The sequence below is a fragment of the Porites lutea genome, chromosome 3 (genome assembly GCF_958299795.1).
Source record: "Porites lutea chromosome 3, jaPorLute2.1, whole genome shotgun sequence".
Taxonomy (NCBI): domain Eukaryota; kingdom Metazoa; phylum Cnidaria; class Anthozoa; order Scleractinia; family Poritidae; genus Porites; species Porites lutea.
Genome location: NC_133203.1, coordinates 10,863,546 through 10,924,045, shown reverse-complemented (window position 1 = coordinate 10,924,045; position 60,500 = coordinate 10,863,546). Strand labels below are relative to the sequence as shown.

General features: G+C 38.6%; 6 protein-coding genes across 8 annotated transcripts; 3 read left to right on the top strand and 3 right to left on the bottom strand.

Moving 5' to 3' along the window:
• Positions 1-394: 394 nt before the first annotated feature.
• LOC140931547 (uncharacterized) lies at positions 395-8,668 on the top strand. The gene is made up of 3 exons (XM_073381353.1): positions 395-2,151; positions 5,856-7,502; positions 7,913-8,668. Exons 1-3 carry the CDS (start codon positions 567-569, stop codon positions 8,083-8,085), a joined length of 3,405 nt encoding a protein of 1,134 aa, XP_073237454.1. The 5' UTR covers positions 395-566; the 3' UTR covers positions 8,086-8,668.
• A 5,821-nt stretch (positions 8,669-14,489) lies between these two features.
• On the top strand, positions 14,490-17,782 carry LOC140931546 (major facilitator superfamily domain-containing protein 6-like). Its single transcript, XM_073381352.1, has 2 exons — positions 14,490-15,807; positions 17,607-17,782. Exons 1-2 carry the CDS (start codon positions 14,502-14,504, stop codon positions 17,780-17,782), a joined length of 1,482 nt encoding a protein of 493 aa, XP_073237453.1. The 5' UTR covers positions 14,490-14,501.
• A 1,785-nt stretch (positions 17,783-19,567) lies between these two features.
• Positions 19,568-21,584, bottom strand: LOC140931545 (major facilitator superfamily domain-containing protein 6-like). The gene has a single exon (XM_073381351.1). It carries the CDS (start codon positions 21,582-21,584, stop codon positions 19,917-19,919), a length of 1,668 nt encoding a protein of 555 aa, XP_073237452.1. The 3' UTR covers positions 19,568-19,916.
• Positions 21,585-23,089: 1,505 nt separating this feature from the next.
• On the bottom strand, positions 23,090-27,274 carry LOC140931543 (uncharacterized). Its single transcript, XM_073381350.1, has one exon. It carries the CDS (start codon positions 27,272-27,274, stop codon positions 23,204-23,206), a length of 4,071 nt encoding a protein of 1,356 aa, XP_073237451.1. The 3' UTR covers positions 23,090-23,203.
• Positions 27,275-30,611: 3,337 nt separating this feature from the next.
• Positions 30,612-33,534, top strand: LOC140929374 (major facilitator superfamily domain-containing protein 6-like). Its single transcript, XM_073379174.1, has 2 exons — positions 30,612-32,071; positions 32,458-33,534. The coding sequence occupies exons 1-2, from the start codon at positions 30,667-30,669 to the stop codon at positions 33,363-33,365; spliced, it is 2,313 nt and encodes a 770-aa protein (XP_073235275.1). The 5' UTR covers positions 30,612-30,666; the 3' UTR covers positions 33,366-33,534.
• A 2,148-nt stretch (positions 33,535-35,682) lies between these two features.
• LOC140930460 (signal transducer and activator of transcription 5B-like) lies at positions 35,683-53,525 on the bottom strand. 3 transcript variants are annotated; one of them, XM_073380152.1, is made up of 26 exons: positions 53,175-53,525; positions 52,498-52,597; positions 51,796-51,882; positions 51,034-51,123; positions 49,776-49,895; positions 49,509-49,590; positions 49,024-49,085; positions 47,826-47,918; positions 46,792-46,940; positions 46,627-46,678; positions 45,898-46,004; positions 45,707-45,775; positions 45,007-45,072; positions 44,878-44,922; positions 44,028-44,067; positions 43,877-43,930; positions 43,271-43,387; positions 42,167-42,259; positions 41,371-41,509; positions 41,004-41,059; positions 40,705-40,799; positions 39,962-40,098; positions 39,006-39,158; positions 38,419-38,482; positions 37,936-37,987; positions 35,683-37,824 (listed from the first exon to the last, which is right to left on the bottom strand). In XM_073380152.1, the coding sequence occupies exons 1-26, from the start codon at positions 53,312-53,314 to the stop codon at positions 37,486-37,488; spliced, it is 2,601 nt and encodes an 866-aa protein (XP_073236253.1). In that variant the 5' UTR covers positions 53,315-53,525; the 3' UTR covers positions 35,683-37,485. The 3 variants fall into 3 exon arrangements, with proteins under 3 accessions (XP_073236253.1, XP_073236254.1, XP_073236255.1); XM_073380154.1 differs by having other exon boundaries at positions 37,681-37,847; XM_073380153.1 differs by lacking the exon at positions 42,167-42,259.
• Between the last annotated feature and the right edge of the window lie 6,975 nt (positions 53,526-60,500).

The following is a 60,500-nucleotide window of genomic DNA, read 5'->3' as shown; positions in this document are numbered from 1 at the left end:
CATTATATAACAACGAACGTCTTCCGACTTCTATTGTAAATATGGCAAACATTAAGATGTGATACAAGGATAAATCTTTTGAGCTAACACTGCTTGATATCCTTATTCCATCTCTATGCTATGAAGCAAGTTTGCTAGTATTTGCTATTTTTTGTATTACGTGTAAATATAATAAGTTTCTCTGAAATTTTTACGTAAAAAAGGTGTGAGAAATACACCTTACGTGGAAAATCGCGCGAGAGTGACTGACGAGTGCTTATCAAACACTACACTTTTAACGAGACCGCGCACTCCGGGTTACGGTTTGGGACCGAGGCGTTGACAACAAAACACCTGTTAAGTTGCTTATTATAAAAAATTCACGTATTATCACTAGGAGGCCAGAAAAGGACAAATTGTGAAAGAAAAAATTTGTCAAAATTGTTACGTGCCCACAGAGGAATTTAATGTTTCGCACCAACATTGAACAGAGAACCAATCTAACTCTAAATATCTTTGGCCTACTTGAAATTATTTCATGTAAGGGTTTTAAGAACTCAAACATTGAGAAGATATGTTGAGGAGATATGTGGAACGACGACAAGAAAACCATCACTAATCAAGAGAGCATCGGTGATGAGAAGATATGTTGTCCCAGGGTGAATCGAAAACTTCTGATTCCCAAAGCGTTTTATTTCTTTTTCTTCTCTGCTTGGGGATCATTGCTTCCGTACCTGGCTTTGTACTTCAAACAGCTGATGCTTTCACCGAGTGAAGTAGGCATTCTTATGGGACTGAAGCCTTTTGTTAATTTTCTTGTTATCCCGATATGGGGTGCCATCGTGGACAAGTGCCAGAAGAGCAAATTAGTCATGGTCATTTCCATTATCGCACTTATACTTGGTACGTTCACTCTCAGCTTAGTTCCAGGGCCCAAAGAAAAGAAAGTAGTGGTCAAAAGATTTTGTAATATTACTGGCCCCAAATATTCCAGCTTGATAGACATAAATAGACCAGTTATTGACAGCCCTAATCTTGAGTTTCCCGAACCCGGAATTGACAAAATGGTTGAGATAGACAGAAACCAAGAATCGTATATGCCTTACTTTTTCAAAGGTCCCAAACCCTGGTCTCTTGAACTTTTTATCAACCTGGATGAAAAGACTAACGTACGAGTAGAACTGGATACAACTAAGTGCTTTATGACGTTATTTTTGATAACATTCTTCGGTACTTTAATCTCCGCTCCAACTCTTGCTCTGGTAGACACCGCCACCCTTCAACTTCTGGGAACAGAGACCCACAAATATGGCATGCAGAGGCTCACTGGATCTATTGGTTGGGGTGTTGGAGCCTTTGTGGTCGGTGCGTCCTTAAAAACGACTCACAACTGCGGAAAAGACAAAGATTATGAGATTGTTGATTATATTCCTTGCTTTTACACCTTTGCTATTCTGATGTTTTTGGGTTTGCTAACAGCAACACAGTTCAAATTTGAAGAAAAAACCAAGAAGTCAAGAGGAGCAAGCTTAAGCGTTGGCCTTCAAGCCTTGAAAAGTCCCACATATCTTATGTTCCTTTTCACTGCGTTATACCTGGGTTTTCTCATGGCATTCATTAAAACATTTCTCTTTTGGCACCTCAAGGATCTTGGTGGAAGCCAGCTCCTATTCAGTATCATTTCCGCCGTGAACTGCTTCGCTGAAGTTAGCATGTACTTTCTTTCAGCCAAGCTAATAAAACGAATCGGCCATGCCAAAGTCTTGTATCTAGGGCTACTTTGCTACTCGATAAGGCTGTTTTACTACTCAGCTATTCCCATTCCGTGGATGGTCCTTGCTGTGGAACTGTTACCAGGTATAACAACAGCAGCAGTATGGGCTGCCTGTCTCTCTTACGTCAGTATAAACTCAGGCCCAGGCGCCGCCACTACAATGCAGTGCATATTGCATGGAGTGCACTGGGGACTAGGCTACGGCGCAGGGGAGGTGATAGGAGGGATTATGGTCCACCATTATGGTGCTCCTACCACATTTATTATATTTGGTATTTTGTGCATTGCTATTTTAGGAGTTTATGTTTTAATTAATTATTTCTGCGGGTCCAGAGATGGTAAAGAAGGTTGCAACGGAGATTCTGCCACTGAATATTCAGATGTCAGTGATGATGACCGGAGATGATAAAAGGAAAGAAGGAAATAATCTATCTATTTTTTGAAATAGCAGCTATTTCAGTGATTAAAATAAATAGGGTGAATAGGTAAGGCAATCGAGCATTTTGAATTAAATAAATCCAAAGCAACGTGACTTTGTTTTTTTATGAAGCTGAAACTGTCTACATCACGAGGTTGGTGCTAATGTTTACCATTCCTGGCTAAGGGCTTCTGTGGTTTATATTTGTGAATTATATTCGGTCTGCATGTCAGTGATTTCTATTATTGAAAGGAGCTAGGATATGTGTATACATACTAGCTGCCATTTAAAGAGGATCTGAATGGGGGGGTCCACTTGTCGGTTGTCGGTTAAAATTCAGTAACTTTGTCGGTAGTCAGTTAAAATTTTCGATCTTTGTCGGTAGTCGGTTAAACTTTTCGATTTTCGTCGGTTGTCGGAAAATCTCAGTTAATAAGTAAAAACGCTTGTCAATTATTAATATTTTTTATGTATTTCACCCACTTTTCATGACTTTGATCCCTAAGGAAATAGTAAAACTTGTAAGAATGCATCATTTGATTGCACCTAAACCGTTCATTAACTCTTGTTTGTTTATGCAACATGATCGTTTATTTCCATTGTTTGCCAAATGAATATACGAACTTGGTTTCCCTGTCGACTACAGGGCACAGTAAAAAGTAATTAATTAATTAATTAATTAATTAATTAATGGACTCTAGCCTTTTGGATACTTAAATTATTTTTAGTGAAAAACTGCAAGGGGTGACAGGCTGCACATCTATCCCTCTTATGTTTTGGTTTTAACAAGTATGTCCTTTGCCAAAAATTTTCCTTTCTCGAAGAAATAGCACTTAATGTGGTTCTTTTAAATTTTGGCAAGGTAGTGGTCGGTTTTGTATGAGATTCCACTTTTTCAGTAAAGCCTCTTTTATAATAGACACTAAGGGCTGTATTGCGCCACGAAAGGCAATATTTCTTTTTCTTCCTTGTTGTTTTGCTTCAGGAGAGCTGCCTTCCTTTCTGTAAGTTTTACTTCTGATAGCAATTTTGCTTTCAAAATTGTGGCTACCCTCTGTCCATCAAGCGCTTTTGAAATCTGAAATACTTCTTCAGAGGAGTTTGTTTGTAGGATTTTCAAGGCTTCTCGTTTGTCATACAGGCGCTTTAACAACTGGTGGATGATAAGAGGTGAAAATGTATATACCGTAAGGTTTCCGTTTGAATTGCGTCTTAACGTCAAGGATATAGCTTTTCTCATTTTTCACTGAATGTTGTGCCTTGGTATACAACCGTTTCTAAAAAGAATGTCTCATTTTCAGATATTTGGGCCGTGAATTTCATAGTAGGGTGATGTAAGTTTACTTGTTCCGCGAAGAAAGCTACGATGTCTGGTTTACTTATGTCCCGTAGGAAAAAAAATGTCATCTACGTAGCGTTTTCAAACAGTTGGTTTAAAGACGGTTTTGCTTAAACTTTGTGTTTCAATATATGCCATGAAAAAGTTGGAAAGGAAACTGCTGTCTTTGTGCTCATCGCGGTACCGTGGGTTTGTAATGATAGTGCTTTCCATTAAACGGGAAAAAATCTTCTTTGAGGATTAATCTAAGCATTTCTCGGACCAAAACAAGAAACGTTCGGTTTTTTCGCCTTTGACTTTTCAATAAAATTTATAAAGTCGGTAGCATCTTTAAGGTCTGACTTTGTGATTATGATATTGGCTGTAGCAATATACCTGTATTAACCAAAAAAAAAGGAAATTCTTTCCCTTAGGCCATCTGATGAGTCATAAATTTAAAGAGGTTACTTCCTAACGGCTAGAAAAAAAAAATGCAAAGTGCTCTTTTTTCTGGAAACAAATATTGATAATATCAGCCCACGTCGGTAGTCGGTTAATATTTTTCCTGTCGGTAGTTGGTAATTTTTTACTCATTTTGTCGGTAGTCAGTAATATTTTTTGCCCTTTGTCGCTAGTCGGTTAACCCCATTCACACCCTCTTTAAAGAGCCTTCCGTGTAGTTACAACCACTAGTGGCTTCCCTTTTTTAGTAGAGAAATCAATTTCCACTTAGCTTTCATATAACGTCTTTGACACTTTAAGTGAACATGATGGCAACGCCAATGCAGGTGTTACGTAAATCAATAGTCAGGCCTTTTGAAATCCTTTGGCAATTTTGAATTTAGTTTAATTTCTACCACGCACCTGAAACGTGCCGGGTGTGTATGTTTTTAAGCTCCCTCGGAGAAAAGAAAATTAACCGTACAACGTAAGTTTACGTTCTCTAAAGAACCTTGATCATTCAAAGTTGTTCTATGAAGTGAACGGCAGAGAAATATTTCATGAAACAATAAAATGCTCCTATAGAGAAAATGTTTTGCTTATCAATCGATCCCGCTGTCCTGATTTATTAGGCAATCGACTGTCTACTAGTGCCCACTCATTTGAAAATTTAACCTCGACCCCATGGCATTCTGTCTTTGACTATCTCATTATCAGAGGGTGTGAATTTCGACTGGTCACGTGCTCAGTGCTTGGAGATTGGAGACAGTGTAGCCTGTGCCAGGCTCTCAGATAGTATAGTGGGAACGTATTAAAACGAGCAAAGCGAAAATAAGACGCGCACGACGTGGGAAAGGGGGCGGTGGTGTCTCTCCCCAGACCCCGCGCGTTTTTCGCATTTATTATTACTGAACGACTTTCCACCACCATCTCGGAGCCTGGAACAGGCTAGAGACAGTGCAAACATTGGTCCGTCACTGTTGAAATTTTACTGCCCTTTCGGGGTCGGCGGAGTTTGAATCATGAAAAAGAGATTACCGGTAACACTTTAAAAGCAAAAAAAAAAAAGTTAAAGAAAGTTAAAGAATCCAAAAAAACCAATGATGATAAAGAAGGAGGGAAGTTTAAGGGGATTAGCCTATAAGCCGTCAATAATTAACTGAAAGTGTATCGTCCCTCTCTGGTAAACGTCTAAGATTGTCTTTTGAGTCCATCAAGAGTCATACATATCAGATTAGCCTGTACACAGAAGCTGCTTTCTTTTTGTTTTTGAAAATCGATACGAGCGCTCAATGATCACTAAAGAGAAAATAGAGGGCCTATGAACAGGCAAATCTCAGATATACATTAGCAACATTTGGCTCTGCATCTGCTTAAATTTATCTAAAAATTTAAGTTTCAAGGAAAATATTATTTTAATGTTGACTCGACTAAGAATTATTACCTGAGAGGACTACAGCTTAACCATAAGAAGACATTTTAGCATGATACCCACTTCTGCGCAATAATGAAGGCTACCCATGAGCGCTTTCTGTGGTATATAAAAGTTTCTCATTATCTGTTGTACCAGTTCCAGTTTAAACAAATTGAGGAAGCTCGACGATTCGTGGCAGCGCACGTGTCAAACTAGAAAATCTGCTCAACATTTATGGGATTTGAACTTAATTTGTTAACAAAATAGCAATAGTTTTATTCTAGGACAAAAGACCGAGTTTACGATTTTCTCGTCACCTGCATTTACCAGCAACCCACCAGTCATTTATCTGATGCGCACTTGAACTTGCACGTGGATATGATCACTTATTTATCGCTGTAACAATAAACAGCTCACAATTTCGCCCTTAACAACGAAATACCCCTACTAGTTAGTGAATTGCAAGACATTAAGACGAATCGACCACGTTAGTAAATTATGTCTTCTACAGGCACTAACGAAACAAATGAGAACCATGGAGATAAAGTGGAAGAAGAGAAAACTGAAAGATGTTTTACTATGAACAAGGTTTACTTGATATCGAAAGGATTCTACTTCTTTTTCTTTTCCGCTCAGGGTTCTTTGTTGCCGTATTTGGCCTTATTCTTTAAGCAACTTGAGCTACCTCCGAGTCAAATTGGAGCCATAACTGGAATGAAGCCTTACATCGCTTTCTTCTTCATTCCATTTTGGGGATGCGTCGCTGATCGATTCAAGAAGGGAAAGCTGTTGTTTATTATTTCCATGATTGCCCTAATTTCGGGAATGGTCGCCTACGCTCTCGTTCCCATCAACATTTGCGAGACTGAGCCAACAGCTGTAAATACCCGAGGAATTCCAGATGATAACAAAAGCCCCTTATATTCTCCTGTTGGCAGCGAGCTCTGGAGGATTCCGAACAACTCCAATCTGTCCAATGACCGCTGGCATTCCAGAATAGTTTTTCGTGATACCAGGGATGCTTCTATGAGGTACAATCAGGCAACAGTGAGTACTCGAAGACTGCAAACAGCAAGACATAATGAAAACAGTAAACTTGATAAAAAACGATCTTCCCGCATATCAGATTTACTGAGTAAGATTTCCCCAGAAAGAGAAAATATGTTTGCTGATGGTTTGGAATTTAGCGTTAGAAAAGGTAGAAAAGAAGAGATGTCTTTGGATGGAGTATCGCAAACAGCAGACGAATCTGTCGAGGAAACTCCGTGGTCTCAATCAGACATGATCGCCCTTCAAGAAAATTCACGAAAGTCCCCTAAAAGGAAAAACACTTTTATCTTCCTTTACTTACTCTTTGCCACAATGTTGACAACCATACTATCGTGCCCCAGTCTGACATTAGGGGACACTGCTACTGTAAATCTCTTAAAGCAAAATGATGAGACTCACAAATATGGAAAGCAAAGGCTATGGGGATCTGTTGGCTACGGCTCAATGGCATTCTTAATCGGCACTGCCATTAGTCGAACTCATCTTTGTCCTCCAGGAAGCGCCAGGCGCAAAGACGTCAACTACTACCCCTGCTTTGCAATGTTTGTTGTCTATAACATCATTGCCTTGGTAATTGGGTCAAGATTTAACTTCAATAACAATAACAAACCAGACACTAAAGATACTAATGAAGATAATGTGGCAACCAACGATACACCTCCCAATGATGATGAAACTAAACGTGGCAACCAAGGCATCATTGCGGGGCTTAAACTTCTCACTCGACCAAGACACGCCATGTTCCTGGTTACTGCATTTTATGTGGGCATTACAATGGGTTTCATCCGGGTTTTTCTGTTTTGGCATCTTAAAGATTTAGGTGGCACTCAAATTCTCTTCAGCATCATGACAGGTGTAAACTGTGTCGCGGAGGTTACTTTGTATTTTCTTTCCACTAAGCTTATTGCCTACATTGGTACAATACGTGTACTGTACCTTGGGTTAACGTGTTACGCCGTGCGCTTGTTTTACTATGCACTTGTTACTGATCCCTGGAAGGTTCTTCCAATTGAGTTGTTATCTGGAATCACCACAGCAGCAGTCTGGGCAGCCATGATGTCTTACGTGGGAACTCACTCGGTAGAGGGAGCATCGGTAACATTGCAAGGTAAACAGTGAGACTGTTGTTAATTGTATCATTTTCCTTTTGTTTAACATTTATTAAATTTGGCTTTCGTACGATATGAACAATCACGCAGTTTAGGGAGGATGTTTTCCACCAAGACCGCCTCAGTAATTCAGCAGTTTCATTTTCCAGTTCTCCTCTTCTTAAACAGCTAACCTACCAAGCTGCTGTTTTGCGTTACGTCAGTCGAGGATAATTTGCGATTATGCTATCATTGACGTCAGTGACTGATGTCAATGCCGGTAGAATATTTACAGACATCTTCCAAACTTAATCAGTACCAGCTAGTTATGAAGAATTAGCCGACTGATGAAGACATGAAGAAATATTTTAAATGAATAAAAATAGGGATTATAAAGTTGACATTTTTTAATGTTATTTTTCTATTTCAGGTATTTTACATGGTGTCCACTGGGGTTTGGGACATGGATCAGGGGAGCTCATCGGTGGTTTCCTCATAAGTAACTTTGGAGCACCCACGACATTTGCCATATTTGGAACATTTTCTCTGGTGATCATGGGTACTTATATATTAGTAAATCATTTAACAAGTGGGTCTGAATAAAAAAAAGGTACAACGAACATGGAGTAACAATGTAGTTCAGTGCGAATTTGAATGCTAGTTTCATCGAATGGTTCCGAAGAAGGCAACCTGGACGAACGGCCATCATTGATTTTGTTTCCTAAACGCACTGCGCTGTATGGACCTTGACTGAGAGCCAATAAAATAGTAACGACTATTAAGAATTACTTTTCTCTTCTCCTTCAAGTACTGATAAAAAGCGAGAGAGAATAATCTCATTATTCTTTCTTTTAAAAAGACAAGCATTTTACTACTGAAACAGACTGTTTCCATTTTTAGGAAAAAAAGTGCATGCTTTATGTTTAATAGTAATCTAGTGCAAGCAATCGACAGTTTCGGTAGATGCCCAGACTGTAATATTTGTCATGTTATGGACTGAGTTTCAATGCATAAGTAGCTACAAACTTTGTTTAGAGCTGGAACTTCTCTATGAATGAAAGACTCTTTTGCAAGTATTTTGAATGAAACTTTGTGAGGTGTGGGAAAACTCATGATTTAAACAGGATACTTCAATGCCAAGCCTTAAAACGTACAGGAATTTAACCGCATTATCCTAAACTGTTAATCTTCTCTATCTTATTAAAGCAAACGGTTCGGTTGATTCAAGTTCATTCGGCAATGCTGATACGATAAAAAGATCCATATTAAAACAAAAACAACATGATATAATACAACTACTCAAAGAGAGCTTCTTCAACAAGCCTTCTACATCTTATTTATCTATGACAAGTCATGTGGCAACTGTTTACATGCCTTGGTCTAAAACTGTGTAAACGTTAAACTTTGCACTGCGTTCTCTAAGCACATTTTTATTTGAGCTATTTGGTGAAAAAGACATTCCAAGGTTGTGAGCGATATGAAGCCTTTAGCCAAGGCCAAAGCTAAAAGCTCCTTATGTTAAGCTTAATGCAGCGGCATATGTGAGCAACTCCGCTTGCGGCGGATCCGAGGCTGTCCCCATGGGAAGTCCACCCGGAAGGCGGTAACTGTAGGGAGTTTTACCGACTACAGGTCATCAGTTTGGTCTTCTCAGCACTTTTATTTTCCATGCCATAGGCTGCAGAGGACTTATCGAGGCCATCCACCAGGGAGGTTAGTTCCTCCTCTTTTCCTGCCAGGACACCAATGTCATCAGCAAAACGTAAGTTGGAAATTGTTCTGCCTCTGATGCTGACTGTTCCTTGGTGATCTTCTAGTGCGTCAGTCATATTTCTCTCCAGAAAAATGTTGAAAAGAGTCGGTGAGAGTAAACACTCTTGTCTGACACCGACTGTGGTTCTGAACCGGTCTCCTATGCCACCATTAACGTAGACTGCTAGCTAGTGGCCTTGTCGTAGAGGCTTTCAATGACTTGGATCCGAGGTTGGCGTTATAACGTTATGAAGCCTCATAGTAGACCAAAGGGCTTTATGCCATACTCTGTGAAACGCCTTTTTAAAATAAATAAAGACGTGATAGAGGTCTTGTTGATGTTGGAGGTACCTCTCGCACAGTATCCGAAGATTGAAGATCTGTTCTGTCGTACTGCGACCTGATCGGAAACCTGCCTGTTCTTCGGAGATGATTGTCTCAGCTTTTTTAACAGTACCTTCAGCAGGACTTTACTTGCGTGGCATATTAGGCTGATCGTGCGGTGGTTCTTGCACTATTGAAGGTTGCCTTTCTTGGGGAGGTGATGATAAGAGAATGGGTCCATGGTATGGGCCACTCGCCTGTCTTCCATATCTTATTGCAGATTTTATGGAAGGCACTTATCACGGCATCTCCTCCCGCCTGTACCAGCTCCCCCGGGATATTGTCTATCCCTGGAGAATTTCCCTAGTTGAGCGATTTCTCAGCTGCTTCGACCTCTTCCAGCAAGATTGGGTAGTTATCAGTGTCGGTTACTAGTGGGACAGTCAGCACCTCAGGGTCACCTACGACTTTGTGACTGTACTGTTCTGCACAGTATTAGATATCACACTTTTGCTCTTTGTTAAATGGCATACTCGCTATTCGTGACCTACTCTTTCCAAGACTTCAGAAAGAAATAGCAAAATGAAATTGGTCTGGCGATAATGAGATCATTCATTTATCTTTTTTTAGATGAACGGAGAATTAGTGCGTTGATTTTTAATAGCACTTTATCACGTTATATTTTTTTTATAGAAAATAATGTTTTGTCACAGTGCGTTTGTTCTTGTTTTCTTTTCGAGCAAAGTATAATTCAGTAGATTTGGTTTTTGCAATATCTGGAACCATTATTCTTACAAAGTATTTCTCTGTTTCTGACTGGCTAAAAGATAAAACTTTCTAAGCAGGAAAAATAAAATTATGAACAGTTTTTTTCATTACTAATTTATATGTTCACTCTTTCATTTCCTTCATTTTGTAGCCCAAAAGTAGCCCCGGCACGTTTTAAAGTGCTAGGGGAATGAACTAATAATTAGCACTGAGGCTACACAGGCCTTCGGGACCGCGACGTAGTGTCGTCAATAGTGAGTGTCTGTAATACCAGGAGTTTATTTTAGTCAAACGTCTGAATTTTACTTTTGCTAAGAATTCCGCCCTATTATTAAATTCTCTTCAGCATCACGACAGTTGTAAACATGGATAGACAGGTGTAAACATTTTATAAACAGTAACTTTTCCTTTTGATGATAGAGTTCTCTATTTTTTTCAGTGCGGTCTATAATAAACATGATAAGATCTAAGAGCTTTAATAGGCGCCCGATTAGTTGGAGACCCCTTATACTAACAGCCATCCTCATGTTTTCCTAAAACAGTACATTTCTTGGAACAGGCAAGCCTTCCCTCCTCATTCCCCTTAAACAATGTTGTTGCGCAATAACAAACAAGGCGACAGTGTCTCAATGTCACCGTTCCGATCATGGTAAGATCAGTTCTACTGCTCATAAAAAGCTAGCTAACAGGTAGAAGTTCCATTGACACAAGCGTTACCTGCCGGGTAGAAGTGATATCTTTTTAACACTTTACTTGCGGGTGGTTCGAATCCTCTACTTTATTTAATGTTATGATCATTATTCACTTTCGCGTTACTTGTTACGACACCAATTCATAAAACCGGCAAGCCTGATAGATTGAAGGATCTTCACTTTAATGGTAAGTCGGAGATTTCTTTGTATATCTGTGATTGAGACGAAAGTGTGTCATAGTGAAGTCGAAAATAGCCTCTAGTTATTTAAATATATCTCTTTATCTCTTTAGAGTGCATGCAATAACTACCATCGCCCTGCTTAAAGGAATCCAATGTAATTTGCACTCCAAATATTATGGGATGTTGAGTCCTTTATTGAGTTGACAGTCAAGATATTGACTGTGTGGTCTAATTAGTTCGTTAAGACGCCCATATTTTTTTTAATAGGGACCTATGTGTATCTGTACCTCTTTTCAACGCTGAAGGTTTGAAAGGAAAACGAATACCCCTTGTGGTCTTACCATATACCACCCCTCTCTGGTCTGTTGAAGAGTAAATGTCTATTCTGACTACTCAATAATATTGTTTTTTCAAGAATCCAATTATGCACTGCTAGAAGTTTTTTTTTTCTTATCTACATTGAGCCAATCAACGGGCAGAGACTAAACCAGCTAATATTGGGGAGCTTAAGCAACTCCGACGGCGACGATCAAGTTTAACAGAAAAGCACTTTTTTTCACCTTTACATTTATTTATCTTTCTTACACGACATTAACATTTGGGATCAAAAGGTGCAAACTACTGTGTTTTGTGAAGCATTTCTTTAGATCACTTGAATCAAGCCGAGACGGCCGTTACGAATATAGTAAATATATGAGATCACATCAGTGTCGCGAGTGACATCACAATGCCTTGAACAGTTCGGATGGTCGGCCTGTGGCTCCCCAAGGTTAAATAAAGAAATAGGAAAAAAAAAAAGCAAAAAACAAGGCAGAGCAGAGGAAAGAGTCAGAAAAGTCAGATTGAAGACGGTGAGCCAGGTTTATCCTTTGTTCCAAATTTCTACCCATTTATCAGCAACATGGTCATTCGTCGATTTCCACCGTATCAACAAATCTGGATTGTCAATTGTTTTCCAGTCTGCACCGATGGTTCTTAACAGCCATCGTGAAAGAGACAACTTTCAAGTCCATTTATGTTGTAAATTCACTCCTAACTTCGCTAATGCAAGATCAGTGGAAACACAAATCATTAGGAATCGCTGCTGAGTTTATTGGCAACCAAAGCGATGAAGACGCGTATTAGGTTTCTGCCGGTCTGACCAACAAAAATGGCCCGCGGCAGTCGCAGCATCTTGTACAATACTAGATGAGAGACAGCGCAGGAAACAGAGAGAAACCCCAGAGAGTGCTTCTCTCGCATTGGACTGTGTAGCCACAGAAGACCCGCTGTGAAGTCCACCTCAATCTGTGGAAACAGCCATAGTCTCTGAAGACTGTCCGATGCCCATTACTAATATTAGTTAATTGACAGACAACCAATAACATCGTGACTTGACCAGTCTTAACCCATTCGCTCCTGGAGATTTTGCCGAAAAACGCGTTTTGAAGCTAGTCGAGTGGTTTTCTGGTCACTGTCGTGTTATAAAGAGCTAAAACTTACCACAAACCGCTTTACAGGTCGTACACTTCGCGGCCTTCTGATCCAGATGCAAAATATCAGCTTGCGAAGTTCTGGCATGCGCAGAAAGCAAAATTTCGGGTTTAAAAAAAAAAAAAAAAATTTGGGTTTAAAAGTGACACAGCAGTCTTGACTTTTACTTTTCGCTTTCTCTCCTCCCCTCTTTTTTCGCTTTTGTTGCCTCATTTTTTTTTCTCTTGCTGGGCATTTAGTAGGCTTCATTTTGGTGGGAATACTTTTAGGAAAGCTTTTAGGATCTTAGGATTAGGTGAAAGGAAAGGTAGGTGGGCAATGGAACAAGATTTTCATGGAGATTTTCAGGTCAATGTTACATGGTTTTTTGCCTCTTTCTCCGGTTTCCTTGACTGAATTGTGCTCATTCTGGTATGGTTTGAAAGATCTCTTCACTCTGCACAAGTTAGCGGACAAAGTTGTCCTTGACCGTTAAAACTGATGACGTCACAAAGGGTAGAAAGGACGTGGATCCGCACGGGCGGTTACGGGCGGTTCAGGGGCGAATGGGTTAATAGACCAATCAGGTCAATAACCAGAGTTAAATACCATCAAATGACGTCAGTACTGACTCTCAACAACAGTCCTATTCAGGACTACACTCATTCGGACGATGATATTCCACCAACGAAATGAGATCCCATGTTGCCATGCGTGTGTTCAATGATTCACGACGTCAAAATGGCGTACGAACAAAAAAATTAGTTCACTCACCGTTTCTGGGAAAGGAGTCATGTGAGGCCGCAGGCGATTGTGTGACTGATGTTAGTCTTAACAGATTTTGATGATGCCTTCTGTGATGTATCACTGAACAGACTCACAGTAACATTGAATCTATTCTTTCTGTGCATTGAACAATAAAGAAAAGAGGGAAGTTTGCCTCCTTGACTGTTTGAGGAACTGTTAAATTATTGGCTTTTTTTGGAGTCACCAACATCACGTTTCCTTCTGGCTTCCCTAGTCCGCTTTATCCTCTTACTTTAATTTTTTTTTTTTAAGCCTTCCCTTTCTCAAAAAGAATAATCCCGTAAATCTTTTTAAAACTGCGAGTCTCGAAGCAATGACAACTGTTTCGAAGATTTGTTCCAGTTTATGGCATTTTAACAGTCGCAAGAACACGTTTCGTCTCGGATGTCTTATTGTTTCTACTCCTGCTCCGGTTATTTTTTTTTTTTTTGAGGTTCTTGCTCGCTCAATCCGATATGAGTTGTATAAATTTTTAAAAAGAAATTTAAAAGGGAACAATTTCCCTTTAACGTAGATCAACGTAGTATAACCCGTTTGTGCTAAGACCATATTCAGTCCACACAGGGAGTCTTTGAGATTGCCGGACCGAACGTTTAGCTGACCCGCCCCAGTCGGGAGGTTATAGCCTGTTTCAGGCACCGCTTCCTGGGAATACGGAGAACAAGGGTTTAGGCTTTGTCGTATGCTAATAACATGCGAAACATTGAAATTGCCTCTTTATCAATTAGCCTTGACTCGCTTAACCTGGGCAGAAAAAAAGGCGGGAAGTATGATTATCCAGGATAAATTGATTTAAGAACGGATCTCACTCTCGTAGAAAATGCTGCGTGATGTAAGAATCACAGACAAGGGCAAGAAAACTAACCTATTATTTTTAACAAAACTGGAGACAGTACTTTGACTAATTGTTTTTTGTCATATTTAAGGTTGGTCTATCCAGACGTATAGCCAGAGGGAGTAAAATATAAAGGAAACAGTAAACAACTAACCTAATACGGATATGGAAGAAGACAAAAGCAAAGACACACGCCGCGGCATAAGAATGCAGCAAAGTCAGCTTGATGATGAATTAAGCTCCAATGACCACTGCTGCACCATAAACCGCAAATACCTCATTCCCAAAATGTTTTATTTCTTTTATTTTGCTGGACTTGGGGCTTTGTTACCATATCAGCCTTTGTTTTATAAAGTACTTGGCATACCTGCTAAGAAGGTGGGAATAATATCTGGTGTTCAACCATTCATATCATTTTTATTCACCCCGATGTGGGGAGCTATAGCTGACAAGTTCAAAAAAGGGAAGCTGATATTTACCATATCTTTCGTAGCCCTGACTGCTGTTGGAATAGCTTATTTACTGACTCCAATGCCTTCCTGCAATGTTGAAATCGGCAAGGATAGCCGACGTGAGATAGCGATAGGTCTAAATCACTCTATTTTTTCTAGGATGTTTCAAACAATCGCACAATCGGAGAAGATCAATAGATGGCCCGTTAATATTATGGAGGATAAAGAGGAAAACCTGGTGACACTTACTATCAATCAGCAAGGCAATGAGAAAACATTGAATGCATTTTTGTACTTGTTTTTTGTCAGTTTATTTGGTACTATTTTGTCGTGCCCAGGCCTCGCACTCGGTGACACCGCAGCTGTTGGGCTTTTAAGAGAAAATAACGATGTACACAAATACGGCAAGCAAAAGAAGTGGGCCTCTATTGGTTGGGGGCTTGCAGCGTTTTCCTTTGGAGCGCTGGTTAGTGACAAATACCTCTGTCCCTTTATACCTGGGCAAAAAGCAAGGATCGACTATAGCTTGTGCTTCTATGGGTCAATAACATTGAAGTTGCTCGCGCTTTTTACAGGTTTGCAACTCAATTTTGATATGAATAAGGATACTGTTACCGATAACAAAACTAACAGAGTAAAGCAAAGTGGCCTTTATGCTGCAATCAGGACTCTAGGTGAGCCTCATTATATAGCATTCTTTGTAACTGTTCTGTATTGTGGAATGACTTTTGGTATGATTATGGGTTTCTTTTTCTGGCATTTGGAAGACTATCTGGCTCCACAAATACTGTTTAGTATCATCCCTGTGGTAAGATGTATCGCCGATTTTATAGTGTACACCATATCTCCCCGTGTCATCACTAAGATTGGACTCCAAAATCTTATCTACCTCGTTCTAGTAGTCTACGTTGCACGGCTGTCCTGTTATGCGTTTATTACCAGTCCTTGGTATTTTCTCCCCCTCGAGTTTTTGTCCGGGCTGACTTCTGCTGGAGCCTGGGCAGGATTTGTGGCGTATATTGGTTATCACACCGTGGAGGGAGCTCCTGCCACGCTACAAGGTAAGAGTTTAGTATATTTATCGTAATACAGCCCACCACACAAAACTTTGTTCAACAGTTTGTCGGTCATTTATATGAGAGGCTTTGTCTCTCGAAGCCCTCATTTCGTTTATAATCAGTTACTTTCTCAACTGTTCGTTGCGACAAGAAAGAATAATGATGATAGTTAATACTATTTTCATACTTAAAACGTTAGATGGCGTTTCGACGGTAGACCGTATTCACGATACCCAGGTGGTGTGCGCACTACGATTGCGATGCATTGTGGATCCAAAATTTTCAAGATGGCGGCCAAGGTCGAGAAATTTCGCAGGTTATATGCTTTATTTTTCAATAGATACAGTTCTTTCCTTGGATCGTTTTCTCGATTTCATAAGCTAATATTTGTTTAGATTTTTTTCTGTGAAGAAAAACAAATCAATATTCTTCATTTCAATCTAAAATGTAGAGCCCGAAGATTCCTCCTGTAAGAGCATGAAATTTGAACCCGGTTTTTAAGAAGCTATAATTTCCATTATATTGTCCGTCGAAAGTAGAAGATAGTTGTAAGTGTTTCTACAAACCTTGTTCTGCGCTAATTTTTTATCGCTCCCCAACGCGCCCCGCGTTTTGTGATACTTTTTCCGAATTCAAACCGCCATCTTTCCACGATCTTTACAGGACTGATGGGATAAAGGCAATTTCACGTGATATTTCAGGGACAAACAAAAGAAAAAAATACCAATACGAGTAATAGCGGTCGAGTTTGTTCATTCTCGCAAAACGGAACGATCGTCATGCAAAATTTACGGTTCGAGTTTCGACAAGTTTTACTTCATTATTGCTTGCTCTTAGGATATCTACGGTCGCTACTGCATCCAAAAGAGTAACAATGATCTCTTCATTCCATAATTTGCCATTATCGTCTTTAAGATAAGAAGTTGTTAATTTTCTGTTGTCTGTTGTCAAACTCGACCGCCATTTCTCATATTAGCAGATTTTATCACTTGTTTGCCCTCATGAGAAACCACTTGACATTGCTTTTATTCCATCAGTCCTTAAGCGGGTGCGAAGATGACGGGTATCGTGAATAAGGTCTATTTACCAATCTCAGTCAGCCATGAAGCAGCTTTCCTGTCATTAGATCACGAAAGTAAACGTTTGCGAAGTTATGGCTATTCTGTTGCAATAACAACCACAAAGCTGGGCCTTATAAACAAAAGATTTTCAGGTACCCACATGGCAGAAGCGTCCATATACGCACATACGCCCATACGTACAGCTGAAAACTGGAAATTTTTTTTCCCTGAAAACATTTTTATCATCAAATCGGGATTACTGATTAATTTTTCGCATTATATTGGTGTCTCTGTTTGGTAACTTCCTTTATCCTTTTATTATTCCATAACGCTAGAGATAGGTAAAATAAACAACTAACTCTTGCGTTTTCCTTCGTATTTATTTGCTGAAAGTATCCCGCGGAAAACGCAGGAAACTTAAAAATATTCTAGGGGAGCCTCGCCCCTGCGTGGCCTCTCGTTCTTGTTGCATATAGACCTGTGGCCATAAAATTCGAAAACGTTCATTGAAGTAGCTGTTGTTGTTCCAACATCCTCTGAATTTTGTCATACGCCATCTGACAGGAGTGACAGCCTCCAACGGATTAACTTGCCCGGCTTACGTGGATCAACTAGGTAACGTAAGCGTTACGTAAACGCTTGCGGCCTTTCAATCTTAACGTGCTAATGAACTCGTTATTCATACCATGGGTATAGATTCCGCTAACAAGCGCGTGCAAATATATTCTTCGTTCTTTACAGGGATGCTGCATGGTACGTACCACGGCATAGGCCATGGACTGGGCCGAGTGGTTGGCGGCTTCTTATTCAGTTCTGTTGGAGGTCAAACAACATTTTTCATATTTGGTGCTTTTGGATTTTTAGTGTTGACACAATACTTCCTGGTCAACAAAACTTTTAAAGAATCAGAAAAATAATAAAAGATTCGGTGAAGCGTGGACCGTTTGCCTGGTTTCATTTCCATATTGTCTTTGCCTTTTTCACGTAATAATTTTTTAAAAGGGGAGTGACTTCGTTCCCCTGTTTTATTTTAATTTGATATGCTGGATCCGAAGTAGCCTGCGAGCAAGCTCACCGGGGCGACATAACAATGCCCTTTTTTTTCATTTTCAAGAAATTTCATCTTAGATCCTGAACGTTCTTTTCACATCAAGGAATTAAAAAAGAATTGTCAAACCGGGATTACAGAATTTTAGCTTGTAATACTGCAGCATATTTTGTACGTTTTCTTTAACTTTTTATCAGGCAAAATGACTAATATTATTTACGAATTCACCCAAGGATAAGGCCCATGCCAAACGTCGAACTCTTCAAGAGACGAACCAAACTTAGTGAGTTACGTTCATGAAAAGTTCGACGTCTGGCTCAGTTAAGGGACAAACGTCAATCTTAATATGCTACGAACAAAACTAATAAATTTTTAAAAAAAGTATTATAAGAGGGTCTCAATGGGGTTAACCGATAGGCGTAAAACGGCCAAAAATTTAGTCGATAGCCGTAAAAATTGAAAAATTTTAACCGTTAGCCGTAAATAGGGTAAGAAAGAGTTAACCGTAAAAGAAATCGTTCCCTAGATTTGTTAGTTTTGAGGAAGGTGCTAAACTCACTTATGGTTGCGTTTTTATTTCCCGGCTACTTTGACCTCGTACTTACGTCAGGCCAAGCGCCTAGCTTTTAGGTGTTGACCTAGGACCACCTAGACCTGGCTCCATTTCCGCCGCCGCTCTCTCGGGGAACTAATTTTTTCTACGGCGAAACTCTGGCTTCTTGCTGGGGATTAATATTTGAGATTTTCAGGAGGTCGTGCCCTCGAAATACTAGCAACACGCAGAGATGTCACTCTTAGTCGACGAAGAGTGACAATTCCCTGTTTTTCTCTGACGCTACGGCGTCTTCCCACGCAATCTCGGTCAAGGTATTTCGGTGGCGTATCTTAGAAAAAAACTCGCTCGGACCACGTGACCCGAAACGCATCAGCCGAGCGGAAGAATGAGGCCTACGGACAAGGCAACGGCAGACAGTCGTTCTGTACAGTCCTTCAAATGTTAAAATTTTGCAAAAGAATGGCTTTTTTCATCCCGAGATGATCCTAAGACCTTTCTTTTGCTTTAAAGATACAAAAAATACCGGTTTATTAATATTTAACTCCTTGGAACAAAAGAAATTAATTTTTAATTTTGTTGTTAACCGTAACTGGAAAAAATTAACCGATAGCCGTAAAAGAGCCAAAATTTTAGCCGATAACCGTAAAAGCTACCACCCCATTGAGACCCTCTTATAATGTATGTATATTTAGCCTCGTTCGGGAGAAAATCTAAAAATTGCTTTTTGGCCTGATTCAGCGTGATTGGTTCGACGCTTCCTAAGTTTAACGTCTGATCCAACAGACGATCTGAGACGAGCTTTATTTAGGTCGACCGAAATTAGAGTTTGGTTCGTCTCATGAAAAGTTTGACGTTTGGCCCTGGCCTACCTAAGTGATGTACAGTAGTGGTTCAGAGTAACGACACTATCGAAAAGCTCCATTTGTTTAAAACAGCAAGCTTAATTTGGGCTTAATAAAAAAAACACTCAAACTCTCAGAATATAAGGTACTAACACGTCCCTTGGTACTCACAGTAAAATATTCAATAAATATTTTATACAGTTTAGTTTTGATGAGCTTCACAAAATATACTTTAGTTTAAGATACGTTTATTTTACAGGGGCACCCAACGAGGATATAGTTCAAAACCACTTAACATAGCATTGTTGAACGTATTTTCGTATTTAAACGGTAGATATAGGCATATTTTTATCCCCTAAAAACTTTTCATCTGTTCGGATTTCCTAGCTGAAAGTCTAGTGATCCGAAAATTATAGGGATCAAAACTTACCTTTTCGAAAATTTCAGCCAGGAAAAGGCTCCCGAAAATTCTAGGTGGCCTTTTTTAGGGTAAATATCCGTGTAAAATGGGTAATTATACCATTTTGTAGATGTTCGAAAATCCTAGGAGAGGCAGGCAAGCAAGAAATTTTACAACAAATGTTCCGAAAATTCTAGTTCTCAAATCATCTTCCGAACAGATATTTTCCCGAAAATTGCCGTTGGGTGCCCCTGATTTTATTTAGAACAACAAAAATAAGAAGTAAACATAGGCTAGCCACAGAGTAGATAAGAAATGATAACTTCATCCCAGCAACATGCACTAGTATCCCACCCATAAAACCACCAGTTGCAAACCCCAGACCCATATAAACACCATTTAAAATACCTTGGACAGTATTGGAGGCTCCGGGATGTAATCCTACAAAAGACACACATGACGACCATAAGGCCGCGGTGGTAATTCCCTGGAGTACTTCTGCTGGTAAGACAGCCCAAGGGCTTTGTATCAAATAAAAATAAACAAAACGAATGGAATAACAAAGTAAAGCCAAGTAAATAACATTGATGTGTCCGAGGAAGCTGAGAAGTCTGTCTGTCACGAAAAATACACAGACTTCGGCAGTGCAGTTGAGGCCGTTTATGACGCTTAATAACATTTGTCCTCCTCCTAACTCGTGAAGATACCAGAACAGAAATGTTTCTATAAATCCTGTAGCCGATCCACAAAAAAATGCAATAAAAATAACAAAACAAAACTGAGGGCTACGGAATACCTTGAGACCTTGGATTATTTTGTTTGATTTTGAATTATCTGTTTCAAGTATAACAGGAGAATCTTGAGTTTGATCAAATTCAAGCTGACTTGCGCAGAGAAAAGCAACGCCCATACTCGCTGCATAAACGTAAAAGCATGGACTGTAATCAATCTCAGACTCGCCACAATGATTTGTCTGATAATTTGTGCTAACTGCAGCACCAACGGAAAAACCACCAATGCCCCATCCTAAAGATCCCCATAAACGCACTCGACCATACTTCTGCGTTTCGCCATGAAGACTTTGAAGGGTTGCTGTATCAGCAAGAGCCTGGGCAGGAGCAGCTATGATGGTACCAATCACAGTCACAAGAAGGAGATATATGAACTCTTTAGAGTTACAGCTTACATGCTGATCACTATCATCTATTCTGTTAATCATATCCTGAAATGGCTGCTGATTTAAAGGTTGAGAATTACCAATGTCCACTTCTGGCTTTCCTTGACGGTCAATCGCTGGGTTTAAATCTTGCGGTATTGCACTGCCAACACTCTTAAAACCCCGTAAATTGATTAGAAAGAATGGCACGGTAGTGTAAAGATAAGGTGACACCCTTGAGAAAAACTCCTGTTTATTCACATGTTCATCACGGGTAGTGTCATGTTTATTATTAATGTCTGCTGAGGAAGGAAAGTTACTCTTTTGTGAACTCGTGCGATTCTTCCTGTATAAAATATTATCTTCTTGGACTTGATTTAAAACATCGCATAGTTTAAGATCATTGTTAACGGGAACTAACAACAATAAGAAATTCGACGCCAACCAACCTAAGACAGACATCATCAAGATAGCCTTGCTTTTAGAGAACTTATCCGCGCATGCTCCCCAAATGGGGGTAAAACAAAACTGGATCAGTGGGCGAATTCCAATAAGTATTCCATTCTGATAATAGGATAATTTAAGCTGTTTGAAGTACACTGGTAAATACGGAAATAGTGCCCCAATGGCTACGTAAAACGAAGCGTAAAATGCTTTGGATATCCATATTCGTTTATCCAGTATCGAAAAACATTTGTTTTTCTCAATTTTTTCCATGTACACAGCACAGTTAACACGAATTTTTGCTTTATCACTTTCACTCAACTAGACCAGGTTTAAAACTGATTTTTCATTCGCGAGGACAACATGAAGGTCTTGAATGTTGAGTGTACTAATCCTCCGGTACTTCAAGGGTTGTTGAATAATTACCAGTTTGCTCAATTTTTCGAAGCGTTGAAAACAAATTCTACCGTGTGACCTTCAAGTAGATCAGGTTCGATTAACGCCGTCCAATTAATTATCTGCTGATTGCCATAAAGAAAAAGGGGTCTAAAATGGAAAATTAAGTTCATGTTTGTCGATCTATTAGCTATGATCTGTGAGTGTGTGTTCTGGTACTTGACGCTTGACTAATTCTCAACACTTGTGAACTACATGGTTATTGAGCACGGATCAAATGGGTGCAGGTAACACAATTCACTTGTCAGCGATATTGAGAAGAACTTCATGGAACCATGATCATTTTTTTCCCTTGTTTCATTATTTCTCATGTTTCCGACTCTAGGTGTCGTTCACTCTTTTCACCCTTCTAAATCAATAACTTTATTAAAGTCGATTAATGTTTAAACATAGTATTAAGATGTCCGATAAATGGGATCTCTCTAACAAATCTATAGCTTTATTCTCCCCCAAAATATCTCCTCCAGCAGTTTCTGAAACAGGTTGCTCTGTCATGAAAGAACCTAGACTGAAAAACACTCCTTTTTTTCTCAAGATTGGGTTTTCATCACGCGAAGGAAAACAACGGTCGTGTGAGGCGAGACAAAAAATGCGCCTCCCGTCTTTCCCCTCCCTCTAATACTCTGTATTCACCCTACTTTTAGGACTTTCGCTTGACCATATCAGTGCTCTTTCTTTATTTACAGAAAAATACGGGCTATTTCGCACTCTAGATCGAAAGAGTCCGAGAATTAATTTTTAAATATAATCGGCAGTGCAAAAACCGCAAAACTGGCAACTAAAAAATCTTAGTGGCTCCCTAACGCAAGGCTAAGGCACTTTGCTTTTCATTTGTGAACAACCATAGCACAAATCATAGTACAAAGCGTGTTTAAGAAAAGGAGTAGAAATGGTTTCTAACAAAAAAGGTGTCGCAAAATTGAGTAGGCATTTCTTTCTCCTTTTCTATCTTAGCTTGGGCTGTGTTTCAGTGGTAGTGTCACAGGGATAGTTAATAAAAACGGCTTGCGTTCGAAGATAGAGGAAAGTGCCGGCAGCTTCCTTCGCATGCAATTTTGCCGTCTTGTAACACAAAGTGTAAGAAACTTAGAGATTGTAAAAAAAACTAACATTGTATATATTGACATCTTACTATAGTTAAACATGGATTTAATAAATCTGAATCAATACAAACTTTGATCACCGAACTAAGCCTTCGCGGTGTAAAAACGATAATACAATATAAAATATTGGTATGTTAAATACAAAATGCTTACAACTTTTTGTGAAAAGTTATGACAAAATTTTAAACGTTCCTTCGTATAAAAAAAGAAACGGCAGGCAAGTAGGTAAATAAAAAAGAACCAAAATAATAAGTTCATTTCAGTCGCTAGGAGACGCTATACAGTGTAATCTTTCTCACTGTTTTTTGTTATCAAATAATAGCACATTACGTATTATTTACTCAAATATGGTTTTAAACATTGGTAGATTATTTCGGCCATTTTGTCGTAGCCATAAGGTGTGAGATGCAGATGATCATTCCACAGGATAGCTTGTGCCTGAGGCGAAATAGAATGTCTTGGTAGCTTAAGGGCCAGGTCACACAGCACCGTATTTCCTTGTGATCTGCGGGCGTATTCTCTCAGGTCTTGGTTTATTCCTCTACGCATGATCCAGAGTGTTTTAAAATTAGGCCAAGCCTCGTAAGCTGTTTCTGGAATAGTAAGCAGTATAGTCCGAGCACCGTATTTGTGGGCAGTTTCGTGGAGCACTTCAATATCACGCACGATTCGCGGCTTCCAAACATTTATCAGCTGATTCATGAATGAATCATCGTCTCCAAAGTTCTTGACATGCGCTACATCATTAGTTCCACCCAAAATGATGACCCAGTCAAATCGCGAGCTGTTTCCCAGTATTTGTGGTAATCTTCTTGCCATACTGCCATGCGCCATTTCCCTAACTTTCCCGCTCGTCTTGACGTAATACCTCAACCTTCTGTCAGAGTTCAGTAGCCGACTAAGTGTTTGGCTGTAGGGGTGGAAATTCTTCCCATGATTATAAAATCCGCTGGTTAAACTGTCACCGAAACATAATATGCTCCTTGAGTAAGGATCTGAATTAACTGGAGGTGAGAACGGGCTTGTATTATCTCCTTTCAGTTGAGGAGAAAAGGCAGGCTGGGACGATAATCCAGGAGGCGATACGGGAGAAAATAGTGCTGTGGGTACTGGTGGCAGTGAAGACGAAGGTGTGGCTGGAGGAGCTGAGAGGGAAACAGAGGGCATTTGCGGCGAAGAAACCAGTTTTTTTGTCTGCAAGAGAGTTGGTTTTGCATCCATTGAGCTATCTAGCTGGTGGCTAACATCGGGTTGTCTCAGTTGCCCTGGAAGCTGGATTATGGTTACAGCAGATGTTGGTTTGGGCCTTGTTATTGGAGGGTGAATTGACGTCTTTGGTACAACAGTAGACTTCACAGGAGCCACAATCAATTTGCTTGTAGGTTTTGTTGTTGGCTGTGCTGTGATCGTTGCCGTCTTCGCCAAATTTTTATTGGAAAGACTTTCTGATACCAAGTTATCCACCCCCATTCGCGACAACAGGGTCTTCAAGTCAATTTTTGCTTTCATCTTTCTCGTGACAGAAGGGCTCTGTTTTGGTTGAACTGGCGCCTGTTTCTTTTCGGGCTTCTGTTTGACGCCTTTACTGTTTAAGCTCTGGGTTTTCTTAAGGAAAATGGGAAGAAATGTTTTCATCAATTCCTCGAAGTTATCTTTGCTCGACTTAGTAGTCGATGTCGTCATCTGAGTAGTAGGTGTTGTTTTCTGGATTGTAGTGACCTTTATTGTTGGTTTCGTTGTTACCTTGGTTTTTGTCAAATGGCTTACCGCAGCATCCCCATGTAAGTTCTTTATTACGGCAGGAAGAATTTTTACTAACAGCCTCTGAATGTTGTCTTGGCTATCTCCTTTGTTATTCTTTGAGTTGTTTTGCGAGTTTTCGTGGGTTAGATGAATATTGTCTTGGCTATGTACTTTGTTATATCGTGTCGAGCTGTTTTGCGAGTTTTCGTGGTTTAGATGATGCTTACTTGGTGTAGTAACAGTTTTTATTGTACTTGGTTTCACAGTTGGTTTCTTTTTACCCAAAGGAACATTGGTGGTGGTTTGATTTTGCAATAAAACTGCTTCGAGTGAATCGAAAACATCGTCACCTTTCGTCCTATTAGCTTTTTTCCTGTCATACATTTTAGCAAGTTTTAAAACGTGCAAAAGTTTACCATAGAAATCATGCTCGGGATCCATGTATCTTCCTTTTGACTTTCTAAAAGTTGTCTTTCTCTTTGAAGCTTTGTTTGGTCTTAGATTATGGTGCACGTTTTGTTTTTTCTTTACTTTTTCCAGTTTTCGCCTTTCTTTTTCATGCAGCTTAAGACGTTTGCCAGCTTTAGTTTTATGTTTAAGGTGCTTTCTTCTTTTTTTGTGATGCTGTTTTTTTCGTTTCAAGATTTTGTGCCTCCTCTTACTTTTTCTGTGCTTTTTCACTTTTTTCTTCCTTGGATGGTGTTTATGCCCATCCGTAACAGAAGACGTTCTAGCATTCATGTTTTCCGCATCCTCCGTCTTCATTTTAAGAAACACCTCCTTCGAAATGTTCCAGACTTTTGACTCCTCGTTTTTAGCTGACAATAGTTGATTAGCATGCGCATACGAAGGAGTACAAATCTTCACGTTGTATCTCGGAAACTCTTGACTTTTCGAAACTCTGTTAACAAAAATGAATCCTTTGGTGACAAACCATTTCTTGCGGCACAGTTGTGCATATTTTACAGGGTAGTTGTGTCGATGGACTCCTTTTTTCATCTTTAGTCTTACAGGCCGGCAGATCAGCAGCGTATGTAAATATCTGTTCTTTCCTTTAGTTCTGGTCATTTTGACCAAGCCTCTTGTTGAAAATTGATCGACAATTTTGCAAGTTCTGACTCGATGTCTGCTAACACTCCATTTACCACGAATTTCGTCATGAACGGAATGATGCCGTCGATAAAGACGGTAAAGTCTAAAATTTAAAACTCTATGATGCCTACGAGAATAAGTATGATAAATATGAGCTTTTTTCCTGTGATGGTCATAAATTCGATGTAGGTGTGTCCTTGGTTTTTCGTGATGCCTGGTTTTTGAATTTTTAACCTGCAAACTTTTCTTAATATGTGTTACTTTGCGATGATACTTGGGTATTCTACTTCGTGCAGATTTAAAGTGTGCTCTAAAATGCCGCATTCTTTTGTATTGTCGCAGGTGTGGCTTGCGAACCTTTCTCCATTTTTCCTGAAATTTCTTTCTATGAGATTTAATTAACTTAACGTGATACTTTGCTTTTCGGTTTTTGACATTCTTCAAATGGTTTTGAATTTGACTTTGCTTTCTTTTTTTATGTCTTCTTATTTTTCTTTTAGCCGTTATACGCTTCCTTTTCTTTCTTGCTTTGGGCCTGGAGTTATGATTGTTCTCAGATGTTTCCTTTAAAAACGAAATGAGAGGAGAAGGTGAAGTTGGTAGAGCACCTTCGATTTGAAGCTGGTCAACTCTGTAATAATTGTTGTCATAGTAACCTTGAGGTAGCGTGTTTTTATCCACTGGAAGAGAATAGTCGGTGGGTATGTTAGATGTGTTTGCCACAGGAGGCATTATGGAAGTCCTCTCATTGAAGATTCCTGGAGAATTACTGTTATAATTGAAAGGACTGGAAGTCGGAAGTCCGTACTGGAATCGGAATCTTCGATTATTATTTAAATCACTCACGAATGGTGGTCGAGGATAAGGATTAAAACCCTCGGGATACTGCGCTGAGGGAAATAGCGGATTGACAACTGACGGATATGGTAGCGTCGGATATGGTGGCGGATTGTTTGACGTTGGTTGAATAGATTTATACGGTCCTGAATAATAGTTATATAACGGTTCTGTCGCCCTGCTGGGCGATGTCCAAGTGGGAGATGTATTCTCAAGAATGGCACGTCCTCTTGTTGGAAAATCCTTATCGATAACGGAAGGAACTTTGCTATGCTTTTGTCTCTCTGGAGGATATAAGTTCACTGCGGTTGGGTTATCAAGCGGAGAATAACTACTCTTTAGACTGGGGTTAAAATGGGTCACGATATTCTCTTTGTGCAGCCATGCGTATGTATTGAGATAGGTTGTTGGGGCATGCGCCGTGGGGCTTAACTTGGCGACTGTTGTCGAGTTACCAGACCCGGGTCTCCTCCCAGAGCGAGAGTGTGCGCTGACGATTTTCCAAATAGCGTAAAGAAACGTCAAAATGAACAACGAAAATACGGCGTAAAACGCCACGGAACCATAGCCACGGTGACAAGACACCAGTGAAGTAAATTTCTCTGCACAGTTCAGGCTGCCGCTGGTTTCTTGCAGTCTTGTGTTGGAATGTTGAATTCTTTTCCACCAGTAACTTTGAGGCGGCGTGGCTGATCTGGTCTCTGAGGTCCGATTTCCTTGTTCTCCAACCATTGAAGGACTATACTGGCTAAACATACGAGGTGATAAATGATTAAAAAAATATAATATTATAGACTGAGTACAGAGAAGCTTTTTCTGAAAGTAAAAAGACTTTCGCTTTCAATTTTCAGTTTAATAATTTGCCGTCTGCTGCAGTTTAAGCCGACATAACACGACCTTATATGTCTTGTCATTGGCTAGTAGCCTACAACTAATTTTGGAAATCAGCGCAACCTACAGATTGGTCAGTTATCTGCAAGCAGATTAATGACTAATCTGTCGCATGGCGCGCGCAATGCATGATTTCCAAGAGCAATGTCAAACTATGTTCTGTGCAAAGATGTGTTTGTCGTTATTTTTTCTTTAAAACAGTGTATAATAAAGACAATCATTAGATTCAGTTTTGTGATGTCCGGAATAATCAAGGTCGACGTAAGTGTTATCTCCCGGGGCAGATGGCTGAGGCTGATGACACTTAACTCGACCTTGATTATTCAAAAAACCGCCCATGCAATGACTGGTTCAAATCAGTTCAGTTGTTAGGAGTTCCTTACTGGTTTTCTTAAACTAATTTTTACTTTAAATGATGGGCGTGGTCGGAATAATAAAATATGTTGGTAAAATTAGATAGAAAGATTAAACTAAAGAAAGTTTTCGATGACTAAAATTTAGGGTTGAAGAAAGCAAGTAAATTAATAAAGCGTTCGAAATGAGACGATGAGTGTTGAATTGAACCAAATCTTATCGTTACGCTAACCCACTGAATTGATTCTTTATTTCTATGATGAAGATCTATTCCTTATGTTTAATGTTAAGTTAATCGCTTCACTGGATCCGGTAATAATTTTGTCAAGCATTTGTTTGAGTTATAGTCATAATAACAGGTAGGCAAAATTGTAAAACTCTTACGGTTGTCTGGTTTAACAAGTATCAATTCTAAACCAAACACCTGTATTAGCCAGTATCTTTTTAGAACGTTGTTATAAACTCAAAACTACAAAAACTACTTTCTACTCACCCAGTCAAGAGAAACTAACTATCTTCTCGGGCGATCCACAGTCATGCCATCGAATTTTTACCATCCTCCTAGCATCCGGTTGTCACATTTTGGCAGATCTATGAATAACTAAATACTGCTAACCTTGTTTTTCGGTTATCAATTCGGTTTGCGTCGATATTTACAGTTTTTTGCTATATTTTCCGGTGTAATTCAGTCTTATTTCGTCCAGAGCATCGAGAGCTTCACTCCTCACTTGAGACAGCGTTATGGCATACGCCCCAGTAGAAAATTTACTTTCAGATTTAGAAATGATGAAGAATATAGATTGAAATGAGATCATGTGGTCATATAAACGTTTTACGAGTTTGAACCTAAGAACTCCTGGCCGCTTTAATTTACGTTTATTTCAACAACTTTATTTAATCTTCTGAGAGGACTGTTGGGTTTTTACTGATTAGATGCAATCTATATTATCTTGCCGGCGAAGACAAAACAATCCGGGTAAGAGTCTAAACATCTAGTATCTTTTAAAACTCAAACTGAGAACCAAACTCAGAATGATCAATATGAGACTTAATATTCATTTTTAGATTCGCCTTAATCAATCGTTTTGGTACACTGGATCGATTTTTGGCTGCGTAACTAGAAAGTTGTCTTTATATGTTATAGGCACTTAGAGGAAAGAGGAACTGCAAGCCCAGTGATAAACAAAATTAGGTCATGATTTCATTTAGAAGATAGGCAACCAGTATGATTATTTATGGAAACAGTAACACTGTAGCGTTTGGCAGTGAATAAATATCCGCAAACAAGAAACAATGGACAGACAAACGATATTAGTTAGATTTTTATTTCTTTTAATAATAAACATTTACCTTATTCATTTGAAATTACCTCCTTTTATGCAAGCACCAAACATTGTGTCACATGTTTTTTCCTATCTTGTCTCATATTGAAAGGGAGGATTTCGATTGAACTGAAATCACCTCTTTCTGTTTCTAGAACTATCTGCTACTTGTTCTTTGATCTTGAGAGTAGAGTACGCATTTTACCTGTTTGTGATTAATGAAATTCTACTTAGAATGCTAAATTATTGTTATATGTTTGTAGAAGACGCATGAGCTTGAGCGGCGGATTGCGCCAAACTGCGAGTAACGCCCCATATTTTTGTGCACCTGTTATAATGGTATTGTACTATTAACTGTTAAGCGCATGCTCGAAATCATTTTGAAATTGAAATAGCTTTTTCACCGCTCCGCAGTAGCGGATCCAGGGGAGGGAAGGGGCCCGGGGGAGCAGTCCGCCCTATTTTTGGACCAGGGCCGAAAAAAATGTTTTTTAAAACCGCCCCCCTTTATCTCACGGTCTGGATGACCGCCCCCCCCCCCCCCCTTATCTGAAGGTCTGGATTCGCCACTGCTAAGTTCTACTATTTTCATCTCTAGAAACAGATCTGTCCCGAAGAAACGGTTTCAATCAAGAGCTCGGCTCTATTTCCTTGGTAAAGCTTTTAGCGTTAATTGCTGTCTATCGATGTGTTGCTAATAAGCACGTGATAAACGCTTGGCTAAAAAGTGGATCGTTTTCACTTGAAAAGGATAAACCACAAATTATAAAACTGAGTGGATTTATGGGTGCCAGTTTATTTTAAGCATCGCAAATTTGAAGTACTCTGATCACCTCATGTACCCCTCGACCCATATGCCGACAATGTATGGTAACAGACTGATAACCTTTAGTTCATCAGTGTTATGGCTGTGGTTTTGAACCAAGGGCTTGGTGAAGCCATACAACCCTCTTAACGCTATTCCCAGGACACATACTTAAGACACGCTTTGTTTTACGAGTAGTACACTTATCCTATAACGGAATTAGAATAATCGCCTGCTCGACCGAGACTCTCTAATTGTACAAATGCAGTAATTGTACCTTCAGTCCCACATCGTCATCGTTCATGATTTATGATTTTATGGAGTGACAAAGGTTTCTCACCCGAGTGTATAAGAATGCTGGTTTATAGCAACAAATGCTGATCCAAGTACCCTTTGGTGCTCAATAAAACATCACTATAATTATTTTTGTGGCTTAAGTGACCAACGTAGAGAAGCAGAAGCCTGATCTTAGACTGGACGATCTTTTTGCTTATAATTAGTAAGGGGAAATCAAAGGATCAAGAAATTTATACAAGCATAAAGGTCGTGAAAATTTAAAGTCTAAAATAAACTGCCACAACAGAGTTTGGCTGACTGGAAATTATATGATTACGCGAAACGTCTGCGAACAATAGCTTAAGACCCGAACTATTTGCACATACAGGTTACTTCACAGTTGCTTCAAGAATATCTAGAGGCTGGTACCAGCAACCTGTCTCAAAACTGTTGACGGGTGTTTGTTAGGTTGAAATATGATCAGAAACAAAACCGACTCAGTACTGAATCTTCATCATTCGAGAGAGGAAACTAATGCTGAAAGCGTTTTTGAAACAGGCGCTACAAGAGATAACATTGGGGAGAAAGAAGTTTCACTCTCTACTGAGGAGGATAGCGAGGATGAATTGTATGGCTTGGCGCTTATGCTTCGCAATACTAACAATGTCACCAACAGCGATTTCGAAGGCAATATTTTGTCAGATCAAACTAATCGCGAAAAAAGTTTAAAGAAACATGAGTCAAGGAGGAATGAAGAAGGCGAACTTTATTCAAAATGTTTTCCAAATGTAAATCGACGCCTTGTCATTCATAAAGGTTTTTATTTCTTCTTTTTCTCAGCTTTAGGCTCTCTATTTCCCTACCTTGCCGTATTTTATAAACAGCTATGGCTTTCCGCACACGAAACTGGAATATTAATTGGAATCAGGCCCCTGATACAGCTCTTGGTAACGCCCATGTGGGGAGTAATAGCTGATACGTACAAGAGAAGCAAAGTTATTTTTATCATGTCATTGGTCTCTTGGCTTGTGTCTAACTATTCCTTATCTCTGGTATCTCCCGTGTTTCATTTAGGCGATTGCAAAGACAACGGAACAATGGAAATTATCGCAGAAATCATCGAGAATAATATTCAAGTAAAAAACTCGACCTCTGTCATTCATCAGAAGCTACGAAAACCTGTTGTTGTTAATCCAGGAGTTTCCAGTGAACAATGGTTTGAAATTGTAGGAAATGTAACAGCAAGCCAGTCATCAGATAAAACAATCATTTCTAAACAGAATGGTCAAGATCAAAGTAAACGTTCTCGGCGTCTAGTCGAGAATAATCAAAACACCCCAGGTCATGATGTATTGAACTTGGGAGCACCTGATTCAATAATGATCGAAGTTGGTGGTAAAAATGACCGAAAGCAATTATCCAGAACATTAAAACATATTAACTCAAAAACAATGGCCACACCTAATATCGAGAACTCTAAATTGTTCACCATGGCAGAAGGAAAACTAACCAAGCCAAAATTCAAGGCTTCCATGCCAACTCATAATAAAAAACGTAGCATGCCTGCAAGTAACGACATTATTTTCAAAACTGATTTCTTAAAACGTTTTCATAATTTAAGCGATATAAACATTGACGAGTTGTCCAGTCAGATCAAAAGAGAAAGGATAGAGAAACTGTTTGATTTTCTTAACATGGTCGGTGAATACCCATGGCCTCTTGATACTGTGGCTAACTATGACTCAACACAGGCCTCATACGACTGGAAAAAACCAACTGATGAACATTTGTTCATGATTCTCTTTGTTATAACTGCTACTGGAGAATTGATAGCTGCACCAGCCACCACATTGGCTGACACTGCAACATTGCAAAATCTGGGTAAGTTTCTCTACTAGTGCGATATATATTTTTAATAGTTGGAAACTCAGTACTGATGAGCTAATCACAAAAGATTAGAAAAAGTTAACGCGACTAATTCTTTTTAATATGCGCTCTTCGTTTCACCAATTCAAGAATTTATTTCTGAAGACCATTATAATAAAGAATAGTCAGAAAAAAATCGATGACAATCTATGGAACTGTAAAAATGAAGAGCAGCCAATTGAACTTACGCATTATTTCAGCGTTAACCCTTGATTACAGCTACAAAATATTCTAAATTTTTTCAGAGGCATTTTGAAATGTATTGCGCGCAATATTGCACCGTGAGCCTGCCTACCTCTCGTACTAAGACGTTTCTTACAGACGATTTTATTGATTATTAGGCAACCGGCAAGAGGATTACGGTAAACAGCGTCTGTGGGGTGCATTTGGTTGGGGACTGGCGGCATTTGTTGTTGGGGCAAGTATTAGTACAATTGAAGAAATCAATAACTGTAACAATCCTTTGAGCGTTAACTACCTGCCTTGTTTTTATGTTTTTGCGTGCCTCATGGGTGTGGCATTATTAATAGGAGCTTTATTTGAATTTGATGAGAAAAAATCGCAAGAAGAAGGCATATGGCAGGGACTTGTAATGCTTTTCGACTGTCGGTACATTTACTTTATTTGGACGATCCTGCTGTGTGGAAGTGCTTTGGGGTTCATACAAACATTTCTCTTTTGGCACTTGCAAGATTTAGGGGGTTCACAACTCCTGTTTAGCATCATAACAGCAATACACTGCATTTCAGAAGTAATGGTTTACTGTTTCTCTGGATATTTTATCAAATGGATTGGGCATCATCAAGTGCTATACGTTGGTCTATCATGCTACATTATTCGTTTCTTTGGTTACGCTTTTATTACCAATAGCTGGATAGTTTTACCTTTTGAAATTCTTCACGGCTTGTCGACGGCTGCAGTATGGTCAGCGGCTGTTGTCTTCGTGGGACTCATCCCCGGGGCACCCGCAACTATGCAAGGAATTCTTGGAGGAGTGCACTGGGGTCTAGGCAATGGTGGGGGAGGGGTAGTTGGGGGATTGTTAATCACTTACGCTGGCGCCACGACCTCCTTTCTCATATTTGGCGTAGTAAGTCTTGTGGATTTAAGCCTATTCGTCTGTCTAAACAATATGGAATGTTTCACTTGTTTTCGATGGTCTAAGGAAGTGAATACTCGGTCAGAGCATTCGTTTCAAGAGGATAGAGTGGATGAAGATGACGACGCTTATTACGATGACTTCTATTAACAGCAGCCTGGACAATGCTGTTCGTGGAATAATACTGACCTTAAGATTTGACTACATGAAGGAATCTTAATTTGAGAGTAAACTGTATCCAGAGAACGATAATTCTTACCCGTTGTTGGCTAGCACTTATCTCGAACCAAGATATCACTTTGTCGTTTGCCCGTGGGAGATCTGGGAACCAGATTAGGTTAGCCAATACTTGACACAAGGAAAGAGGACAGGAAGTTGGTGTGAAAACTCTCGCTCTTAGTCGGATCTATGTACGTTCTGCAATTGAGTGTTTTGAGTTAATTTTTTTGTAGTTGATTGAATACCATTTTTTAATAGAGTAGTTAATCAAAATAATCCTTTGTTTACATTGTCCTAAGTAGAATATTGCCAGAATTGTTGCCATACTTCCTGGTTAAAGGAGCCGTGGGAACATAAACGACCTATTAATAACACTTTTACACCTGAATGTTTTAATTCCTTGCGCGTCGCGGTCTTAGCCAGCTGCAAACTCAGAGGCCCCATATTTCTATTTATTTATGAATCTATACAACGCCTGGTGTCCGCCCAGACGTCATCTAGTGTATGTTGTCAAGGAACATGTGGTGTAATGGTAATGAAACGGCCCGGCACGTACAAGGTCCCGAGTTCGATTCCGGAAGGAAGCTGTTTTTCTTTTTGCCTTCTTTTCTTTTCTTTTTTCCTTTTTGTTGGCTTTTTTTAGTAATTGTAGTTTAGTTTTGTTTTTTAGATAGCGTAAGTTTTTTAAATATGTAAATCTTCTTCCTACTACTTGCCTTCATTCCCCCGAAGTGCTACGCGAGGTCCTGCGATTCACGTATTTCTAGTCCAATTCTAAATGATACAAATTTAAAAGAGCAAGCGATAACACACGTACCCCAACCCACGGTCTGGCCAGTACCTCAAGCATGCTCACATTCCCTGAGCCCTATCTTAGGTTCGGTTCATCTTACGTTGCTTACAGAGATGACTGAGCCGAAAGACCTGGGTTCAGGTGGTTTAAATTAACCAGTGTGTTGTTTAAAATAAAAAAGAAAATTGAAAATAGGGCACCAAAAGAGAGAAAAAAAACGTAAAGAAAAACTTCTCTGTGAGCGGTATCCAAAATAATGTTGATAACAATCTGATTTCACCTTGACAGTCACTCCCCGTACTGACTGAGCTATCTTCATATCATTGTTTACCTCAAGCATTGTTTATAGAGCCAAAAAAGGCTATTTGTCTGGGACCGGTTGTTCAAAAGTTGGATAGCGCTATCCACAGGATGAATGACCATTAATCGCTATCCAGTGGATAAGTATTACGAAAGCCAATTGCGATATTCAGTAGATATAAGTGATCTATCCAATGGATAGCATTATCCAACTTTCGAACAACTTGGGTCAGCCATTCAACTCTCTTCTATTCCTTACACCCTTGTGAGCTCGTTTCGAATTATGGGAATCAATAATTTTGGCAGTATATCCGGCCCTAAAACAGTCTGCCAGCGAGAAAGAAATGGTAAAGATAATTTTTGACGTCTAAAGTCACAAATTTAACATTTTACAATACCTGAGCGATTTCGTTCGCTGATTGATCGAGAAACATGGTCAGTGGCGCAATTTGGTTTTCACATGAACGGAAATGGTCGCCAAAAATTGTCAACGTTATTGTAAAAAACAAATCGACAAGAATTTTCTCTTATCGAACACAGAAACGACGTCAAAATGTTCAAAACTTTGCAGCGAATCCACTCGCCTTCCACTTGAGTTTTGAACAATTTGACGTCATTTCTAGGTTCGATAAGAGTACAGACCATGGAAAATTGTTGTCGATTTGCTAATTTTCCAAATTCTGGAGTCTTGACCGTTTTACAAAGCTGAGCTGCGAGGTCGGGCATTCACCGCCAACGGTAGTCTCTGTTTATAAAGCTCCAAGTTCAGTTCTTTGAGCAAGTAGCGTCGTCTGAACACCAGAGATCTCACAAACAGTGGGAAAAAACTTTCCCTTTGCGCAATGCAGTACAACTTCACATTCTTAGAGACAAAAGTCGTTAACGTTTGGCAACAAAATCAACTGTCACGCGTATCTCTGCATGAATTCGCAGTCCACCTGGTAGAGTGCTCTTCATTGCAAGATAGAGAAGGGCACTTTACATTAAGATCCGAAGAAGCAAAATTTATATCTTCAGTTTGTTTAATCGCTAATTACTACATTATTTTCATACAAGACGACGAATCTACTCTCTCCTTAGGAAAGAACAATTTTTTTGCATAAGATAAGCTTTAACAACTGCACTACGACACTAACCACCTAAATTTTAACAAAGTCACTTTGTATCCGATTCTTTTATTTTACAATCAACAGCCCTGATATATGTTTACATTCCCGCGCTTTTTACATTTGCTAAGCACATTTTTAACTAATAGGGAGGAGTAACAAATAACAAGCAAATGGACAGTTTATCGCCTGAACGACGCCTAGAAAAGCCCACCAGCCTAGTAACGTTTCCCAAAGGTTCGTTGTTGAACTTTGACTACGGTATTTATAGCACCTGAAAAGGTTTAGTCCAATGACGAAAGTTCACGATACCTTCCTACAGGAATTTTTCAGTTACAAAATTTTGCCTTTTGTCCAAATAGTCTCGCATGGAACGTCGCAAAAATAACTTTCTAATGAAAGGGACATCTTAACGAACTCTCCCAAACAAACTCTCGGCATGAATTTCTAGTAGGTAGGTAAGCACTGTTAAAAAAAATCGGCCTCTATGAGGTTCTGTTCCGGAAAAAAAAGGTTTTCTGAGAGACAATGAGGATTCTGAGCATCAGAATGTCGACAGAAAACAGAACAACGTGAAGAAAGTACTGTCGCTCTTTAAAACAGGTAACATAAAACCTTGAAATTATTCAAATGAAAAGAAAAAAGATGTTCTAAACAGACACATGAAAACATGAAATAAGCCGTGTTTTAAAGGGTCTGAAATGCCCTTGCATGGCCTGGTACAAACCTTTTTCAGGAAATAGGTTTGCAAGAGGAGCCGAGCTAACAACAAATTGTTTAATTGACACATCTATATCTGTCACTGAAGCACAGCTAATGAATAACTATGAGCTAAGGTCTAGTTATTAAACCTTGGAGAAGATAAAATAACCTCCGGAATTCTATTCAAAGGTTGGAAACAAGATGAGAATAGTCTCCTTGTAGGAAGAGAGGCAAAATTCTTTTCTGTACTGCAGTGTGCGATAAACTAAGCACGAAGACTGAAGCGCGCCGACACCCAGCGATCACTTAGGCGACCATTGCTGCAGTTTAAAACATGATTTTAAACTTTCTGGAAGTTTATACTTGAAAAGGAAAATTCAATTCTTTGAAAAATCTGTGATATAACTTAGCACTTTATGATTTGCTGCGCAAAATAAAGACTTTAATATTTTCTTGGCTAGTCCCACTAGAGACTATGATAAATAATTACAATCCAAGTCTGGACTATAATTTCTCTCTCTTTTGTCACTCACTAAATGCACGGGTTGAAGAATCGCCCCGTGTGCAAAGGGATCTCTTACGTCCCCTGGACGTCTCACTTGCTTCTCGCTAACGATACGTAAACTTGAGACGAATATGAGCCGCATATCTTGGCCTGTTTTTCGCGGGATGACTTTTTAGACCGAACCATTAAGGTTTTCCCCTGCATGAAACATTCAGGTCCAGAAAAAAGTAAATAAACTCCATTGTCGCTGTGAAACGAAGCCATTACGAATAAGAGACCGCTTAATCATACGAAACCTTTGTACTGTCAGTCGAGGAAAAAAGCGCCGTTTCGATCTGAGACGCGTTCAATTAACTGTGGTCCGAAAATTGAATAAATGGAATTAACATATTGAGGCATCCATTTCTCCATGAAACCTCCACAACTGCCTCACATACATTATTCAGATATTAAGATGTATCTATTATTTCATTCCATAACATTTCTCTGAAAACTGATTCTTATTTTTGATCGATCGAACGCACTCCCAGCTGACTTTTAAATGTTTTCACTAAATTTACCGGTTGGCAGATATATGGTGTCAGTTACATGCGCAAGAAACGGTGACTTTTTTCCTCGACTGTCTCCAAGGTTCAAAACTAGCCTCTACTGCGGCTGCGCGGCATTAACGTCATCTGAGAGCAAAAGATCTGCAAAGCAGTCATCACCCATGGCCGCTGCCATTGCAGATAGATAACTGGCAGGACCAGGGTTAATTCCCTGGTGAAGACCGCTAAGAAACACGTTACTCAAAGCGAGTTCTGACGCCAGCTGACCAAAGTCGCCCACAATTTCCTGGTTTGCCAAACCAAGGTCAGTATCTAGAACGGTAGAGGCGACAGACTGGGGCGAAGCTGGAGAAGCGGGGGAGCCTGGATACAAGCCACCACCATAAGATATATCTGGAAAACCAGTAACTGGAAACGAGCTTGTTGACGGAGTTTCCTAGGCAACGAAAAAAGAAATTACTACGGAAATTAGACAAGCAAGACACCGTTATTACTTCTAATACAAAATAAATAGACAAAACATTCAACAACAACAAAAAATACTTACCATGCTACCATCTTGTGATCCCTGGTGCATGGGACTTCTGCCGCCAGGATTACTGAAGAAAACAGACAACAAACAATTCATAAATGTCACCAACAGGGACAAAAGCATGCCACAACACTACTTTCTCCGTCTTTTCCTTCCTCTTTTTTGTTATTGTTGTGAACGAAGGACACCTTATGCTCATCAGTTTCCTGCATCTATATAAAGCGAAAACACGAAGAGCATGCGCCGCGACTTGAAGCGACAAAAGTACTAGATCCATAAACTGGATTAAAATTTTCGCTTGTGTAACCATTATAGCAGGTGATTTGAATAGTGTGACACCGACATTGCAAGTACGGTGTATATTGAAAAGTCTAAAGTTATATATTGCCCTGTTCCTGACGTTCTTCATTCATACAGCGGGCCCTTTTCGATTTCTCACCCTTGGCTTATACCGTTATAAACGTGACTAGAAGTTACCGTCGCATACAGGGTACCTACCCGACCAGTCTTAAGGCCAAAACTGCTGGTTGGTATCCTGTGCGTCCTTCGGCGGAAACGTTTTCTATGTAAAGAAAAATGCAACTCCTTCAGAGGGTTCACACCACTAAGGTCCAACTAATAAATTTCGCATTTCATTCATGGGAGAAAAAAACAAGCTTAGACACAACTATCAATGCAACCACCTTCAGAAATGACAATGACAACGTGGAGCACATTCTATAAGTTGTGGTTCTAATTATCGTTTTTTAAATTTTATTTCCTTTTTGTTTTTGGCTAGGGTAATGTAAGATAACCGAGTTTGAAGCAAAGGAAAACAAAACTTCAACTAATTTGACCACTACATACATGAGTACAAAACTAACCCATGCATTCTTGATCAAAAGGAGAATTGTCGGCCCGGGGAAAGAACAGGCTGAAATGTCATTGCTTATTACACTCCTATCCGGCATTGTGAACTTTCCACCCTTCCCGATGCCTTGAAACATGAGTTACCTACGGCTGGGGTGCGGCGCGGGGGGGGGGGGGGGGGGGAGGGTTCGGGTTGATGAAAGCCAATTATCTTGCAAACGGATAAATATACTTACCGTCATTGGTGTAGTATTGGCTGAAAGCGGCGTCCTTATCTATGTTTGGATAAAGATAAACAAGCTCCCTTAAGTCTTTGAGCCGGTCAGAAAACTTTCGCATTTGCAAATGAGCGTTTGTCCAAGGCTCGACATCAAACACCTCACACTGACCTGGAAAACAGAAGAACTAGTTAAGTATATTCTGACAAGCAAACCTCTCTCCCGTTTTCTTACATCCACTATTCAACCTGCATAAAGAAGAAAACAATGGAAGCCAACTTATGTTAAGCTACTGGACTAAGCAGAAGCTGTACGACCTTTGTTGAGCAGATGAGGAGAGGTACGGAGATGAGAGAGAGCAAACATCATTGCTCGAGATCATGACTGACATATCTCGACAAAACTAAAGGGCAGCTATTTTGCTAACTCTGCTCGTCCGAATGGGCTACACTTAATAGGCCAGTTTCGTATTACCAAAACTCATACTTCCCTCGAAGCTAAGGACACGACGCAGCGTTTCAGGTGGGCAACTTAAGTAAGATGATCAGAGGTCAATTTTACAAAAAATTCAGTGTAAATTCAGTGTAACATGCAAATTACACAATTATGTAAAAGCTTTATTAAATTGACCCCAGGTCTTTTACAAGACAGCGTGATATAAAAAACTGAAAAATATGCGCACGCAAAAACTAGCAGGCTAACATCTTTGGCGGGAATTTCTGCGCGTAACGAGTGTTTCAAATTTCAATTGATAACAACCCTTTTAAAAGCCTTCTGTTGTTGTTTGATTGTTTTAAGTTGAAAGGGAATAAAACAAAAGGAATAAACTATGCAATTTCTTTCGTTTCATAACCATTAGCATCGGCGCCAAGTATGAATGTTAATAACTCGAATCCGGCCTATCAACTCAGAGTTCTGGTGTATTTATTTCTGTTACGAACATTTATTTGTATTCAAGTAAACACAGGACTCACCAGTCTCAATCATAGAAACATAAGCAACACTGACACCACCCAGCTCACTGTCACTGAAGCGGAGTATAAATGTACCAGGATTACACCCTCTGAGCCTGGCATGTGCCTCCTGTTTGCTGACAAAACCAGCCACGTGCCTACACAGTCAAATAAGTAACTCGTTTAGATTGGTAGGTTTTTTATGGGATCCCTGCTTAAATATATTGTTATACACGGAATCAGACGCAAATGAAAAAATAATCCAGTCTTTTAGCATAAGGAATTTGCTTTGGGATGATGTGGATCAGGATTTATGACTCAACGTCACTTGGATAATGGTGCATCAAATGGAACTGCTACACCCCAGCTGGACGAGGATTCATTGGTTCCCCTGATCAACCATGATCTGAGTCATCTTGGTTCACAAATCCTGATCCCAGTAATCTCAAAGGAACGCAACCCAAATGAAGTATCCCTCAACGGACACAACAATGTCCGTATAATTTCATTTTTGAGCTGGTGTTAAGTGAGGTCTCGGAATTAACCACAAGGAAAACAACTTTATAAATGCAGCATAACTTAGAATCAAACCAAACTCATGCTTATTCAAAAGGTTTTAAGCGTTCAAGGAGCAGAGGAAAATAGCAAGTTTTTGAGAAGTATGCAAAATGTGCGTCACATAGTGAGGACCCAAGTTATGAATGATATCAAAGAGGAAAAAACTCGTGATAACTTCAAGCCGCTTAGCTTCGGATGTTACTTACCCATCTCTCCATTCGTCCACCAATCGTCTGTAGACTACATCCAAAGCTCCATAATACCACTTCCAAAAAGAGAATGAGCGGCCATTCATGTGATCCTGATGAGCAAAAGCGAAAAGCCAGTTTAGGGCAGAGATAATGCTGCGTAATTTACGCTCTTTTGTTTCAAGCAATAAATAACTTTGTTCCGTGGATATAATTTGCCTTTAAGATGCACTTTATTCCCTCTTCACATCCACCATAAAAAAAAAATTGAACGTGAAATTTCAAACATGTAGATAAAAACCATAAACAATGCTCACTCTGTTTAACATTTGCCTTGTCACCATGGCGTTGTCTAATCCTCCCTCCATTTTCCCTGGAGAGAAATAAAAAGCAGCGTTAATGTTTCTTGCACAGTATGTACTTTGTTTACACGAAAGGCTTTACTCCACCAGACATCTGGTGACCCAATCAAAACAAACACTAATCAGAGTTAGACCCTTCTCTTCTCATTGGCCAAAAAATTCGCTTGTAGTTCAAATTATTACTTCAGAAATGCTTGGAACAGTGCTTTCACAAAAACCAAAAACAAAAGCAAAAAGATAGAAAAGTGGGTAATGAATATTGCGACCTTTCATTGAATAAAAGGAAAGCAGATACGCTGTAGTAATGACCGGAGGATTTTACCTGGAAAAAGTTTGGTTCCCAAATAAGCAACGCAGTCTGGTGTGAGTTCGCGGCCGTTGCTAAGCACCCATCGTTTGTTCAGAGCATCAGCAAGACGAGGCCACTCAATCTGATCTGGGACATCAAACAACTTCCTTTCCTAAATAAAACAAATTAACTTCATGAAACTGCATGGGAGGTAACCCAATAAAGGTTAACTATACAAGTAGAATCTCGCCTAAAACCTTATCAAATTCTTTTGCTTTATTGAAGTAACAGGAAAATGAAAAGTTTAACGTAACTGATTCAGTAAAAACTGCTTCGCTTAAGCTCCTTCTTAGGTTGCCTTTGATGGTATTTAAAAATTTGGATTATTAATAATTATTCATTCAAAATATTTCGCCGTTTCTGTTTGGCTCAAAGCCCTCGTCTAATTCTTTATAATAAAACGGCGCCGCTGACCAAATTTGGAAGATGAGAGCAATTTTCCATTGATGGTATATTTATTTGGAAACGAGGTTGATCGATGGTATATTGGATTGGAAACGAGGCCGCATGGGCAATCGGCTTTCGTATGATGTGAAGAATTATGTAGATCTCGGAGGATGTTGTCCACCTCGGCCTTCAGCTGAGGTGGATAACATCCTTCTCGAGCTGCATAATTCTTCACATCGTACGAAAATAGTTGTACTCGTAAAAATCGGGGCAAAGATCGATGAGTGGAAATTAAGAACAATTTGCCGTTACTGTCAGGCAACTGTAACCACCCTGTAGCTTTCTCGGATGTTAGTTGGATGTGTTCAGGTATGTGACAAACCTTTTCAGAAAAAGCGTTTTCCCAGAAGATGGTGGCTTCGGCGTCACACTGTTGATTACCGTGCACTGTGACAACCACTGGAACTGACATTACCTGAACACGTACAAAAAGACAAAATATATCTGATATATTAGGCGCGGTCAAACTGGACGTCTTCCCAAAGGCTCCCAATGAGGAAATAGCTTGGGTTGAGTTCACTCTGGGTTCACTTTGGGTTTTTTTCATATTTGCGGTCACACAGCAACAAATTGCCCAAGGGAAAGAAAAAACTTGAACCCACGCGGTTTCGCGGGAACCTCGTTGTAAACGTTTAAGGATGACAGAAATCGTAAGCGGTTTCAGTCAATTCTTTTTAATTTCACCTTTTAATAAAACCACATCAATGTAGCTTAGCAAAAGGGAGTCACACCTTAATTTTAAGACCAAAAACGAATACGCCGACTTCATTCGGGTTAAAAAAAGAAAGGTGAATCTTCCGTCAAAAGTCGAAAGTAATGGTTTAAAAAATGGCTGCAGCGACCTCAAAATTGGGAGTGTTTCAAGGTCCTTTTGAATTTATTAAACCGCGTACCAATTTTCAAAGCAAAATCTGCTGAGTTTTAGAACTTTGAGTGCTGTTTCGCGTAGGATTTGGCGCCAAGGCGAATACAACACGTAAACAACACCTGATTTATACTGTTTGGTACATTTCACTTTCTCGTGAATTACTGAGCCGCTTTAGAACTTCATACCTCGGGAACTGTCATTGTTAACTCTTTTGTTTTTTTTTTGACGTATCTATGGTAATTTCCCCGAGGCAATTTCACCTTGGGGTAAATCGGTCACACACAAGTAGTTGCTTCCCTATGGGCAACAGCCATTTGCCCATGGGTAAAAGCGCTAGTGTGACCGCACCTATTACACACGACGATGAATTTTGATTATCAGGGGATCGGAGGAACACTGACCACCGTCAGCTTAATCAATCTCAACACGGATTAGACAGGCCTCACATGACCCGACCATTTGACAGCTATATTGTTGTAGAGCGCCCTATTAAAGATTTCACATGCACACTATAAAGTTCTTTTGCTGGTATTGCAAAGCAGTCACCACTATCCTCACCCAAATATTAAACTGCTCCTTTCCAAGGGTGATCTGCGTAGTAAAAACGAGCGCAGATTTTTCTTCTGTAACCACTTCTTTGTTCTTGCCGCCTTGTCTTGTTGCTTTGGTTAGTGACTAAATGACAAAAATAGCAATTAGAACAAAAGACCTTGTCTGACAGATTACGTGGTGTATCTCGCGCGACAAATACTAGTCAAGAAGATGAAGAGCCACCTAATGGATTTGCTGAATAAAGCCATTATTATTGTTGTTGTTGTTGTTGTTGTTGTTGTTGTTATCATTATTATTATCATTATTATTATTAAGAGACAAGCGCGCTTTGCGTGTTACTGAATACGCGATCTCTATATTGTTTAAAAATTAACACAAGCATTATAAATGGCGGGAAAATGCTAACTGCCCTGTGATCTCTGAATACGTAGATACAAAAGTAGGATCATGAAGTAGTTTGTATTGGCGTTGACTGCTAGCTGTATACAAGTGTCCTCCAACCACACTGGAGTTTTCGAATTTGTGGTCGTCTGTTTAGTGTGAACAGAAAGCCTGACGTATAAAAAATGCGATTACGATTTTACCCGTGGTAGTAAGCTTAAATATCCTTACCAAGTTCTTAAACTCGGCTATGAGTTTGCGCGTGACTTGATTGAACTCCAGCGTCTAGAGACAAAGAAGGATAAAACAGTATTAGCAAGAAAAGTCAGAAAATCATTGTTTAAAATAGATAAAACCATGTGTTGTTGACAAAAGTACTCGCCTTTTTATGGTTCAGCACGGGATTGGTATTGGCTGACACACTGTTGAAAAAGAAGTCAACTGAATACATACACAGATAATTTATAATCTCCTCTTGGTGTAAAGTGCAAAGTTTGGTTACTCAATACCGCCTGCCGTGAACTCCGCGGAGTATTCACCATGGGCGCATTAATGAGACTATGAACAGCCTGGTCATTTCACGGTACAGAACAAGTCATGGGGCCTACACGGTTGGATATTACCCCCAGATTCAGTAGCATGAACCCAACCCTGCCCTCCCCACTACCTGATGGGAAACTAGCACATCGCAGGGTTTATCCCGGTAGTACGTCGCCGGTATCCATTTGCACACGAGTGGATGAAGAGAAAAAAAGAGAAGCAAAATTTCTTGTCTGAGGAAACAACACGACAGCAAGGCTTCCTGGCGGACCCAAGTGTGAGTTGTTAACCGGGCGGCTCAACAAACTTTGCTATAACGGAATCTAGTGAACGTTTTGGCGCGAAAATGACAGACGTCAGTTGGTCAAAAACGAGACTTCCCAGTTCTCAAAACAGCTACTTCGTTCAGTCCCATTTTAGCAAACGGCTACAAAGAGGCGCTTAAGTGCAAACTTCAATCTCCTACTTGTAAACAGCAGTCATTTAGTTCATCAAAAACCCAACTCAACAACGTTGGTTGATTTAGTTCAGGAAAACCAAAAGTTAGATTACTAAAAGCTAAGGTGAAATTGATTCTTAGTCTTATTCCACTAAATTTCATATACAAACAGAATACATGGAGGAGAACATGTTTCATACTCTCTTTATGAAAAGAAGCTTTTCACGCTAAATGATATTAAAATTCAAATTACCTTTTAGGAGATTTCCCAGTGTAAAAAGCCTGAGCTTGCTTTTCTCTAAATCAGTTTTTAAATACAACAAACATTAGTTTATTTGAGCATACGACATCACGAAAGAGTGGGAAATGAAGGAGTACTTACGAGAGCAAGGAACAACTGACTTCTGGAGGGTGTACCAATACATTGAGCTTGTCACCAATCAGATGCCTGTTGAAAATGAAACGACTGTAAATATAGGGTGCCTTTAACAAGGAATCAGGATTCAGACTTAGAAATCTAGATTCTTTGGGATCCTTTCAACGAACACAAATCCCGAGGACAGATTTCACCTCTAGATAAGGGTCCTTCCTCATTGGCCCAATAAGATTTTTCAATCCCGTTATCTCGACCCAAATTTTCGCTCAATCCCGTTATCCCGAGGAGACAGTCGTTATTTTCGGCACCCCACACCCCGTGCATACTTTCAATCCCGAATCTCACCATCATTTTGCTTTGAAATCCCGAATCCGGGCCATCAAAGAAGGAAAATCCTGGATCCCGAAAAAGCTATTGGGGATCCTGCTATATATATCAGTTCACTGAAACACATGTCACAAGAGGATTCCTGTCTAGCAAAATCTGTTGCGTTTAATTTGCTGATCAGTAAAAACAGTTTTGGTTGAAACCTGCTTGCCGTAAATTAGTGAGACAAATGCTAATTAGCTGGTATTCTTCCTTTATCAATTGTCAAGACTATCTGATAGTTAACTAATCAATACAACTTCAAAGAAGAAGTAAGTGTAAAAGTCATTTTGTAAGTACGATAAAAAAAAGGGCATTCACGTAGTGCTTGGTTTCATACCGAATAACAACACCAAACTTTGTTTCTTTCTTCAAAACTTGAGGAGGCTGTCTCTCTACAATGAATGTCCTATAAACAGGAAAAAAAGAAAACTGATCAGTACTTGTTATTGCTTGTAATAATGATAGTAAGTATTTAAATCTATATTAAACGTTTAGGATGTGTCACCTCCATATGACATCTGTACTTACTTGCTTAAAAACCACTGCATCATATTTTTTGCAGAAATCTTTACATTCTCCATCCTTTTAAGTTCAATTTCATTCCCTTGGAATGCTTGGTGGAAAAGGTTGTCAAGCTGATTAAAAGTCATACAACAACAAAGTATAAATACTCTTGTCAAAACCATACGTCAAGTCTAATTCTCTATAGTCACCTAAAGTGGGCAAAAATGCCATTATGCACAATGATCACATCTAAAACTCCAAACAGAACTTCAGGATGCACAGTTTTTCATATTTCTGTACCTTCATCTCTATCACAATAATATTCCCATTGCATATAATTCATAGTCAGCTCATTTTGCAAGGTACAGAGGAGTTTTGTATTGTGCAGCACTATGTACAAGCATATGTACTAACTCACCTTTTACCAATTTATTGTTATTGTCACTGGAAAAAGGACACAACTGACAAATTTGGGTGTTTTTTATGTAGTAAAAAATACATTTCTTCTCAGAAATGAAAGGCAAACTAATAGAAAAATGCATGAATCATTGTCCAGATCTACTCCCAATTAGCATGCCAATTAGGCAATGTTGGAACAATTTCAAATTTCAACTAAATTTTAATTATGTTTAACAAACTATGAATAACCCTTTGACACCAAATCACCATATTATATATGAAATTCACTATAAAGTTAAAGTAGCATAAAATCTTATTATTAACTTTTAAAAGTATTTTTTTTTAAGAATGCACCTGTGATGCCTGTTTATACAGCTCCCAAAGAAGCTCTGCAAGTACCTCACATCTGCAAACACACACAATACGACAGATATGGAGTTCTTTCAAAAATGTTGTTTTGATGACATTAAGATTTTGATTAATAACACTTAGAAACAAACAGATTAAGTGGCAACATACATTTCTTGAAGTTTGTCAAGAGCTTGTGGGCAAGGAAAGCCACACAGAGACCTCTGCTGCAAATGCCTCCACTCAGCCAATTCTTCAAAAATAGATCTTTCTACCTCTGATAACTTTTTAATGTGATGGCAAACACTCTCTATAAAGCCCTGTGGAAATTAACAAAGACTCAAAATAGGTGCATAATCAGCGCCTTGATGTTTATATATGTAGTGTTACGGCAAAACATTTCTCTTTCCAAAATATGAAAAACTTATCAGAAGGTAATGAGGAAAGTCATTTTACATAGGTACTTTAGTTATTGGTGGCAATGGTCAAATAGCTGGGGTTTCAATAAAAAGCCAGTTACAAGTATTCGACTGCTGCCACGGGTATTGGTGCCTTCAGAAAGTTTGTTTATGACAATCATTTTTTATGAACTGTGAGAACAATCATGATTAAAATTACCAGAGCAAAATTGTCTGTAAAATAATCCCTCAATCAAATGGGTCTTGCTTCCCCTACTACATACTGACCAGCTGGATGAAAATTATTGAAACCCCTGTGTCATGCATCACAGTTTCAATCGCCATATACAGTGTATACCAACTCTCCTGGATTATCTGGGAGTCCCCCGGATAGGACAACTTTTGAAACTTTCTGTTCACTTAAGGTTCAAATAAAGTCCATTTTCTAAAAAGATTCAAAAATATTTGTCATCACAGTGCTTTTCCTCTGGCATTTTTGCACGTCTTTCATCACTGACAAGACAATTTTCAGTTGTCATACAATGTAACAGCAAATTTCGCGAGTTCTCTATTCACATAAGAATTCATAAATTATGTCCTGACCCACCCATGTTATAATTAATGGAGACTGGGTCATTTGTACTTAGGAGGGGACATAGTGGTTGATGTTGGGGGGATACAAAAGAAACAGACCCCAGATTTTAGATCTCCAGAGGTTGGCTCTCTGATGCATGCACAAGTTGCATTGCACTGTTTTTACAATTTATATTAATTTGCTTCATTATTTGAACAAAATATGACTGTTACCAGTCTCTTGTTTATGGACAGTTCTTCTCCCATCTTGCTTAACTCCTGCTGGAGTCTGTCTGATTCTTGCTTCAGTTTTTCCATCCTTTGTTTCTGAACACATTATAAATTACATGTAAGACATGACTATTATTTTTTTAGTAAAATCCAACTAGTGGTCTATGATCCAATGCTGCATTTTAATTGGTTGAGCTACTACTAGGCTAGTAGAGAAGTATGGTGCAGCCCTTCGGGAGATGAGATTAGCAATCCAGGCTTAAATTGCACCATCGTATCCTTACATTGCTTATTTATTACTTGGATTTTTATTTCAGTTGTATATTGGTACTTGTGCACATGCAATTTAATTTTGGGCGCGTGCATTATTTATTTATTTATTTAAGTTGCGTGTACATTTAGTTCGTTTACCGGTAATAACGTCTTAGTTTTGCTTTGCGTTATTTTCCTCACTTATAGGTGTTGTCCGCAACTGTGCTCACACGTTGGGTGGCAGGCTCCTCCTAAAATGTTCTGCAATTGGTATAGGATTTAATGGAGCCGAAACCATTGTGGAATTGCACGCATTTTAGGCATACTACTGATGAACAGTTGGGACACGTAGATATATTTTTTAGCAACTACTATAATTTGCAGTCTGTCCACTTTGAATTGATATGTTATAGCCCACTAGTATCAAAAAGCACGGGCTTTTTGGTGTAAAAAAGGATTAAAGTCTAGCTTTAACTAGCTAAAAGATTTTTTATTCTTGATATTTTTTACCAACTAGTTGGATTTTACTAAAACAATTATTCCTCTCGCCCTCATGGCCTCTGATACAATAGCCCATTCGGGCTCAAGGAATAATTGTTAAATATGTACAGCAAGTTGAGTACTGACATTGGAAAGTTAGCTATATACTGGTACTAACAAAAACACCTGACAGGTGTATCACAATACTGAAAGGGGGGTTACTCTGACCTTATGTCACATTCTCCTTTGTGTCACAGAAAAGTACAAGGGAATTTAGAAAGAGAATTAACCGTCAGTTTCTTTCATAACATAACTTTGGCAAATCATCACTGAATCATCCACTGTAAAGTCATAATGACTAACAGATCTTGGAGCAATGGGCATCACCCATGTGTCTTGTAAAACTCTTTGCCAATCTGCATCTTTAAACAATGAGACTGAGCATCCCTTTTATACATGTAACACTAACCTTTTCTTTTTCAATCATTTGGGTAGAACTGTTTATTTGGTTTTTCTGTGCATCAATCTGAGCTGTAAAAGAAGGAGAACTTTATGTTATTCATGTAAAACTAATGTAAATACAGTCAAGCCTACAAGACCATACATGCCCAACTCCAAGTAACGGCCAACTTCCCAAAACACCAAAATTTTTCCACTGAATTACTATAGTTAGAACCTCTAATAAATGACCACCTCTGGTATTAGTGACCATGACAACTTTTAAGGAAGGGGTGGGGTGGGAGTTAATTATGAAACATTTTCAATTATTGGTATTGACCAGCTCCCACAGGCAACCACTTGATATTGATCTCCTACTGGAGCAAATTGGATAATGCAAGACCACAAGAACTATTCAACAAGTTTTGCTAATTGATTACAGCATTTTAATTCTAATGGCCAATGTCGACAGTACAGAAGATAAAAATCTACCACAGCTGTACATAGTTCACTTACCTATTCTTACACTGACTTCCTGAAACTTTATCACATATTGTTCTTTTAGCTGTTCAATCTCTTTAAGAAGACCATCATTTTTCTAGAAAACAGAATGGTAATTTGATAAAAGACTATGCGTAAAACAAGGCAATGATAATAATGTGCGTTCCAGAAAATTAAAAAAAGGTTTCTTTCTTCTTTCTTGGAACGTTATAATTAACTTAATTGGACATCAGTTTATTTTTGCATTTAAGGCAGTTAAGAAAGCCAAAGGTGCAGTCATACCTGGCTTTCCTTAGCAAGCAATTCAAGCTCTTGCCGCAGACCAGCATGAGGATCTGGTGGAGCACTTTCTTCCATATCCATGTCCTCGGAGTCTATAGTTGACAATTTTTCTAAAGGAATCTGAAGATGTAAAATGTTATACAACATTAATTCTCTTTTAATTAGTATTTAAAAACCTCTATTTGATGTACTTATAATACTAAAGTCACATCACAGGAATTAAAGCCACATCTACAAAATTATGTACATGCGCATGATCTATTCGAGAGGACAGGACCGATATTATATGTGATAGGGCAATTTCACACAATACAGGTATCTCTATTATTTTGTATTCAGACTAAATTACATGTGCATGTATCTCAGGGCTGTCATTAAGAGCGGGGTCTGGGGATTTCCCCCAGCTACTATGAATACATGTGGCTCTGGCTACTTTCATTGGAAAATAGAAGAAAAATCTAAGGCTAATCTAAGGCCATTTTCACTTTGTCATCATCATGTAGCGAAATCTCTGAACATTTTTAGCGATCACTAATGTGAATCTATCACGCCTGAATGCTACAAATTATTATGTGAAATCTACTCGAGAGATATCAATAGTTCAATAGTTTCCAAATATTTTCTGCACCCTATCTAAAGGATTGAGGATAGATCGAGCAACAAGAGGACTGAGAGCTAAACACCGATCGTCTCAGATACTACAGTCGACTCCCGGTAACTCAAACCCTTTATAACTTGAATCTCCCGTTAACTCAAAGCAATTTTCAATTTCCTTCAGATCGTTTTCTATATACATGTAATTTTACCCTCGATAACTCGAACTCCCGATAACTCGAACTTTTTCCTATTTCCCTTGAAAGTTCGAATTATCAGGAGTCAACTGTATAGTTAAGCTAGGGGGTCCCTAGCCACTTAACATACATGTACTTCCTCATTTAAAAAGCATGTTTTGTTGTTCATTAGTATGGCAAGTGACATTACGGTGCCAGGATAAAATAATAAGCAAAAAGTCCTGTAAATTCCTGAAAGTGTACATTGACTACTGTGACTGAATAATAACTTTTTAACTCTTATAAGTCTTTATTCCAACAAATCATTGCAACAAAAATGTAAATTTAACAGTAAACTCCCCCAACACAAACCAGCTAACTCAAGTGATAACATGTCCCTTGAAATACAGTTCCAGTCATATTGGGATAATACTTTCATTTAAAATGATGCAAGACTCAATACCTACACCTAAAATGAATTTACTTACAGTTGTTGCACTTATGACTAACTCCCTCAGCTTAGAAACAACTCCATGGAAAAAGTCAAACAGCTTCACTGGATCATTGCCATACTTTGCCTGACAAGTGAAAAACACAGTTCTGTCATGTTTCTTATTGAGGGTCCAATATGTCTTAATAAATTAAATTAAATTGTAAGTGCAGTATGTAGTAATACATGCATTTACATTCATTAAAAAATTTGACAATTACTGGATAAGGCTTAGTATAGTATGAAGAAGTATGCAGATTGAGAAAGGTGTTAATTCCCAAGGCTGAAGGTTTGAATAATATTTTCCTGAGATACGGTAGACTTATGATTGGGAAGACTTATGTTTTGTGGAGATACTTTTGAGCCTCTGCATGGGTATTTCTGATGAAATCACAGTTGTGACAATCTTAGAGATTAAGGCGACTATCCCATTGTCATTTCAATCACGTTTGATAGTGTTAGTCACTCAATGATGGCAAGAAAACCCGCCAAAAAGTGTGCTCAACATTTGGAGTTTTTGTTTTGCCTGTCATTATTGTGGTTGGTTTGTGGTTGTGCAGAGCTCGCTAATAACATAACCACACAAATCAATTCTTAACATGCAATGATTTCACCTGAAAAACCTACGATTTGATCAAAAGCACACAACGAAATCAACGTCTGCAGGAACCCATTTTTGCTTCTTTTCCTCGGTATTTCACAGATAATTTTTGTTTACTGCAGTGCATTCATAAATGGTAAACAAAACAATGCAAATTACCTCAATTTGTTCTATCACTTCCTGGACCTTTTTTGCCAACAAAACGTTATGAAAATCATTGACTGAAATTGAGGCCAAGCTGTCCAGCTGTAAATTAATGATAAATAGCACCGATCAAAACACTTACAGCCAAATTAGAACTACTCTACCGTAGCCCATAGCAAACTGAGAAGTATGCAAAATCCTGTAGATTTTATCAAGTGTCCTTTGATCTAGCTTTTTAACAGCAATTAAACAAGATTTTTGTAAACCATATTGAGACAAGGCAATTAACAATCACTGCATAAGCATGCTATCTGAACAACTGCTGTTTTATATCATTATTCTTGAGCTTTGTGCTCCGAGCCTTTATTTCTTCAGATAAACTGAAAAAATCATGTAAAAATGTTCTTTTAAAACATGGATGGCATTTAGCATTCAATACCCAACTATTATTCACAAATATTAAGAAACAATATTTATTTTAGCATCTACTATCAGAGGGAAATAATTTATAGTGCATTCACATTAGAGATGGATTTGCAGGTTTAACTGACTGCAGGCCAAATTAAGCAACCTACAGGATACCCAAAGTAAAACAGTTAACACTCCTTAGCGATGAAAAGTGAAAGCTTCAGCCAACTATGTTTGGAGACCTCAAGATTTCACTTTCTTTGTGCAAACATGGGGCAGATGAAATCAGTATACTGTATTGATAGATACCTTCTTTTTATGTTCATAGAGCTGGGCTATTGTATCATCCATCAGCTGCTTGGCTTTGATAATATTTTCTCCCTCAAGATTATCATTATAAGTTTCTCCCCTAGAGATACAAAATTCTCGTTAAAAAATGGCAAAAAAACTCATTCTACAGATTTGTTAATTAAGGAAAGGAGCTTGAGTTTACCACTCCAGAAAAGGTAAACAATGCTTTTTTCAATATTGGCACATTGTATTTTCAAGCCTAAAGTAGAACAGAGAAATTGTCAATAAATTTTTAATGAATTACATCCAGAAATACTATAAAGTGAAAAAAAAACTGCAAAATCATGTTACCGTTAATAATTCTTTAGACATTAAAATTAATCTTTCTATACTGGTTCTCCCACATGGGCAAGAAACACTGTTGCTAAGGGGTATTCAGGAAGTGGAAAGCTATGATTGTGCTGAGACAACAATTATCAACTGCATGCAGAGTTATACTCTGTCGCTGACATTATGACGGGGGTGGGGGTGGTCAATATAAACATAGGTTCCTCTTGGTAGGACTGTGCTGCTGTTCAATGCACAAACAAAAAACAACCAAAATGCAAAAAGTAGGTCATCAAAACCTTTCTAAAACACAACAACTTTACGACCATTATAAAGACAAGGACACCACAGCAAAACTTAAGTCTTACCATGGTTGCTGATCCAGCCATTGCATCAGATATATGGATGCGTCGAATTCAAATGAGCCGCCATAAGTTTGTTGAAGCTCTAAAAGAATGGTATTTTTCTGTTGGACGTCTAACGTCTGAAAGGTCTCCCAACACGACATGCTCGGATCCTCCACGATCCAAAAGCTGGAAACCCTTTTTTGAAATTATCTCTAGTTTTTTATCGGCCGCAAAAGGTAAAAAACAAAAGTATGGTCGTATGAAAAAGGCGTTTTCGCTCGGCCACGCTCCTCATCTGTACGGGGCAAGAGGTAAATAGTTCTGATCGATTTCCTTGCGGTCTTTCGGTTTTTACTGCGAACACCGAGCCTCTTTCCGAGAAATGGCTAACTTCCTTTTCTCAGCGGAAAAGCTCTCGCGAACTTACCCGAGTCCAACTTCGGACAAAGTTCGATACTTCCGATACCCTTCGCGTACTCTTCGTACTCACTCGTATTTCGCTGACAACATCATTGCGTGACATCGGAAACCTGGCTGGAAACGCCGGAACCGCTCTAAACCTCAAATACGTATTTCAAACTGAAAGTTTTTATAATGCTTTCACTTTGAAACAAAACTTATCATTAAAGTCTCGCCAATTATAGGTATTTTGTTTAAATCATGATTGGGATACTCGTTTTAATGGCTTTGGACGCTGCTATACCTTGTGTGTTATGGTTTAATTGTTTCAGGTGATTTCTAAGAAATGTAAATGTTGGGGAAAACGCGGAAGAAACATTAATTTCCATGAGCTAAGTAGCACTAAAGGTTCAGTGGTTCATGCATATTCTCAGAAGAAACGGAAGAATTAGACATTGTTTTACAAGACGAATAAAAAAATAACAGATTTTATTCCCCGAATAACGGTGAGATATGTGACAGCCATGAATGATACCGTTGTTGGTAAAAAGAAATATGTGAGGTGCAGAAGTTTTATGATGACGATCGCAGTTATTCTGTATTTAAGTACAGTGAATGAGCGAAAGAAAGTGAATTTTCCTGTTTGTTTTGAAATGGAGCGAGTTATACGAAACATTGGTGAACACAAAAGCAACAACATTTGAAAACAGCGCTCTATCAACCCTTGTTTCTTCGAAGAAATGCAGTTGTCTTCCCATTTTTCCATGAAACTAACGAATGCATCTTTTCGAAAATTCTGTCACTGAACCAGTGATACTGATAGAGAATGTACTGTTATGACGGAAGTTAGCGTGTTTCGAGTGTTATTATTGAGCTACAATTTGACGCTGGGGTCGTTCCACCCCGATCGACCTGGCGCGTACCAATACAGAGCGAGCTAGCAACTACAGTCTCCCAACCACGGGATAAATTCTCAAAATTTTCAGTAGAAAGCCAAACAGAAGAGGAAAATAAGCCATGAGACTTTTCTTGATGAACAAGGTACTCTATATAAGTATTTGATAGTCAGTTAGAAAGACTGAGGTCGTGATTCGGCTTGTGTGGAGTGAGGGGTATAGCGGTTGGGCCCGCCGCTACAAATTCGCGCACAAGTTTGCATTGCAAATTTTTGACAATTATGGTATTTTATACTAGATCCTTCACTTATTTGCTGTCCTTTAACGTATTTACATTTTTTAAACGTTACTTTTGGAATCTGTGCCCCTCCTTTTCTTACTAAAAACGTTCCAAACAGGCCATGCTTACTGAATGTTGCCTGACGATCAGAGTGTGCTGCAGGCCGGCCGTACAGAACTGCATATAGTATGTTTTGTATGCAATTCCGCACTTTTAAGATACAGGCTTGGAACATGTTAAAAGGTAAAAAAATAACTTTGGTGGTGCTACAGAGTTTTGTTATTGAAAATGTATTTTTCTCCTCGATTTTGAACATTATCGAGTAAAGTGGAAGCTCCCGAGTCGGCGCGGCCGTGAGACAGAGCCGGTGCAGTGTTACATTCTTAATTCGCAAAGTCTTCTTTTTCTGGTTTTCGCGTTTTCGAGGCTACATTTGCCAAACACGGACCAAAAACAAACACCGTATTTAGAGGTTCCGTGTTCCTTTGATTAAGAATAAACTACAATCCTGAACTGAACTTTACCTTGAATGTCCTAAATTATAATGGCGTTGGCGGATTTTACCTTCACTTACACGATTAAACCAGCCCTGAAATTTCTTTGCTTCAACCAAAAAAAAATGCATATTTAGAATCTAAGAATTTTCTTTCATTTTTCTTATCAAAAGCCAAAGAAGCTACCCAATGGATAAGCTAAGTTCTGCGAATTAAACATTTTAATGTGGATAATGGCCGCTCGTGCGTTACGTGTGGTTTGGTCCAATAATTCTAACCTTAGAAGACACTCCTGTAAATGATTTTTTAAAATACTAAATAACGCAATGAAAAGCTCATGCGACAAACATTTATCAACATATCGTGAAAAGAAATTTGTCTCTAAAAGAGGCCTTCTTTTCCAAATTGTGTCAAAGACAATATGCATGGCTCTTATTTTAAAGATCGAAAATACCGCGTTACAAAGTGAAAGTAGCTCTCTGATTCGATAGTTAGCAAAAGTCGCAAAAAATCCTTTGCTTTACAGCCTTTTTGTCGAATAACTTATCGGCTGCGTTTTTCTAGAACCTTTTGAGTCTTCTCCTTAACAGAAAATAACAAATAAAGTATACACTATATTTATGTTTTGATTACAAATTATGGGCGGCGTTTCAAAAGCGCTCACTAGTTTTTCTCCCTTTTTTCGAATGATTAATTTCGTCCTTTTTGTCAGCCGAGTTTATTTACCTGTCTTACGTTCAGCGTTAGTTTATTAATCGACTATTTTATCGGTAAAGTTAGGAGTCTTAAACCTGGAGCTTGGCAGAACGAGACTGTCCGTATGCATTGCTATAATGGAGATTAGTACATCATGGTGGTTATAAACAAACCAAGGGTTAGGTTCAACATTCTTCTCTCTTTCCTCAGTGAAAAAAGATTTAATTCAATCAGACCTACCCAGAAAAACACCAAAGCACCTAGCTAATATGTACGGCAGTGTTAGAATAATTTAGTGCGAAATGTTTCCATATAAAATGACCTTGGCGAAGCATTCAAGGTGCAAGCTCAGGTTATTATGATCATGCATTTGTGAACACAGATCAAAACTGATATACAAACCTAGCCATTTCAGAAACCTTTGCTCTTCTTCTTTTCCCCTGTAACAAGAATAAATATTAACGTTAATAAATATTCTAAAACATAATGCCAAAAATTGGTCTATTGGTCCTAAGGTTTGGATAACTCAGATGTTCTTTGAAATTTTCCTCACAAGGAAGGTGTTGGTGTAGCAATTATGGCTGTTGTAACATCCTTTAAAGAGGTTGAACTGTGATTGAGAAGTTCCCTTTCCATGTTTTTTTAACAAACAATCACAAACTTTAAGTAATAAACGTTTTCCCAAACATTTGTAGACTTTCTTCAATTTTGTCTTGATGAAAAGGGGATATGCAATAAGAAGTTCATCCAAAGCAATAAGCAACATGGCGAAGGATAATTACAATGCATTTGCACCTAAATCTTTCTTCGTGAGTCGTTCATGATTATATCGTCAATAAAAAAATGCTTGTTACCCATGATTTTAGATATTTTAGATATTCACAGGATCTTTCAGAAAATACACTTTCCCTAAAACCTATTAAACCGTTTGTAGTTCTAGGAACTAGGTCAGTCGTGATTATACTTTATTTAATTTGCAGCAGTTAAGTTCTGTTCCGTTGTGAACAAACCAACATACTCTTTTAGTCTTAAAACATTCCCAGCCATAGAATACTTTAAAAATCTTTTTTTTGTTTTTTGTCTGCTCTTTTAGCGATGAATGGGCGATATCATAAATGTTGGACCAAACAACTAACATCGTTTTCCATTTTACTAATAACAGCTTGAAGTTGCTTTCCAAGTGATAGAGTCATTGATCTTCATTAAAATAACGCTATCAAGGGCCTGAAAAGTTGCAATGTTGTCAACAATAACGTAAAAATCAGTTAAGAAGAAATTTTTTAAAGGAACAGAGTGTGTGTGAGTATAGTTTGAAGAAAATTAAACTAATTAAGTGCATGTAGAAGCATGAAGATGGTGGAGACCTCAGTTAGCTCTTGTTCTTTTTCTAAGAATTGGAAATCAGAAATCAACAGGAACAACTTAAAATGAAATTGACTGACCGGAGTACTAAGAAAGCTAAGATTAATGTTCCTGTAAAATTTAAAATTATACCTGAATTGTTTCTTAGAAAATGAATAAAAGTACTCATTTCCAGCTGTTAATCAGTCCTAAAGGAATATCAAAATGAGACTTGGCCCAAAAATATGTTGAAAGTAAGATGTCTTCTATGTTTGAACAATTTGAAATATATTCTGCCAGGAATAAGGTTGGTATTTTAAACTCTTCAGTTTCTCCAGGTTCTCTCAAAATTTTTGATTGTGTAAAGAGCTTTTATACACTTTAAATACTGCAGTGTTTAGTATGGATATCTGTTTCCTATGATCTATTCTATATCAACCTATGGTACACAAGAAGTCAACGGTGATTCGGGTGATAACTTCAAGTTTATAAATATAAAACACAGTTATTCGCCGGTTCTTAAAGGTTATACTTTCTTTAGCTATTAAATCGTTTAAACTTGTTCAAAACTCAACTGAGATTAAGTTTTTCTCTCTGTTTATATCGATACATCGTTCGCTCTGGTGGGACAACGTAAGACTTACTGCTTGCCATAAAATGAATATAATATTTTTTTCTTTATTTTTCGGACGTGTCCTACATGCCCCAGATTTATCTGCTTATGGACCATGTTATATGATTCTAGTTGCTTTTGAAATATAGCTCAGGTGATCACAAATTGGTTACTGAACATGAAGCTCAATAATGCATTATTGAATCAACGGTTGAGTTTTAAAATTAAAGGCGGGTACATTTAATAGTTACGGACTTAAGATTAAAAAATGCTCAGTTTCATGCACTTCGACATCGTTTTTTATTGTTACTACTGTCATGAGCAACAGAATCATTGTCATGTTAACTGTCGTCGTCATCATCATCATCATCATCTTGATCATCATCATCATCATCATCACTGTTGGTCTGTTGTTCGTATACTATAAGCGCAATACTAAATCGACGTTTTTTCAAGACATTTCTTCTCCAAAGAGTGTGCAACGTCTTGTTCAGTTTTTTTGGTTACATGTTAGCAGTCAAACTTCATGAAGCTTACTTTTCATCCACGTTGAAATTGTTCGTAAAACCTAATTACCGCATTTTTCCATGTTCCTCATGAGAAACAACATCGTCGTCGTCATCATCGTCATCACTGTTATTGTACAGTCATCACTTCCATGAATAACCATGATTTGTCGTATGTAACCATAGGCCACCACACTAATCACAGCTCAGAGTCCTGTCGATAAATATTTGGATCCACTAGATAGTGGGAGTAAAACATTTTGCTTTTTTTTTACCATTATAAATAAATAAGCTTGGGCTAAACTCTTTCCCTTAGCATTTGACGAGCATGTTTGATAGTTTCTGTAGATTTTTAGGAAAAATCTGATTGTATTGCATGTTACTAAAAATGTTTCAATTGTTACTGAAAGTAAGGCTTTAAAACCTTTTACTATTTGTAGCGATCATCATTATCATGCAAATCAAGTTTCGATCGTCAAAAGTAACATTGTCTTGACAAACGTTATCCATTTTTGCTTTTGTTCAGTTCTTCGGAGGCTTTTTATATCTTAATTTAATAAGTGAGAGATGATTTCTCTATTAATATCCTTGTTGTTTCTATGGCATAAGTAGAAATCACGGCCATCATCATCATCATCATCAACAACAACAACAAAAACAACAGCGTAACAACAACAAAAACAGCAAAATCGTCGTTATTGTCATCCTTTGTATAAGTAAATTACCAGCTTTCTTAGACTAAATATTCTTCAGCGGATATAATGCCACAAATTTCAGTACTCAGGCAAAACAATCATTGCCATCACCATTATCATGGTAGTCGTCTTTACTGAATACTTTCAAAAGACAACCCACAACTTAACTCATCTCTATACTGACAAAAAAACAACATCATGTACGTTTTCTGTTCTGGTAAGATTATATGAGCTATAAGCTAAATGTGTCGTTAAAGAAAGTTGCATGCTTTCAGATGATCTGAAAATAAATAACAAGGCAACTCTTCCCGTAATGTTCAAATACAGTAGAAAGGCTAAGACAGAACAAATACTCGAGCTCCTTCTCTTTTTCGACGTATTAAAAAGCCTTATTAAAAACTTGTGAGAGACAAGAAAGCAAACGTCTTTTATTTGCCGGGCACATCGTTAAGTATCTTATTTACATCTTCAGACACTGATCAATTTACTTCCCCTTCCGCAGGCTTTTCATTTTACATAATAAAATAATGTAATACTGAAAGCAAGCTTTAAGAAATAGGATTCTTCCCTGCCATTAGGATTTATTTATCCAGTCGTTGAGCATGATGAACATTCCATGAGAAGTCAAGAAATTACTAAGCTTGGTGGTGAAGTTCAGCTAACAAAAAGAAAAAACAAGTAAACTACAAATCATCTTTAGCCTGAGTAGTTCTCGGCTGCATGATCATAAAATCAGCAACGATTGCAGTAGAAATAAACTTTCTTTTCTTGTTTTCTATGATTTTATACATTTTATACATTTACTTAGTAAGGGATCTGTGTATTCTCAAATTTTTTATAATTATATAACCTTTCCGTGAAACTCACAACCAGCCTCTAAATTTCAAGGACCAAACTCAGTGGTTACCTAAGATAATTTGCAGCAAATTTCACACATTGTATTCTCTGTATTCTAATTAGAAGTGGTAACTTTTGCATTTTGCCACATGTTTTAACACTTAAATCAATTGTTTTCTTTCTTTGCACTTAATTTGAAGCTTACTGGTCTCTACTTTTCACTTGCTACAATCATTATTCAAACCGTGTTCAAAAAGACTTATACTTGTACATTTTGTAACATTATTGTCATTAGGGAAGACACTGTTCTAAATTAAAGTTTGTTGTATGGAAAATGGTGTCTGGTTCGTCCACCATAAATGTCGTCCGTTTATCGCGATTAACTTGTTCTATTTCTAAGAATCTTAGGCGAATAACCGAAGGTCGACTAACCACATTACCAAGAAAAGTTAAGATAGTTATTTGATGAAAGGGTGGCAATTATGTCATGTCGTAATTATTTTTTAGAAAATGAATCAAATGCGCACCTCCAACTATAGTCATTCCTAAAGCCGAGCATGAAGCTCATAAAGATCTTGACATGTAAGATG

What these genes read in the sequence shown, in the direction of transcription:
- LOC140931547 (XM_073381353.1), top strand. Translation starts at nt 567, where the DNA reads ATGTGGAACGACGACAAGAAAACCATCACTAATCAAGAGAGCATCGGT. An exon ending in AGATGTCAGTGATGATGACC is followed by an intron (nt 2,152 to 5,855) that starts GGAGATGATAAA and finishes TGTCTTCTACAG; the next exon opens with GCACTAACGAAACAAATGAG. An exon ending in AGCATCGGTAACATTGCAAG is followed by an intron (nt 7,503 to 7,912) that starts GTAAACAGTGAG and finishes TTTCTATTTCAG; the next exon opens with GTATTTTACATGGTGTCCAC.
- LOC140931545 (XM_073381351.1), bottom strand. Translation starts at nt 21,584, where the DNA reads ATGGAAAAAATTGAGAAAAACAAATGTTTTTCGATACTGGATAAACGA.
- LOC140931543 (XM_073381350.1), bottom strand. Translation starts at nt 27,274, where the DNA reads ATGGTTGGAGAACAAGGAAATCGGACCTCAGAGACCAGATCAGCCACG.
- LOC140930460 (XM_073380152.1), bottom strand. Translation starts at nt 53,314, where the DNA reads ATGTCGTGTTGGGAGACCTTTCAGACGTTAGACGTCCAACAGAAAAAT. An exon ending in GGAAGTCAGTGTAAGAATAG is followed by an intron (nt 49,086 to 49,508) that starts GTAAGTGAACTA and finishes CTTCTTTTACAG; the next exon opens with CTCAGATTGATGCACAGAAA. An exon ending in AAAACGCTTTTTCTGAAAAG is followed by an intron (nt 41,510 to 42,166) that starts GTTTGTCACATA and finishes TGTTTTATTTAG; the next exon opens with GAAAGGAAGTTGTTTGATGT.
- LOC140929374 (XM_073379174.1), top strand. Translation starts at nt 30,667, where the DNA reads ATGATCAGAAACAAAACCGACTCAGTACTGAATCTTCATCATTCGAGA. An exon ending in TGCAACATTGCAAAATCTGG is followed by an intron (nt 32,072 to 32,457) that starts GTAAGTTTCTCT and finishes ATTGATTATTAG; the next exon opens with GCAACCGGCAAGAGGATTAC.
- LOC140931546 (XM_073381352.1), top strand. Translation starts at nt 14,502, where the DNA reads ATGCAGCAAAGTCAGCTTGATGATGAATTAAGCTCCAATGACCACTGC. An exon ending in AGCTCCTGCCACGCTACAAG is followed by an intron (nt 15,808 to 17,606) that starts GTAAGAGTTTAG and finishes CGTTCTTTACAG; the next exon opens with GGATGCTGCATGGTACGTAC.